A 72,089-nucleotide genomic window follows, 5' to 3' on the forward strand; every position below is an offset into this window, starting at 1 on the left:
AAAATCACCCGGTGGGGTTTTTGTCGTGTAAATTTTCCCTATTTGTAAACAAATCACCGTGTCAATTTAATTCCACTGCATTTAGTTATTTGGTGATTTGTTTGTACAATCATGTTTATTGCATGCAAATTGAATTAATTAATTAACTTGGCTAATTAATTGGTTAATTCATCACAAAGGGTTAATACATTCTTGGCCTATCAGTAGTTGTGTTATTGATGTTAGTTTGAGTCATTAAACATATAGAACATAATTCGACTAGGACATTTAGAGGTACTAAAATAGTTTTTCCTTGCAATTTTCATTTACGCCAAGTTTCTCATTACATTGCTATTACGTATATAATTTTAAAAATCACTATTGGATACTACGTATACAATATCTGATGGTGTTTGTCCATAAAGTCGTCCAGGACCAGAAGGGTCATCCAAGACCAGAAGTGTCATCCAAGAATAAAAAGGTTGTCTAAGACTAGAAGGGTCGTCCAAGACCCGAAGGGTAGTCCACGACCAGAAAGGTTGTCCCAGTCTAGAAGGGTCGTCCAAGACTCGAAAGGTCATCCAAGACCAAAAAGGTCGTCCAAGACTAGAAGGGTCGTCTAAGACCAGAAAGGTCGTCCAAGACTAGAAAGGTTGTCCAAGACCCGAAAGGTCGTCCAAGACCAAAAAGGTCATCAAAGACTAGAAGGATCGTCTAAGACTAGAAAGGTCATTTAAGACCAGAAAGGTCGTCCAACACTAGAAAGGTCGTCCAAGACCAGAAAGGTCGTCCAAGACCAGAAGGGTTGTCCAAGACCAGAATGGTCGTCCAAGACCAAAAGGGTCATCCAAGACCAAAAGAGTCATCCAATACTGGAAAGGTTATCCAAGACTAGAAGAGTCGTCCAGGACCAGAAAGGTCATCCAAGACAAGAAGGGTCATCTAGCTCACAAAGTGACCTGGACGATCCCCCAACACTTTGGAAATTTCCGGAATTGGATTTACGTACGTAAGTTTGAGATTCGGACCACGTGGTACTATTTTGGAATGCGAACAAGATCCTTATTTATTGCCCTAACTTCTTAATAAGTACTAACTTCCAGTGGCAGTTATAGAAGATAAGATTGAACATTCTAACTTCTATAACAGTTGTGAAAGTTAAGTCTGAACCTTCTAACTTCCACAAATATTGGGGAAGTTACTAAACAAGTAACCGCTCCAAAACTTTCTATATAAGGACTCATCTACATCAAATTGAAGTAAGTTTCCATTGCTCCTAAAGTTAGAATTCTTGAGTTCTAGAGGGAAAACTAACTTAAGCATCGGAGAGTTCTTGGCCGATTCACCTCGATCACCTTTGATCTCGTGTTTCTTTCTTTTCAGGCCTTCTAAGCAACCATTAGCCCATTGAAGCCCGGAGCATTCAGCCTACTGATTTTCTATGCATCATTAATATCAATTCATAATTATTGTCAGTGTATGAAGTCTCCTAGTCCCACATGCACCAGGTTAGAAAAGCAAACTATTTTCTAACCTAATTTTTCTTTCCAACAAAAAAAAAAAAAATCAATTAAATACACGTGATGAACAACTAAAATCTTCTTCATTCTCCCATTTTTTATAATTCCCTAATTTTCTAACTTTCTCAAATTCATCCAATTAAGTACATGTAACGAAACAAAATCTTTGTATAAGATTAAGAAAAGAAGTTCTTTCATTTTTTTTAATGACTAGTTAAGAAAATCAATTCATAAAAGTAGAGCAAAAAGTCTTCTACCTAAGTACTACCCTAGACTAACCTATAAGTGCATCACACCTAAGAAAAGTCTTCTTGAAATTAATGACACTAATGTGGCTTTCATTTTTTCTTTGGCAATCTAAGAGCATCAGCATCCCAAAATTCCAATTCTACTCTATTTTAACATTTCAAAAAGCCACTTTATCATTATACCATGCCATTTGACAATACCTCCAGCATCTCAAACTTTTATTTTCCTATTCTACTCATTAAAATAATATATCTACACAATAAAATATATTTTTTCTTTTTTATTTTTTTCCAATTTTCTCCTCCACCTTACCTCAACCTCTATCACCGCGCCTCCACTGCCCAGTCTCCACCACCGCACCTCCACCATGCCCACCACGCCACCACTACCCACTGCCCACCAAAATCCCACTGGAACAAAAACCCATATTAAAAAAAAAAAAAAAAAAAAACCCACTCCGTGACCTACGTTGACCAAAACGCAGAACCTAGACCTCGCCAACCAAGCACGAACCATGAGGCGTCGTCTGAAGTCCCCTCCAGCTTCGTCGTCCACTCCATTTTTTCTTGTTTAAACTCAACCTGATTTGGTTGCATCCCACTACACCCATCCCTGAAACCCAGAAAACCCATTCCTTAAACCCACTCCGACGAACCCACCACTCCAACGAACCTATTCGTCAAACCCACCACTCTGACAATACCATTCCGCAAACCCATTTCTCAAACCCACCACTCCGCAAACCCATTCCTCAAACCCACTCCGACGAACCCATCAACCGATCCCAACCCACCACCATGCCCAGATTAAACCACGAACCCAACCCAGCTCCAGTGCAAGCCTTGAACGAGAAAGAGAGATGTGAGATGAGAGAAAGAGGGACTTTGCATGGAGTGGGAGACGGGGACATAGAGTGGGAGTGAGAGAGAGAGAGAGAGAGGACTGAAGGAGAGAGAACTGATGGAATAAAAAATTAATATTTAGTTTAGAATTGTGCTACAGTGCAATTCTAAAGGTAGAATTGCACTGTAGCAGTATTGTAAAATTTTTTGCAATACTTGGGTTTAGCATTCCCTGATGTAGAGCATTTTGAGGCTAAAAAATGCCAAATTCCCCTTACATTTGGCATTAGCATTCCCCAATGCTAATGCTAATTAGTAGTACACTTCCAACTCCAAATAGTTTCTCTGTAGTATCGTGCTGTAGAGGGATAGCCCATTAATAATTGTGACGTGTGACTTTCTGAGGCCGCTCTAAGATTTTTGTTTAGGGTGGCCAATAATAAAAAATATAAATTATACAAAGTTTAAAACAAAAGAGAATTTAAATATATTGATAGCACAACAAAAAACAAAAACTGAAATACATAAATTTTTAAAATTGTTTTCTATGATGTTTCATATTTTGTACTATCAATCCTAAAAGCTACATATCTTTCAATGTTCATCGCCAAACAATCATTCATCCATTGATCTCCCATTTAATTGATTTATTTCAAATTTGCTAAGATCTAAATGAGCATTTTCTAAAGTTTAAAATTAACAAATTTCTACTTTTGTTGTTGGGCTTATTAATTTTTTTTTCCAGATTTTAGATCAAATTGGTTTGTTGTTGAGGTTTTTTTTTTTTTTTTTGTATGATTAAAAAGTCTAAGATATTATTCAAATGATCATATTCAAACTTATTTCAGTAGACCTTAAAAAAAATCTAGAGTTACTGTGTTCAAATATTTATTTTATTTTAGGGGGGGTCAAAACATTTTTTTTTTTTAAATTTTTTTATATAATTTATGTATAATATATATTTTTTGGGCCAACTCAGAGGAGTTCATTTGAAGAAGAAGTCTACAATGCTGGCAAGCTCAATCTAGTGGATTTGGCTTATGTCTAGTACTTTTCTAATCAAAGGTTTCCTTTTATTTTAAATATACAATGACAAATTTACTCAAAAAAAAAAAAAAAAAAAAACAATGACAAATGGTAGTGAGTTTTAATCTCTACCTTTTATTTAGTTGATAGGTGATATAACAGTTTCTCGTTAAACAAAATAAGATTCCAGTTAAAAAATACTGGAGGCAAGCCAAACTCCAACCTAGTATTGGTCGAATCTTTTGGTATGCACGAAGCATAATACAGTCTGAATGATATTGACCAATATTTAAAATGATACGTTTCATTGGATGATTTTGTACCTGTTCATCCTTCATTACAATATATATATATATATATATATATATTTTTTTTTTTTTTTTTGAGAATGATATACATTACATTATTGACTAATAATTGTACCTTCCATCTATTCTATGTTATACTTGATGTGAAACGTGGTTCAAGGTGGGATCAGCAAAATGGGCGATGAAGAAATTTTTTTTTTAAATTTTTTTGAGAAGGAATTAACTTCAGTAATGGCCTTCCTAAAAGGAAAAACTTCAGTAATGGCAAAAAGTAGTGCTAGCAATATAGTTGTCTACCCATATATTAAAATGTAGCATGAGATGCATAAATTTCTTTATGATTTGTGAGACCTTATTTATGGGCCTTTTTATTATATTTATAATACCGCTTATTTTATTAACCAAACAATTTTGTTAATAATTTAGTTAATGTTATATATATATATATATATATATATTATAATTTTTTAAAATTTAAAATCCATTTTTTTTTACTTGTTAATATGACTAATTCACTTGAGTGATGCTAGGGATATTAAACATTCTACTACATAGCCCTTATGTATTGATGTGTCACTCATCAGAAAACATTAATTGAAAGTTTTTTTTTTTTTTTTGGTAGTAGTTTTAACATTTTCATTCACTTAATGGTGATTTTGGTTGGATTCTTATCAATATATATATTGGCTAAAATGCAAATTACACCATTAAAGTTTTGGGGGTCTTTGAATTCATATCTCCTAAAATTTCAAAATTTAAATTTTACTCTCTGAAATTATTGTAATTATTGAATATATCAAAACAAAGTTGTCAAGTATCTCTTCTTCATACTCCCCAATATGAGTAAAGTATCTTACAATTTTGTCATCAAGATCATTAGCATCAATTGTTCGATCTCAAATGCCATTTTAATGCACCACTTTATAATATAGTCTGCATCATATCTTCTATTTTAAACTTCAGTACCTTAAAATAATAATATTTAATCAACTTAAAGAATTTATTTTACTAGCTACAACCCATAAACCCGATAAAAAATTATATCACAACCTACCCACAACCATTGGTCACCATGACGACAACCCAAATCCACCAAAAACCAAACAAATTTGCAACAAAAATCATCTCAAAAACCAACCCAAATAAATTAAAAAAAAAAAAAAAAAGATCCTCGCCATCTGAAACTCACCACAATCGGAAGGAAAAATAAAATCAGCACAACCCACCAACAAGCAGTCAAAATCAACTCAAGACCCACATAATAAACCCAAGCCAAAAATCAGTTAGCCCACGACCCAAGCCCAAATCAGCAGGTTTGTTTGAGATAGAGAGATAGCTGAAAAGGAGAGAGTGAAGGAGGCTGATATTGAGAGAGTGGAAGATGGCTTCAATTAAATACACGTGATGAAACAAACTCTTTGTATAAGAAAATCAATTCATAAAAGTAGAGCAAAAAGTCTTTTACCTAAGTACTACCCTAGACTAACCTATAAGTGCCTCCCACCTAAGAAAAGTCTTCTTGAAATCAATGACACTAATGTGGCAGCCTTCATTTTTTTCTTCGGCAACCTAATCTATATATATATATAAAACTGAAACCTTTGCTGGCACCACAATTTTTCACGTCAGCACAATATTTAATAAATAAATAAATAAATAAAAATTATAACTCCTCAAAACCCTAACAACCTTACCCCTCTCTCAAGTTAAGAAATATAAAGTCACGGTTTCTGCAAACTCTCTCTTTCTCCATACGTAGGAAGCCCTAAAGCATTCAAGATCTATAAAACCCTAGCAACCTTACCCCTCTCTCAAGTTAAGAAATATAAAGCCACGGTTTCTGCAAACTCTCTCTCTCCAGACGTAGGAAGCCCTAAAGCATTCAAGATCTACAATGCACGGTATAGATTTTGGCTTATAAAGTTCAGCTTTTGTAAGGTTAGTTTTGTTTATATATTAATTAATACATAGTACTTTGTTCACCATTGAATACTCATATAATCAATTTCCAATTCAGTGTTCAAGAATTAAACCAAAATTCTTTTAAATTATCTATAATATTTTGTCATCTGAAAATTTTATTTCTTTGATTTTAGTATATTGTGTTTCTTAAGCTATAGAGAGATTTTCTTTGGTTTCTGCAAACTCTCTCTCTCTCCAGATGTAGGAAGCCCTAAACGCACGGTATAGCATTCAAGATCTACAACTCACGGTATAGATTTAGTCCTTACGTTTAGGTTTAGGTTTTAAGAGATTTATATATTACTACTATGTGGCTGAATTTCCCTTGACATCAGTTTTATGTTTTTAACCAAATACATCAGGAAAGCAAGAGAAGGCGCATAAATATTTAGTCCTTACGTTTAGGTTTAGGTTTAGGTTTTAAGAGATTTATATATTACTACTATGTGGCTGAATTTCCCGTGACATCAGTTTTATGTTTTTTTTTTTTTTTTTTTTTTAAATTTGTTTTATGTAAGGTTAGTTTGTTTACATCAGTTCTTTATTTCAAAGATAAGGCTTTTATTTCTACCGCAAAAACTATTTAGGTATGTATCCCTTACAAGTACACATGAACTTAAATTGTCTTTTAATATATGCATGCTTTATTATTTTCTAATAGTTTTCCCATGCATCGCACGGGTTAGCGACTAGTTAGTAGTATACTTCCAACTCCAAGTAGTTTTTTTCTGTAGTATCGTGCCGTAGAGGGATACCCCATTAATAATTGTGATGTGTGACTTTGATTAATTCGATAAATCACATTATTATTATTTTTTACATTTAATTTTTTGAGAAAGTTTCAATTTGACTTCTACAAGTGATGGGGGATTTTCATTCCGTTATGGTGCGACGAAATTGTTTTCTTTCTTAAATTAATGTTAGTGCCACAAGCCTAACATCCTACAGTTGGCGGGTGAATAAATACATCCAGCCTTAGCAATTAGTAACCTAATAATTAGTGCACAGTACACTTCCAAGTTCCAAGTAGTATGTAATTCCAATTAACACTGCTTTGTTATTTCTTTAATAATTCATTTTAATTATTATCCGATTTTCTTTGTTTTTTAGTTTCTTTTTATCTAAGATAAAAATCATACTTTAAACAAATCTATGTGTATATGTGTGTAAAACTAGCTTCCTTAGAGCATCCACACCAGCTCTTCTATAAATGTGTAAAATACACATTTTGATCATTTTTACACATTTTGAACCAAAAAAAGGCCTGCATCAGATCATTTAAACTCATCTAAAATCATGCAAAATTTTAAACGAGCTACAGTACCCGTGTAAATTTACATGGACACTGTAGCCCGGTTATAACTTAAAATATTATTATCTCTACAGTAAACCTCATTTTCGCTCGTTTTTTTCTCTCTCTTGTCTCTGCTCTCACTCTCACTCTCTCAGGCGCACAGCACAGCTCTCTCTTTCTCTCATCTCATCAATTTTTCTTTCTCTTGCTTCCGCCGATCGCCATCATCGCCGATGAGAACGAGGTCGAGCAAGCCGAGTCGCCGGACGAGTCCGTCTCCTACAACATGAACGGAGTTCTCCAATGGGTCTGTCGCCTAGAATCTCGTGGGTTTTGATCCATTTTTAGTTGAGCTTGAGGTCGGCGGCTGTTGCGAGGAGGTGGCGGTGTTGCGAGGTGTCGATCTTGCTCCGGGTGGAGGCCTCAATCTCGCTCCGATCTGTTGGTTGCTGGTTTTTTTTTTTTTTTTTTTTTTTTTTTTTTTTTTTTTTCTGGTTTTTTGGTTGATTGTGGGTGTGGGTCGGTGGGTTTTGATCTTGATCGGCTTGGGTTTTTTGGTTCATTGGTGGGTTTTGATGATCTTGCCGCCGATTGGGTGATGATTTGGCTTGACTGGGTTTCGGGTTTGGGCTGCGAGTGAGTTGAGAACGCCGATTGGGTCAGAGTTGTTGTGACTGTGATTGTGTCGTTGTTGTGATTGTTGTTGTGGAAGATCGGTGAATCATTGTTGTTGTGTCGTTGTTGTGATTTTAGTTGTGGAAGATCGGTGAATCATTGTTGTTGTGATTGTTGTTGTGTCGTTGTTGTGATTGTTGTTGTGGAAGATCGGTGAATCAGTGGCCGGATTTTGTTGTCGTGGAAGATCGGTGAATCAGTGGCCGGATTTTGTTGATTGTGTCGTTGTTGTGATTGTTGTTGTGTCGGGCTGGGGTGGGTGTGGACGGAGAAGACGAGGTGGTGAGTTTGTGCCAAAGAGGAGAGGGAAGGAAATAATAAAAAATGTAAAAAGAATGAATATTTTATTAAATAAATGTGTAGAATAGATAAACTGATGTGGGTGGTTTGTAAAAGTGGATGTGTAAAATAGAAAAAGTAGGTTTTTTCTTGTAAAATAGACAACAAATTTGCACGAGCTGATGTGGTTGCTCTTATGCAAACTTTAACCCTGGCCTTTGTCGTACTCAACTCCATGAGAATTTGTACTTATAGTTCTTGTGGAGTGGCCATCATACCAAGAATGCGTGATGATATTCATTTTTCACTTTCTAATGATGGACAAAAGTGAACTTCACTTTTAGTTAGTCACATTTTTATTTGTAATATAAAATGAGTAAATAGGAAAAGGATATAAAATTTGTATAATCATTGGGATGCGATACTCTAACTAATTCAATTAATCACATAGTTTTTTTTTTTTCCTTACATATAAAATTGATGATGAATAATTAATAACAAAATAATATAATAAGTGTGACAAATTCACTTTTAATTGATGTTATTTTTACTAATTTAATTGATAAAGTAAAGTTAGACAAAATAATTTTTCTATCATCTTATTTTTTTCTCAACCAAGAAAAATAAATTTATATTAGACATATATACTAAAAAATTGAAATCTTTTTCATCCTTCAATTTTTCTATCTTTTTTTATTTTTATTTTTAAATCCTGCCATCCATGCAAATCCTAAACATTTATCTATTAAAACAATAAATATATGTGTTAAAGAAACTCTTTGTATAGGATCATTCCCATTGGTTTAAAATCCATATAAATGTATTTAAGATGATATTGTTGTAAAAAATCACCAAAAACACACCTACATCCGGTGCTTTATTATTGTTCAAATTTATATATGACATTGTAGCAAAATCTAAAAATTAAAAGCTTATATTCTTTTCCATCTCAGGTCTCTCTTTGTGGCAAATGAAGAAATCTCTCTCTATTGCACCTATCAAGACCTGAAATCTCTCTCTATTGCACCTATCAAGACCTGAAATCTCTCTCTATTGCACCTATCAAGACCTGAAATCTCTCTCTCTCTCTCTCTCTCTCTCTCTCTCTCTCTCTCTCTCTCTCTCTCTCTCTCTCTCTCGTTGTTGTTGGAGGAGGATGAAATCAATGGTGCCAATTCTAGGCACTTTTTGCCTCCGTTGGGTTTGGGTTTGATCTCAACAACGTTTATCTCAAATCGGTTAGGGTTTGGGTCCTGAAGACTAGTAGGATGTTGTGGTGATGACCGGGTTTGTGTTGATGGGTTTGAAAATTAGGGTTTCTGCCAATGAATTTTTTGTGCCGCCAACCGGGTTTGATTTTGGCTTTATTTTTTATTTCCATTAATGGATTTTCCATGCTTCCGTCTTGTTGACTAGGTTTGATATTAGGTTTGGGTAGTAGTTGAAATTGTACAAATTCCATGTTTGAGGAGTACTTTAATACCTATTTATAAGAATAAGGGGGATATTCAAAACTGCACTAATTATCATGGAATTAAACTTGTTAGTCATACTATGAAACTTTGGAAAAGAGTGGTTAAATAGGGTTTAAAACATGAAACAACAACATTTAAGAATCACTTTTTTTTTTTATTCCATGATCTACCACGGAAGCTATTTTCTTACTGTCAAATGAAAAAATATAGATAGGCCTATAAAGTTCTCCAAATGGTGTTATTGATCTAGGGAAAGTATATGATAGGGTCCCTAGAGAGGTTATGTTGTGAGTTTTGGAAAAGAAATGAGTTCCTATAAAGTATATTAAGTTATGAATAGTCTTTTGCCAGTATTTTGTGAGTCACTTCGCGACTTGGCCAACTCGTGAGTGACTTGGAAAACTCTCTGCCTGGAGGATTTTAAAGAGTGCTTTCCTCATTTCTTTACACATACTATATAAGCCCACTTTACCCACGAAATTGTAAGGAGACTTTTAGAGAGAAAACCCTAACAATACACTTGAGAGTTAGAGATTGTAAACCCACAATCATCTACACAATTTCTCTTAGTTTTCCTCTACTCCTACCTCTCCAATTACATATCCTTGAGAGGTTCTTAGCCCAAACACTTACCTCACTCAATCTAAGTGTTGAGAGAAGTTTTGGTACATGTGGGAACATTGGAAGAAGCCATTGATTGGCAGATGCAATTTGGAGCTAATTGCTAGATCCAGATAACTAGTAAAGACATGGCTCGGTGAAGTCCATTGGTAGCTGGAACTTGGAGGGTTCAAGTACATTGAATAGATTAGGCTTGGAGGGTCTTTTTGATATCCTTGTACTCCAACCTTATCCACTAGTGGATCGATTTGGCTTGGAGGGCCGCAGAGAGGTTTTTTGCTGAGTGTTTTGGTTTCCTCTTCGATAATACATCTCGATATTATCTTGTGTTTGCATTTCTCTTCTCTTACTCTTTATGCTTTACATTTATTGTTTATTGTATTTGCATATGCTATAGAGTAGTTTCGGCCTTATTGTGTTACACTTACTCGTATTCTGCACTTAGTTAAGTAGGGTAAAAGCAATTTAGCCATTTGTTTAAAATTGGGGGTCTAAACAAGCGATAGTGTTTCACACTATTTGAGCTTTCACTATCATTATAGGCTTGTATCAAGGATCAGAATTAAGTCCATATTTCTTTACACTAGTGATGGATGAGACCACTAATTTGATTCAAGAGGAAATCATTAATTGTATTCTTTTTGTACATGATACAATTTTTTGTGGATGAAACTAGATATGAAGTTCATTTACAATTAAAAATTTGGTCAAATGCTCTAGAATCTAAAGGTTTTCGATTAAGTAGGATTCAAATAGAGGGAGAGTCGCTTGTGATGGTTTGGTCATGTTTAGAGGAGAGTGATTAATACATTGATGAGAAAGAGTGAGTTTATTCATGTTGAGAGAACCAAAAAAAAAAAAAAAAAAAAAAATGTAGAGGAAGATAAAAGTTAACATTAGTAGAATAGTAAAAAATGACATGTCAATTAGGAAAGTAACAGAGAGTATGACTTTTGTTATAATAAAATTGTACAAAAGAATACATGTGATCAGCTGTAACTAATTTGTTAAGGATTGACAGCCAACTCCAAAAACTTGGGACTAAGGCTTGTTTTTGTTGTTGTTGTTACATGTATGTATGTATAAATTAAAACATACTTATAAGATTTGAGATTGGATTGTGAAAGTTTGTAATTAATAAGTTCATAAGATATGAAATTGTTATTTGTAATTTACTGATAATAGAAACAATCAATTTCGTGTTAAAATTATTAACAATACAAGTTTGCTGAATCTTATTTTTATAATTTATTATTAAAAATCATGTTATTTAATTAATTAAATCAAACTTGTTAATCAAAAAAACGAATCATAGTTTAACATATAATCTAATTTGGTGATGATCTTGAGTCTAGCTCTTATTCGAATAAAAATAAATGAACAAATTCTAAAATTTTAATGCTTAGCTGGAATCGACTCATTTTCATTTCTCATGAGAGCATGGACCCTAGAGATCCAATGGTGGTGCAGTTTTTGTCCATAGTGAGATCAATAGTTGGAATGAGTTTTGCAAAGACAACACGTGGAAAAGGTTAGTAGCAAAAGATACTACTGAATTTCATTTGTTGGTTTTTAGACCCCTTAAAACACAATTGGATTAACCTAGGTAATTAGCCAAGTTGTTACTTAGTCCAAATTCCAAATCTAGGTTATCACAATCAAACAATCATATCATGCAAAGCAGCGGAAAAATAAATAACACAACGATATGATAACCCAGGAAAACCAAATCAGTAAAAAACCTGGGAAGGATTTAACCTAGCTATCCTTAAGGTAAAAAGCAAATCCACTAGAAAGAATTGAAGTTCATACAATAAGACTTACAAGCCCCCACGCTCGACTTCTTATTGCTACCCACCAGTAGAACTTACTGACACGACCACATGCAAGCTTTGAATCCACGGACTCCTTCTTTCTTTGGCCTTTGCAAAACACAAACACCCCCGTTTGTGACTTTGAGATCCCACTCAAAGGTTTAGCAACACAAATTCTCCATTTTTGTGACTCCAAGACCACCCTTGAGGGTTTAGATCATCAACACCTTTGATGACAAGAGAAGATAGCAACTTCTACAATACCGAATCTTGAGATTCTTCAAGGAATAACATCGGTAGAAGACATAAGAGAGCTTTTGGGTACAAAACCCTAGATCTACAAAAGAGGCACAAGATGCACTCTAATATCTATAAAAAAAAACTCTCAAAACCCCACCTAGGGTTAGCTTATAATGTCCTTTAAATACTGGAAAAAACGGCTTGCGATTTGGGCTTCAAACGAATAAGTTATGACCTTTTTACGTTTGCTGATTTTGCTGAAATTTTGGATCAATCGAATCTGTTTTTCAATCAATCAAACCAACCAGCTTGTAACTCATTTGTTTTTATCCCAAACTTGAGTTTTTTTGTCTTGGGCTTCAATGTAGACCATTCTAAACTAATGAGACTTAGTTTTTGTCATGTTTTGTCATGGTTTGCCAACATTACAAACTCAAAACCTAACATCATTTAAGGTTGTATTCTAGTGTTAACGCCAAAAAAGAGTGGGTGTCCTTCCAGGACTACCCATTGGTCTACCGACTGCCTAGCCACCACCACTACACTGTGTTGGCTGTGCCATGACACATTCCCAGACAAAAGTGGTTTTTGTTTTATTTTTTACTTCCCTTGGCATTCCCATTCAGATAAAGGCTAGGCTTCTCACTTAGCAACCTCTATAGCATGCACCTAGTGATTCTAGCTCATGTTTATCTTTTTTGGGAGGGATGTCATCTCAGCAGGACATTTGTCCCCAAAGAACTTGAGAAGGAACCCTAAAATAAGCTCCCCCTTCTCCCCACCGCCAGACCACACCCTCTCTGACCTCTGACCCGTGGCCCATCTCTCTTGTATTGGTTGGGTACAGGTAGTTAGTGCTTGAGCCTTGTGTGCGTGCCCCACTTCCATATGTGTCCATTGATTTTCTAGCGTTCATGCGTTTGCTATTGCTTACAGGTTTGCCTGACTCTGCTGCACGCTTTGGTGCTTGTTTAACTCTTATGGCGTGGATGAGTTCTTGGGTCTTCATTCTTTGCATCTCATTTCTTGTTTGGGTTGAGCATTGCTTGGGTGTGGGCTTTCTCTTCTTTAATTCGGCCCATGTCTCCTTTCATCCCTTGTCTGTGGGCTGGTTGGTGCTCCTGCCATGCCACTACATTGTTTCTGTTATGATATCATTTACCCTTTGTTTACCTTATTACTTCTGGGCTTGCAGGCTGAAGTGCCTGCCATGCCAATTTCATATACTATTCATTCCTTTAGTTTCTACTGCCCAGCATTCTTGTTGGGCTAGTTCATATAACATCTTAGGCTTCCCTGGCTCATTTTTATTCCGTAGGCATCCTCGGCCCGTTTCATTCCTTGGGCCAAGGGCGGTGCCACGTTAAGGCCAGGGTGGTCCTAGGACCACCCTGACCTGAAATTTTTTTTTTTTTTAAATTTTTTATATATAATAATTTAAAATTTTTATTTGTCTACCATTTAAAAAAAATTTGGGAACACCTTTAGTTTTTTTTATGCCAATAAAATTAAATTTTGCTCCATTATTTGTTCTACTTTCAAGCAAAAAGAAAAAGAAAAAGAAAAAAAAATTTTGAACTAAAATCTGAAAAAAAAAAAAAAAAAAATTGTAACATAGCAAGCCCACTACCCATCCCAGGGGAAAAAAGCCCAACATTAATCCTAAACAAAACTAACCCAAATAGATTTTTAAATCAAAATAATTAAATTTTTGTTAACTAAATACCCAACCGGGCCAACCCAAATGGATTCTCAAAAAAAAAAATAAAACCCAACCAAAACCCAGTACGCGTCCCCCGATTGATCAAAATCATCAAATGGTAATGCAAAATTGAAATCAGAAATCTTAACCTAAAGGAAAAAAATCTCATCAACGACCAATCTCCAAGCACATAGGCGCGACGGTACCTCCACCTCAAACTCGAGCAATGGCAACGGTGAGATCGAAGATCGGCTTAGAGATTGCTTGGCTTGGCCTTGTTGCCTCGAGTCCTCACCTTAACGTGCTGTTACGGCGCTGCCCCTTAGGCCTTAAGGTATTTTAGTTCTTTACTTCTCTCTCTTTTTCTCTATCTCATCTTACATCTTTAGCTTTGCTGTGCTCTGAGAGTGAGAGCGAAGCTCTCTCTCTCTCTCTCTCTTTCTCTTTGAACTGAAATGAGATTCTTTCTCTGTTTCTCTATGTCTAATTGCCTTTACTTTAAAACTTTATTTGACATTTTGACTTTATTGGTTCATGAGTTTGTTGTTTTGTGTATTATGAATTTTGTGTGTTGTGAATGTTTTATAAGTTTAATGTTTTGTGGAATGTTGATTGGCTTTGGCTCTTGTGACTCTTGTCTGTTAAGTGGGGGGTGGATGGGGGCCATGGGGCCGTGAGGTGGGATATTTGAATTGGGGAAGTGGACAGGTAGAGGTAGTAAAGGCATGTAGAGGTAGTAAAGGCTAACTGACCAATACATTATAAAAGACAAAAAATTAAATTATTTTAGGCACTAAGCAGTGGGTTGAGCTATGGATAATGCACATGGGGTGTGTGCTAATATACAGTAGGGTGTGTGCTAGATTGCTAGTAGTTAGTAAAGAAAAATAATGAAGCAACTAAATAACAATAATTAATAATTTAATTAACCAATACATTATAAAAGACAAACAAATTAAATTGTGTAATTTATGCTTCTTAAGGAACGCCCTGAGAAAAATTCTTGGAGTTGCCACTGCCTTGGGTGTCCTTGGCCCATTTCATTTTTTCCTACTTCTTACATTCTCATGGGCTTTTACTAAATCTATTGGGCTTCCCAAGCCCAATTACCACATCCTTTACCTTTGGGTTTATTGGCCTTCAAACCAATCACATTTACTAATTCCTTTCTTTCGGCTTCTCCGGCCTCTTTTTGCTTTCTCTCGATTTCTTATGATTCCCATGGGCTTATTACTTCATTCTTTAGGGCTTTCTTGGTACGTTTGCTTTCTTTGCGGCCACTTTACTATTTTGTAGGCCTGTGGACCATTATTCCTGCCATTCTGGGCCAATGGTCTTTACTTTGCTATTTTCTTTCTCCACCTTTATCATATTGTTGGGTTTTTTCCGCCATTGGGTCCTTTTGCCAAAAATGGGCATCGACAATCTTAAATCTCACTTTCTTTACTTTTTTATGTTTCATTTATGTTTTAAATAACAACTTACTATGTGTTTGATTTAATTTTCTTTTATTTCTACTACATTAATTATTTTATAAGGAAAGAAAAAATAATGTTGCAAATTATGATTAGTTGAATATAAAATATAACACATAAAATGGGCCAAATGAATTTTTTCCATCCCAAGCTTGGGGTGGCTCCACATTATGTCCAGGTGGTCACAGGACCACCCTAACTTGGAAAAAAAAATTATTATATATAAATTTTAAAAATTTTATGAATTTTTTATCCTTAAAAAAATTTTGTGATCATCCTCAATTTTTTTTGGCGCAATATAATAAAACTTTGGACAAAATTTAGCAACAAACTTGTAGACTTGTAGTATTGTAGACTAAGGTTACAACTCCACCTATTTTTATTGAATGTAAATTTTAACAAATCCAATATTGGATTATATATATTTTTTCTTATATCCTCTATACTTGCAAAATAAGATAAAAAATTAATAATTATGTCATCAATCAGATGTTTAAATTTCGAGTTTTTGAGTCTAAAATTAGACATAAAAAATATGTTTATGGATCGAATAGTAAATAACATCCGATTAATTGGCATGAAATTTGACATGTGTTTTAAGAACATAAAGAACATGCAATTCAATGATTATATTTTCAAAATATGTAACCATATTAATTTGTTTAGTAAGAGTTGTAGCCTTAGGCTACAACTAAGTTTGTAACCAAAATTTGGTCCTCTTACTAATATATTAAGTCTTGACAAAAAAAAAAAAAAAAAAAAAAGGCCCAAGAAAAATGTTATTTTAACTAAAATTTTGAAAGAGACGTAGTTTGTAGCATTAATAATGAAACTATCATGCAACGATTTCAAAATAAGAAAATTCGTAGAAGGAAATTGTAAGATTTTATGTATTTGCATTTTTTTTTTTTTGGGTCAATATATGAAGTTCTTTTTTTTTGGTAGTTTAAAAAACTGGTTCCCAGTTACCGCGGTTCAACTAGCCAGTTCAGTTTGAATTTCAAAACCAAGAACTACCCAAATACAAATAAAGTGCATTTTGTCAAAGAATATATCAACACATGAAAAATATGACCCTAACAATAGTCTTGATCGTGATCTATTAATTAAGAATTTAAGATAGATATAACCTACACTGAGTGACTCTACAAATCCTAAAGGATACATATGACAACTTTGGTGAAAGACGATGTAAAAGCCAATGGGGTCTATAAGGCTGAAATGCTTTGTTAGTTTTCGAGCTACTTGACCTTGACTCTTGAGTCAAGGGTTGTTTGATATGTGTGTTTAAACACATGTTTTCAGTTTTTAAACAATATTACACGTATTTTTATACACTTTTTTACCCACACGTACTTTCAAAAAATACAAACAACGTTACTAGAACAATGTTACCAAACGGCCCCAAATATTCTCTTGGAATGTTTACTGCTGAAAATTAAATTAGTAACGTACATACAAAACAAAACAAAAATTGATAATATTTTTTATACAGGTTGATATGATAAGTTTGTATTGATTCTCATCTGGACTTATCATTGATATCGGTTTTTTCTTTACCACACTAATTATTTGTTGTGTCGAACACCATAAATTGAAACTCTCTTAAAAAAAAATATTTTATTTGCTGTGTCAAATTTGTCTTAAAACATTCTCAGTTAAATAAACGAAAGCCAACTCTAAGTAAATGGGTTTGAAATGTCAAGTGCAATTAGCCAAACGGCTAAAATAAGTTCCATACCAATTATAATACGTTTAAAAATATCAAACTACAATTGTAAAATAGATGGCATCTAGATAGCTTGCCGGTAGGGTCTTTCACCATCATTTTGGAATCTTTGAATAGAATCAAAAGATATCTACCCTCAATGTGGTAGTAGAATTACCTTGAAGGAGCTTATAAAATCAATCTCATTTTCCAAACAATTCAAAACAAAAGGAGTATTAAAATGTAATGTCGTCAGTCAACGTTATAAGAATCTTTTATGATGAATGAAGAACATGAAGGACTAGGCCCAAGTAGTTAGCAAAACCCTGGTGGACCAAAATTCAAACAAATATGTTCAATATTCTAATACAACTTTAGGAGAAAATGTCAGAGATAGAATGTGAGGAAAAAAAAAAATTTCTGTGTATTAAACTCATTGAATAAGATTACACTAGCGTTTGTAAAACAGAGCTTGAGTAAGTTTTACAAAATAATAAAATAATCGCTAACCCTATTAAAAATAATAATAATAATCATAATCACTAAAAGTAACAGTACCTCTTTTTTGGGGCCAAGCAAAAACCTTGTATTGGGCTAAAAAAATACAAACAATTATTGGGTATAAAGATTAAAGCACACAAATAAGGGCGATTTTGGCCCATTAGCATTTATTTTTAAAATATTTAGGCTCGAAACACTGTTTGGGAAATATATAGCAATATACCACTTTTTTAGGTACTCGAGCTTGCCAAGCTCGAGTACCATGTTTTATTAATCCACTATCGCCCCATATTCAAGGAGCCCTATAGTGGCGTTTTTAAGCCCTATAGTGACGTTTTCGGGCCCTATAGCGGCGTTTTTAAGCCCCCATACCAGGTTAAGGGCCCTATAGTGACGTTTTCGGGCCCTATAGCGGCGTTTTCCTGCAAAAATTTTTTTATGTCCCCATAACAGGTTCAAGGGGCCCTATAGTGGCGTTTTTAAGCCCTATAGTGACGTTTTTTTGTCCCTATAGCGGCGTTTTCCTGCAAAATTTTTTTGTAAGTCCCATAACAGGTTCAAGGGGCCCTATAGTGGCGTTTTTTTGGCCCGAAAACGTCACTATAGGGCTTAATAACGCCACTATAGGGTTCCTTGGATATGGGGCGATAGTGGATTAAAAAAACATGGTACTCGAGCTTGCCAAGCTCGAGTACCTAAAAAAGTGGTATATCGCTATATATTTCCCAAACAGTGTTTCGGGCCTAAATATTTTAAAAATGAATGCTAATGGGCCAAAATCGTCCACAAATAAGTATTAGCTAATTTATTTTTCTTCATAAGTTATTGGGCTCTAGATCCATAATTACTTCACTACACAAATTGGATTTTTGGCCCATATTCTCTTTTCTACATGGGTTGGACTGCAAGGGCACAAATACTAGTGACTCACTGACTCACCACCAAGGAAGTGATCTCAGTAACACACACAATCAATCGTCGTAAAGTCTTTTTGTTTAGAAGAGTTGGGAAAATCTTTGCGAATAAATTGTGACTTTGTAAATTGTGTAATTACTTTTTTTTTTTTTTAAATACACTTTTCAATAGGTTTTTTTTTATTCTTATTTAAATATTATTTTTTCCAAATACATTTTATTAGCAACTCTTCTTCTTCTTCTTTTTCTCAAAATCTTTTTTGCATTTTCATCAACACTCAATTCTTAAAACCCAGATTTTATCATTTAATAACACTGACATCAACAAAACCCAAATCTTAAAACCTTGATTTTATTATTCAACAACACTCAAATTAGATTTTTATCATCCAACAATGCCCAAATCTTAACACCCATATTTTATCATTCAAGCAACACCCAAAATCTTTTATTTAAAAAAAAAAAAAAAAAAAAAAAACCCAAATCTTTAGCTAGAAAGAGAAAGAGGATTTGGAGATGTGAGATATCGTCCATTGCTGGCTTCGATCCAACATTGATCGTTCTCTTCTCCACTAATCCTAATTGTGATTGGGTTTTGTGTTGTTGAATTCAATCAGATGGTGTTGGGTTTTGTGATATTGGATAGTGAACGATGGCTGTAAGAGGAGATGAGAGAGATGTTGGAGCTAATTTTTGTGGGTTTTGAGAGTGCTCTATCAGACAGTGATGAAGAGAGAGGGAGAGAGAAATACTGAGTATGGGGTAGAGAGCTAGAGAATAAGTAGTAGCTCTCTTGGTGTAGCCAACTCAAAAATTTTCATTTATTTTATTTTATTTTTTTTGCATTTTAGAGAGGCTACTGGAGTTGATTTTTGTGGGTTTGCTTTTCCAAAATGGAGAGTAAAAAGACTTTAAAGGGCTTGTTGGAGATGCTTATCAAATACTAGAGTGTAGGACTCAATTTTTCTTTTTTCTTTTTTTAGAAACAAACACACAAGAGAAATGGAAAGGAGTTCTAACACAAAAGACCCAATTAGTATGGTCTAATAATTTCATTTTGTAGATTTGTTTGCTACATTATGAACTAGATCGATGGCTTACTTAAGCAAATATCAATGTTATATAAAGGAGGTGCAATCAACAAGTGTTGGGTCAAGTGCACTTGTACCCTCATTTAGATGAATTAACCCTATGAAGGTTTGCTGACCTAATTACGTAGGACAAGAAGAACAAAGCAAAATCAGGTTTGGCAAATCTGAGTTAGGTTTGGACAACTTGGGTTTTGAAAGATTTAGGATTAGGTTTTGGTGGGGAAATAGGGTCTCTAATGGAGAAATAGGATAGTAGATTGCAATCAATCATAGCATGTCTCATGTGTGCGGGTTAGGATACTTCCCCTAGTAGCTGACCACACAAAAAACGCTACCTTAGTTGGAATGTTTGCTTCCATGTCGTCTTCCAACAAAAAAATTGGAATCCCATAGAAGATATAATTTTATAAAATGACTTCACCTCAAAATCTCCACTGGCTGTTAGCTATTCTTACCTTGGTAGCCTATGACTGCTGCATGAAATTTCACATAAGCTCCATTAGTTCCTAATATTGACAAGTTATGGGGTAAGCACCACATTCCCAAAAAAAGCCATTCTTTGTAGACATATAATTTGTCATTGCTGCGTTCTTGTCTCATATGTATATATATGAGATGAATCATTCTTCACGTCAGATTCTCCTATTCTCTTGGGGATAAAAACTTTGTTCAAATGTTCTTTAACTATGAAACTGATGCAGAACTTGCATAACATCATCTTTAACGATCTCCCAGCTAGCTTGGAAAAATGTAATGGTAATGCCATTGGGATCTAGTGCTTTGCACCATTCATGCTTTTTCATTTTCACAGCAGCCCAAACCTCCTCTTCATTAAACTGCCTTTCCAGCCCCTCTGCCTCACTTTCTGTCTGTGGTTTCAACTGAACATCATCCAATAATGGGTACTTTGCATATAGCCCTCAAACACTATTTTTTTAAAAAAGTAAATAAAGGGAAATGATAAGTCCATAATATATCCCCTAAATGCGATAAAAAAAGTCACTTTTTCTCGTTAGGGGTGGCTTCAAAGGACCTTGACTTGACAAGGTTTCATGTTGTTAGGAAAAAAAAAAAATCCTATGTTTTCCTTCTTCCTTACAACCTTGATTTTAACCCCTTTTTGTAAGTGGAATTCAACTCCATATAATATTTTTTAATCAAAGTTATGCTTTGTAAAGGAAATAAAAAAGTTATATTGGAACTCGAGTTCTATTATATATATTTTTTTTTGCGAGGAATCTAATCTAATAACATATCATATTATGTACATTGTTTTGGGATCAATATCATATCATGGACTATATATTAAAATTTGGAATTATAAGTCGTTGTTGTGCTAAGTGACTACACCAAATTGCAAGTTAAGTTTATAAGCTATGGTTTAACACCAAATGGCAGCACCAAATTGCAACATTTAAAAAAAAAAAAAAAATAGCTTCTTTGTTCTTATCAAGTTTTCTTCTATTACTTTATCAATTCTTCTGATAAAGTAACAATTAGTTTTAATGCATGTTATGTTTTATTCATATCAACTACTACTTCTTTCTTTTTTCTTTTTTTTTTAATAATATTTTTATTCTATCTAATTGCCACATAAAAGTTTGATTTCAGTTTTAATGCATGTTATGTTTTATTCATATCAACTACTACTTTTTTTTTTTTTTTTAAATAATATTTTTATTCTATCTAATTGCCACATAAAAGTTTGATTTCAGCTTTAATATATATATATATCTTTTCATATATCATATAATAAAAATTAGACTTAAAAACCATTGTTACCCTAAGTAGTTGCACCAAATTACAGTTCTTTAACACTTCTTCATTGATGGGAGTTAAGAGTTGGGAAAAGAAATCAGCGTGCATAACGAAACATGGATAAGATGGCTCATTTACTTAGATTAGGACTATCAGGTAACAGTTAGTAAATTAACAAATGAATTAATTAATAAATTAGGTAAAAAAAAAGTTTCCTATATAAAATTTTCAAAATTGGATTAAATTTAATTTGAGTAATAATATATTTTGTTCTCAAGTAGACATTTAATTACCAAATCTTGCATACATCCACAAGAAACGATTATTGTTTTTGGTCTGATGGTAAAGAACAATAGTCATAGAATTGACATTATAACTTAAAATTTTATTTTATTTCTCCAAAATAAAAACAAAATGCACGAACAAACTCTAACTTGTTTATAAATTTTTGTATGTGTGATGCCTTTAGTCCTCCACTAGTACCATACGAGAAATACTATCCTTAAATAAAAGTATCATATGGATGACTATATCATTGTTTACAAAACTAAAATTTATTTTAACAGTTTTCTAGAGCTATTTCTTGGGTTCTTGGACCCCTTGAAATGGATTTGGGTGACCAATTTGCTCATTATCTTCTACAGATAGAGATGTCTGATCATGTGGATTAGGAATGAAATATTCTCTAGATGGTGTTCCTGAATCTTCTGAGAAAGTAAATTTGGGTTCCGTGTGGACTAAACAACTTATTGGACTTGTCGAGCAACAAATGTTTGTTGAGGCATCACGTGTGCCTATACCTTGAACATTGTCAATGTCACCACTATCTTTCAATGATTTATTCCTAAAAGTATGCGAGCTAAGGTCTTTGATGTCAAAGATTCTTAAGGCATGACATATTCTTCTCCATATTGAGTTTTTTGAATCAAAGTTGATCGAGATTTTCCGCCTCTCCTTGTAAAGGAACATGGAGAAGGAGATGATGAGAGCTGATAAGGAAGCAATGCCAGCGATGAGGAATAGGCCCGAAAAGCTTTCTAAGCTAAGACTGCTAGAAGAAACTTGGGTGTTGGAGCTTGAACAATTACTTTGGTCCCCAAACCATGCCTTTTCAATTTCTTTCATTTTCCCTCCTTCGGTCACATTTAATATTGCCCATGAAACATCAGATAAGAAAGGGGAACCTTTTGGAAAGACCTGAGAAACGTTAAAAAAAAAAAAAAAAAAAAAAATCTATATGAAAAACTACAAACCAACACAAACACATATACATGAGAGAGAGAGAGAGAGAGAGAGAGCTTACAAAACCCAACCCATCATTCTTATATATGGATCGAATCATGGTATACTTCGAGCAATATTGTAATAGTAAAACCTTCATAAAATGGATGTCATCAAAAGCAGCAGCTATACCTCCATTTGCACTTCCTTTTGATAAAAGTTCATCACATTCTTCTGTAGATTTATATGTCCTAAGCTTAGCTAGGTCAAAATTCATTTCTTCCAGAATTTCCAAAACATAAGTGCCTTCTTGGTAGCCCACATACTCCCCATTCTTAATAAGCTGGTTAACATCAGTAACAGTTGGTTGCAATTGTTGAACAGTTAAGAGTGATGTCAAACTCGCAGTGTAACTTTGAGTGAGAATGAGCACCACAAAAACCCATATGATGACCACAAACCTTGCTAAATTGCTAACCAAGGCCTCCTCTGTAAATTAAATTCAAATGGGCTTTAGAGAATTACATAGTTACATCATAAATGTCAAGTTAATACGATATTTGAGATATCATCTAGGTATAGTACTATTAGTATATTACTTGTTTTAACACATGATAAAGTTGAATTCAAGGAATCTTAGGCTATAATATTAGTATATGTCACAAGCAATTTTCATATTATAGGCTAGTAAGCAAGTTATCAACTAGTTTATTACATGATTATTTCTGAAGGATGGGAATTCTAAGTTTCTAAAGTTGTTATAAGCCTCCAAGTAGTGCACAAGTTGTTATAGATTGTGCATTTTGCATATGCCTTCTATTGAGTATTTGAATCATTCATTTCTACAGTAATAAATGAGAAAATGATGAAAGGAACTTACTTTGTGCAAAAACCATGATTGAGAAGGAGTACCACAAGCTTGTTCCAATCTCATGTGATGGAGGCCCGCGGAATTCTTCATTTATTCGATGTTCAAGAACCCATACCACAAAGCCAATGAAGACAAAGAAAACCCCACTTGTTATCCAAAGGTCCCAAGTTAATGGTTTCAAAAACACCCATGCGTTTCTCCTATCATTGTCTTTGATTGGTACTACCATTGTTACTCCAGATTCTGTGTATGGCAACGTGAAGTCTATATACTTACTCCTATTTGCAAGGATAACTGTATCTGCAGCCAGAGCATCGAAGTTCTGTCAAAGTAAAATATTTACTTCCATCATTTCCAGTACTATATGTGTGCCATTGTTTAGATAGATAACAAAATCTAGAAGGAAAATGACAAACTAAGAAATATAAAGGCTTAAAATGTAATCTTAATTGTTAAAATTAGTAAACTAAGGATTTTTACTAACCCCAAGATATACTTGATACACCATATCATTATATGTACCAGCGCTTTCACCATTAGGCTTTGCAAAAGGAATCAACTCATAGTCAACATTATATGGTAAAGCTTCCATAACAGCCTTGAAGATATCTATGATGTATCCTGTGACCTTCGTTGTGTTAGTGCTAGCATCATGTTCCACCTTAACAAATTCAAAAAAGCCATCCTTCACTGGAACTCCTACTCTCAACTTCTTCCCATTTGTTGGAATCTCCCAACCTTTGGGGATAGAGCTTGAATCACCCGGCCATATAATTGGTCCTAGGTTTCTTCTTGAAGTGGAATATGCGCTTGTGTTTGTAGAATTCAATTCCCTTATGAGTCCATTTTTTGGAGTCCAAAATGCAACCCCTCTTTCTCCATTACCATTCACATTAATTATCTGAAAAGTTGATGATTGTAGTTGCCCATTTTGGAGACTAAACTCTCCAGCAAGGCCAGTAAATCTAGTGTCCAATAATGCTTCGAGAAGTTTTGGACCATTTAAAGAGACCCCCATAGTTGCAAGATCAGTTAAATTGCTTGAACCAATTGTATATTCAAAGCCAAAATTTGTAGTCCCAACCTTCTCAACTGCCCTGGCTAGCGCTGAAGCGGCATCATATGCCCATAGTCCCTTAACATTCAATTCAACATCCAAAATGTTTGGATTGTCTTGATGGAATTTTGTTTTCCATCGAAGTGTGAAATTTTCAAGCTCAATTGTTTTTGGAACATAAGTTTTTAAACCCAATACCCCTTGCATTGAATCACGTACTGAAGATTCTATCGAGCGAATGGAATTGGTCATCCCACTAGTCATGATCCAAACATAACCTTCACTCATCATTCCAATCTCTTTTGCCTTGGTGAAAAGCCGAGAACCAAGATCAATTGGCATGTGCATAATGAAGACTCTAGTTTGCATTGTCATCAACTTATAAAGTTCTTCACCAATTTGGTCCTTTGAGGCTAATGGAGGAATGACACTTCGATAAGGGACACGGGCATCAACTTCTTGCAAGGCATCAATCAAGAAGGGTATCATACCTTGTCCATACTCATTATCAGTGTAGATTGGCACGACTTCTCTCCATCCATAGGCTTGAACAATCGCACTTATAGCTTTCACTTGAGATGAGCTATTTTGAGCGGCTTGAAAAAAATATGGACGTTGAAGTGAAGTAAGAGAAGGGCTTGTTGCTGAGAATGCTACAATGGGCACTTGGGCTTTCTCCCCAAGATTGATGATAAACTTGGCTTGCATGGAACTTTCTGGCCCTATGATGGCTTGCACTTCTACATTTTTTATCAGGTCTACGGCTGTTGTTGGAAAAAGAAAAAGAAAAAGTGAAAGTGAGAAAAAATCCAATTTAATGCCCAGTCAAACTCTAACTAATGTGGACCTTTATAAACAAATGAGAAATAAATGAAAATTTTGGTAATCTTTCATTTATGCATAGTTAATGAAGAATAGACACTATGACCCACCCTACCGCACTTTTCTCCATGTTGATTTTGTTTAATATATGTTTAACTTTTTTTTTTTAATGAAATATATGTTTAACTTTTTTATACATGTGATTTGTTTATGCATATATGAGTTATAATGTATATATAATTTTATACACCATTGTCAGATTCTTTAAAACCTTCTCCCCTCTCCTTGTGTGTGTGTATGTGTTAAAATATTTGCTTAGTATTCTCAAAAGAAAAAACAGTGGATTAATCCTACATCAGAAAATGAGTGTGAGTTAAAGAGGTTTAAAGTCTGTGCTATGTATCCAAGAGTTAGACTCTTTTGGATATACATCACTGTCAGTTTCTTTCAAACTTTCTCCCCTCTCCTCGTGTGTGTGTGTTAAAATACTTACTTAGTACTCTTAAAAAAATATATATACATGTTCTATTAATATTCTCAAAACACTTGTCTCTATTTCTTTCTTTTTACTCTCATAGTAATCATTTCCCTATATTTTTCATCTTTATCTCATTAATGTCTGAATTCTCTCATAAGGATTAGTAAAACATTTTCAACCTTACATGCCTCACTACTCCTCGCATGGGTTTCCCCATTATCATTCCTAGGGCTATAGAGGTCTTAGTAACCAATTGAAAAGTTTAACTATTTAATGGAATAATATATGAAGCTAGTTAGAAAATTTTGTAAAAATACCATAAATTTCACATCCTAGAGCATATAATTCATTGTTAAGAAGATAGTAAAGCACTGACAACAATAGTCAGCACTCACTAGGATTACAACAAACAAATGTGGTTGGAGCATATGGTCCAATAAAAGTTTGAAATGTGTTAGGTAAGGGTGTACTTTCGACCCATCAACCTTATCAATATGTTGACATCTTGGGTTAGTTTTGCAAAGGTTGATGGGTTGAGTTTTTAAATTTTCATTTGACTTTTAGATTACTTTGTTTATGTAGAGCTTTTTAAAATGCTACATTTTCAAATATAAGTATTCTTTAGCCAATTTTTAGCAAACATAAATGGGCAAAAAGCTAAATAAGTTGATGCCAAATAGAATGGTTGAAATTAAACTAATTTTTTTTATTAGATTTGAAAAAAATGACTCCTAACTCAAAACAATTTGATCCCTACACTACATGATTGGTTGGTTTTTAGAACTACCATGAATTGGGTTGAATTAAAGATTTTCCAACTTGTGGGGGTCCAATTGGGTTGAAAAATACTCCAAACCTAGCCCAACCAGAGCCATACACGCTTAATCATAGGAAATTGTCCATAGCTACTTGTAACAAAAGATTGAAGTTAAAAAAAAAAAGAAAGATATTTTGGTGGTGGAGTCTAGTGTAATGATTAGAATAAGAGAAGTGCTACGCTGACAACACTTTCACAATAAATCTTAGATGATAAGTTGTGAATAGTTCTACTTGGAACCAAACCTAAAATACTTTCACAATAATTTTCAAGTTCACACTAAGAACCCATGGATAGAACTCACCTTTGAAAATCGGCTTGCAAGAGGAGGGTGTCCAAGATCTTATAAATATATGGTTAAGCTTACACTTAATCCATGTGGGACAATAAGATCATAACTTACCATCACTTAATCCATGTGAGACACTAGGATCAGCCCACTTTATCGACATTGATCCAATGGTAGCCCTTTCTCTTTTTTTGGTAGCTCCACTCACTTATCAGTTATTCAATGACTTAGTAAGCCATTTTAATATTTGTTTACTCGACATGGTGGTTGGATTTGATACCAAATACTAAAAATCATGGGTAAAACTCACTCTTGAAAACTGGCTTACAAAGGGGGTGCCTAAGAGCTTATAAACACATAGTTAAGCTTATACTCAATCCATGTTGGACACTAGGATTATATATATGTAAGTTTAGAACAATTGGCAAATAGTGAACACAAACTTGCCTAGATATAGATTCTAGAGTCTATAGGTATTATTAGACAATGTTCAAGGTGATACAAGTCAAGATTCAAGAATATACAAGTTGCAGAAAGAAGAGTTTAGAAACTATCTGGTTCGACAGATAGAGAAACAGGCTCGATTGATCGAAACACGTATCTGTAAAATTCTATTTTAGCCTAAACTCTACTTAAATGTATTGGGTTTCCAGCAAAACACTTCTAGTATATAAAGGAAACCCTAAGCACGTTTTTGATAAGGCTTTTCAGAGAGAGAATAATGTGCCTCTTTTGTATCTACCTCTTTTGTATCTAGGGTTTTGTACCCAAAAAGCTCTCTCATATCTTCTACTGGTTTTATTTCTTGAAGAATCTCAAGATCCGGTGTTGTAGAAGTTGCTGCCTTCTCTAGTCATCAAAGGTGCTGATGATCTAAACCTTCAAGGGTGGTCTTGGAGTCACAAACAAGAGAGTTTGTGTTTTTTATCACAAGTGTGGGTGCTTGTGTTGCAAAGGCCAAGGAAAGAAGTAGTCCGTGAACTCGGAGCTATCATGTGGTCGTGGGAGTAAGTTTTCTACTCGATGTAGCAATAGAATGTTAGTGGTCTAAGTTCTATTGTACAAATTTCAATTCTTTCTAGTGGATTTGCTTTTTACTTTGAGAATAGCTAGGTTAAATCCTCCCTAGGTTTTTTACCGGTTTGGTTTTCCTGGGTCATCATATCGTTGTATTATTTACTTTTCCGTTGCTTTGCATGATATGATTGTTTTGTTTTAACCTAGATCTGAATAATAAATCTAAGTATTCACTTGGTTAATTAATTACGTTAAACAATCTAGTTTACAAGGATCTAAAACCTAACAAAATATATATATATATATATATATATAAGCTATGTTAACTTTAAGCTATATTACAACACTAAATATTTTTTAATTGGAAGTACATTTTAACAAATCCACTGTTAGATTAGATCTTCTTATACTCCACATGCTTGCAAATTTCAAGATAATATGAGATCAATAACTATGTTATTGGTAAAATATACAAGTTTTGTATTTAAAATTGTACATAGAAGTTGGGTTTCTAGATCGAATAGTAAATAGCATCTGATTGGCATGAAACTTAGGATGCACATTAAAAACATAGAGAACATGTAATCCAATTGTGAGATTTATGAATTATTAATCCAATAAAAAGCTTTTTATATATATATATATATATATATATAGAAAAAATCTAGTAAAAAGCTATTAGACAATATAACATAACTTTGAATTACATCTATTACAACTTGAACCTAACACATATATATGAGTTGCAGCAAATTGCGAGATTGAGTTCAAACAAGGGATGGTGGATAGAGTTGAGTGATGGTGGTGACAAGAAATTATCACACCTTGACCACAATAAAAGATCACCATAGATCACTGCATGTGACTGCAAAAACTAGTGACGGAACTACGAATACAGTATGACTATGAAAATTTTTTATTAGTATACAATAATATATATTATTTGAAAGTTTTGGTTAAAAAAATTTACGCTTGACCCCATAAAATTAAAAATCAGTTTCTCCAAAACCTAAAGGTGGCTACCTAGCTCAAATCTGTAGCCTGTGACCCTTTTCAAAATGAAATCAATATAATATATATATATATATTTTTATTAACAAAAAAAAAAATCTATTATTGAAGAAAAAAAAGGTTCCTTGCTAGAAAAAAAAATGCAAATAACTAAATATCATAACCATGGGTTTTGCATGACATTTTGGTGGTTGGATGAATCAAAATTAGAAGTTTGTATCCTACCATGTTGTCTTGCTCTACTTAAAGAATTATTTGGTTCTTTTTCTTTTCGTCATCATAGATTTTTTACATGGAAAAGGTTTACTTTTAAACTAATTAATTTGGAAGAAAATTCCACCAACTCAATATGTGATAGTTGAAAGTCAAATACATGAATTGTCTTACGAATGGTTACGTAGTAGGTTTGAGGAAATTTCTCTAAACTTGTATAAAGAAAAACTTTGTCCTTATGATATGAGCATATTAGATTTTACCATATCATTAATAATTTAAATGAACAGTTAAACTGAAAATGATAGCTATCTATCTTAAAATCCCTTACACGAATAGTGAAACTCAGAAATGTTAACTTGAAGCCATTAAATAAGAATAGTTAAAATACATTTTTTAATCTCCCTAACTTTAGTATCTCTGTGTCGGGTATTTCATAAGAATAATATTGGACCACCGAATAGCCACCGATATGCTCCTTTTATTGAGGAGGAATGGGATGATAGTGCAACGGTTTTGCTCTGGGGGAACAGGCTGGGAAGGAAGTGGTAGCCGTCCACAATCCATGTGATGTAGAGGCTGGCTATGATGCACATGCTGAAGAGGCTGGTCATGATGAATGGGATGAAGATGCTGGCAATGTTGTATATGCTGAAGAGAATGGCGGTTACGAATATGTCGAGAATGGTTATGTTGAATGCGTTGAAAATCGTCAGGATTCGTTTATTGAAGGGAATAATTTTGAGCAGGTTGGTTATTTTTCTAACTTTGATTCTTTTATTTTAATTTTTTGATAAGTAAAATTTTATTGAATTAAACAACCCATGTACTCAACTTAGGGAGCAGTGCAATCAATCTCTGAAATTACAATGCTCAAGCATGTCTAAAAAGGAAAACAAGGAACATATTGAAAAGTAGCACTCTAATCTAGCAAAGTATGAAAAAAAAGGGATTTAGGGTCCATTTGGATACTGCATATTTTGCTGAAAACTGAAAACAATAAAAAAATAATTTGTGGTTACTGTTCACACTCACAAAACACTGTTCATTTGCCTTAATGCACTGTTCATGTCTCATGAACAGTGCAAGAGGTGCTGGTTAAAAAAAAGAAAAAAAAGAAAATGCATATGCGAAACGCGTGAAACACTGTTTTAGAACTTGTAGTTGACATCCTAAACTTTTGAATTGTTGTTAATGTCATATAACCCTTCAATCTAGTTTCATTAATTGTTTACCACTAACCATCCTATACGTTGTTTTGTAAAATTATCACATCAATTAAAAGTTAACCATGTATTTTTTTAGGAGTGTAGTTAAATTTTTTTATTTTTTATTATAATATTCGATACATACAATATGGAAGCATATGAGCATATGATTCCTTATTGTTTAGATTGGAAATACCATAAGATGCTAACAATTGAATTACAAAGCTCTTGACAAATTTAATAAAGCAAAATGACAGTTATACTAATCCCCTAATGTTTAATAATCAATGAACAAGTGTATGCTTATAAAAATAAATAAATTAACAAGTGCATGTTCTAACTTAAAATATTAATATATAATGATAATAAAAAAGAAGAAGGATGCCGTACGTTCTTCATAGATTCCAATTTTCTAATTTCGGTCTAACCGCATCTTTGGCTTCCAAAAGCCTCTCCTAACCTAAAATCTGAGAATCGACAATGAACTCCTATGTTGAACTGAACCATCATCTACGAAATACTAGATACCACATAGAATAACAAAAGGAATTATTAGTACAAATTTTTTGTATTGTCTTTCGTTTAAATTTAGTACTAGTGGAGAGAAAGTTTAACGATGTAGATCACATTATTAATCACATAATCCCATTAATCCAATGCTGCAACTACGAAGGGTCCCAATCCAATAAGAAGAAAAGACTGCAGAGAGTGATTGAAAATAAATAAATAAAATAAAATAAAATAAAATAAACTAAAGCTATCTAACATGAGATCTTACCTACAGTCTACAGTCTGCAGATGGGGATGAATAAGAGGGAGGGAGATTAATTTACCTGCAGCAGCTGCTTCAACAACATCACTTTTGGAGTCTCTGGAGCTAAGAAGTAGCCTAGTTTTGTAGTAACTATTGGAGGCATAGAAGTCTGCAAGGGCCATGTTGATGCAACTCAGATCCATCTTCCCAGTCCATGTATCGAAGTCAAGAATCACACCGACGTTAACTGAGATTGTCGTGTTTTGTGCCTTGGCTAAGAAATTACTTTTAGAAAGAATAATGAAGAACAAGAATGGAAAAGCAATTCTGGTAGGGATCTTCATGATTATGTTTTGAATATACCTTGTAGAATTCATCATCTTATTACTCTTATTTATAGAACAAGGTCAAATAGTTTTTTTTTTTATTTTTTTTTTTATTTTTTTTTAATTTTTAATTTTTATCTAAATAGGTCAGATAGTTAAACGTAGGACAAAACTATTAAATTATATATCTTTGAAAAGTAAAACACCAAAAAATGGCCAAATACTAGCTTTGACCAAAATAATTAGTGTTTTACTATTGTTTGAGAAATATTTAGTAATCTACTATCTTTTTAAAAATCGAGTTCGAGAAACTCAATTTTTACCTGTAACTCAAGTTTATGAAAATCAAGTTTCATAAATTTCTTTAGTAATTAAAAAGGTGACATGATAATTAAATTTTTATCCACACTCAAAGTTTTACAAACTCGAGTATCTTAGGGCATTTTGATGATAGCCTACAGCTTCCTATGAGTTTCTTGAGTGTCTTGGAAAAATTTTCTATGTCCAAGTTAGTTTTTTATTGTGTTTTATCAGCACTTTGTTTACAAGTCAATTTAAGGAAAACTCTCTGTCTCTCTTTCTCTCCCTCACACGCCAACACTGTCAGGCATCAGAAGTCAAAACTACAATAACCAACTAACACAAGTTTTTGACAAAAGCATGAATGGTGAGTTACATATTTTGAAACTAAAGATTACTTGAGTTTATAAAACTCAAGTTATACATGAAATTTTATATTTTTTAATGGGAAAGACTAACTGATACCCTTAGAGTATTAGTTAACAATCTATTTAAAGAAAATTTTTATGAGAAAAGAAAAAAAAAAAAAACAATTAACGTTATGACTGTTTTTTTCATTTCTCATAAAAGTGGTGTCAAAATTTTCCTAAAATAGATTGTTAACTGTTGCCCTAACGGCACTTGTTAGTATGACTCTTTTTTAATTTCAGGTCAGCAGGACCACTATGGCAGATTTTTAAAGAACTCAATTTTCATAACACATGAGTAATGAGTCAAACTTGAGTTTCGAAAAAGTGATAGATTGCTAAATTTTTCCCAAACAATGGTAGATTACTAAATATATCGCCAAATAATGATATTTGGCCATTTTGACCTTAATAAATTGAGTTATGTTTATTACAAGTCAAGATTTTAGGTTGAAGACAAGTTAGAATTCACGCATTAAAAAGATCCATCGAGATTCGTGCAAAAATAGTTTTTCAATTATGTTTTTTCAACTACACGCCTATGGTTTTGTCATTTTCAAGCCAAGGTATAAAAGCAGTATTAAGGCACATATTTCAAGACTTTTGGAGAGCGATATTTTGAACACAAGCATAGAAGTTCTTCCAAGCTCTCTTGAAACATCAACCGAAAATTCAAGTTCAATTTTCTAAAGATTTATTGATCAAGACAAAGTTCAAACAATATTTTAACTGAATCAATGTAGCTAGTGCTATTTCCACAACTAAGAAACGAATTTTGAACTACTTTTTGTGATTGATGATACTTCAGTTTGTAATATTTATGTAGTAAAATTTATAGTATCTCTTTTTTGAAAAGAAAAAAAAATGTTGGTAGTATCTCTAACACTCTACTCTTTGACTTTTGCAACCATGAATTATGAGTTTTAGATAGACTCTTTAAATTTATATATGGAGAGGGAATTACAACAAAATTTATTACAAAATCAACCATTTATAATTTTTGGGATTCAAAATAATGTAATGTTTCATTTTGATAGGTGATTGAGTTAAAATGTGTATTTCTTAATCTTCTTTTTGCTGATAATTTGATAGTTAGGAAATGAGAGAATTGACCTTGGATATCTTCGTTTTAAACATTAAAAGGTATCAACCAAATGAGTTACAAGTCTTTTGACTTAAAATTTTGAATCTTTGTAATATTTCTTATTCTTAAAAGGTGGAAATTTTCTATCTTTGCCTCTTTTTCACTTGCTTGTGCCAAAGCAAAAGGTTCACTCCTTGCAATCTATTTTAAGGTTTTAACTGGTTTAACTAATAAAATTTATTACCATCAAATAAGAAATTTGAGGTTTGAATATCGCCTATATTAAATTTAATGGGTGTTTTGGCTTAATAGTAAAAAATTATTTTTATAATTTTGTTTTAGAGAGTTTCAACCTATAGCATCTGCTCCTGATGATACTCTTTATCATCAGATTAAGACACTAATCGGTTTTTGATGTAGGTAAAGATTGAACTTCAATCTTTTATTCAACCATTAGAGACTTTACTAGTTGAACTAACTAAAATCCACAATTATTATTATAAAATAGATGTCACATGTTAAAATTTTATTTTATTTTTAAAAAATAAAATAAAAATAAATAACGATCGCCAAGCGGCAGCCAGAGCTCATCAAATGGGCCATGGGATAGCATGGAATATGTATATATATATATATATTTGATAATCTGCATGGAATATTTCTTAACTCATGTGTCCTCCTCATTTTGGACGTACCTGTTGACTGTTGAGCAAACTACAAATTTATAAGTTCTCTTCATCTCCTGACTTTTCTGCGCCAAATTCCCCTTATCTCCATGTCCATGGTATCTACCAAATGCTGAACTAAAAAAAAAAAAAAAAAAAAAAATCTCTTCATCTCTGTTAACCTTGACCAAACAAAATATTCATGGTCGTAGGTGTTAGTCAGCGTAAGAAACCTTGCATTGAATATCATAAATATAGAATGGCATTCTATATATATAAATAAATAAATAAATAAATTTTTTTAAAAAAAAATGTAAATATAGAATGGTGGAAAATAAACAGAGGGGCATTCCATGCAGCCAGGTCCCATATTTTCTTGAGATATCTATAATATTGTGAAATTTGTTGTGTCAATATAAAAATATATATACCAGCTTACATAAATATTTAAAAGAAAAAAAAAAAACACAAACCTATTATTGAAAAAAAAAAAAAAAAACTTTAGGCACTGTAGCTATCATGCCAGTTGAATAAACCAAAAGTACTGCACAATAAGTGTTGTAACATTTTCTCAAAACATTTATTTTTAGTTGTGATTGGTCATAGTCTCATATTTTATTATTTTATTTCGACTTATAATAAATTGACACGTCAATAATTGTGAAAATATTGTGAAATTTGTTGTGTAAGTATAACAATATATATATCAACTTACATAAATATTTAAAAGAAAAAAAAAAAACACAAATCGATTACTGAAAAAAAAAAAAAAAAAAAAAAAAAAAAAAAAAAAAAAAAAAGGCTACTGTAGCTATAGTGCCACTTGGCACTGTAGTTACTGTTCAAAACTTGGAAAAAAAAAAAATAAAAGTGGCTCACGAAACCAAGGCCCTGTAGCTACAGTGCTTTAGCGCATCCACGCATGTCAATAATTTTGAAAATATTGTGAAATTTATTTTGTCAGTATAACACAATATATATACCAACTTACATAAATATTTAAAAGAAAAAAAAAAAAACACAAACCTATTACTGAAAAAAGAAAAAGAAAAAAAGTAGTTATTGTAGCTACAGTGCCAACCTGCCTAGATCCGGGGGTTCATACTAGGGGTGAGCAGAAAGTCATCGGCACCGATCCAACCAATCGGCGCCGATTGTCCTGCACCGCCATTGCAACCGACCGACGAAGCCAATGCTGGCAATCGGAGCGCGAAGGGAATCCTGATGCCGGTACAGTGCGGTCACCAGAGCTGGAAATCTGAAACCGATACATGCCGAACCGAACCGATACCTGTATGTATATCGTTCTTCACTTCTCGGCTTCTCCAGTTCTTCTGATCTGAGTTCTCTGTTCTTCTCCCAAGTTTAGTCTGTTTAGTTTAGTTTAGATGGTAGATACTATGGCGTCGTTCGAACACAGGTTCTCATTTTATTTATTTTTTAATAAAGCGTTGTCGTATCGTATGATCTAAGTGTTATTAAAAAAAAAAAAAAACAAAAAACAAAAACAAAACGGTGTCGTTTTGGTTTAGGTTTTCAAATTCTACCTAGTATAAATTAATTCTTGTGTGTCCATCCTTTAACTCTCTCTTTTGTTCTCGCCTCTCACCTGAGTCTAAAGATGGGACTGTTCGTTTATGGCATTCTACCACTTATAGGTAATTTTCTTTTCCAGTAAAAGTATGTCTAAAGTTTTATATGCCTCTGAGGTTGGCTTGGCGTGAGAGCCGCTTTTGTTGACTCTTTTCCTTTAGAGACTTTTTTCTTTGGTGGTAAATCAATAGGTTTTTTTTTTTTGCATGATGGCTCCCTTCCTCATAATGACGTATGGTTTTGAATTGAAGTTTGAAACTAGAGTTGATAAAGGTGTTCTTAGATAAGGTATAGGAAACAACTGTTCAAGTATATTATTTTAGCATTTCATTTCTTTCGTGGCCTATATTTTCCTTACATATCCTTAGCAAATGGTATTCTGTCACAAGGAAGCCACAAGGTGCTGGGGCTTTTCAAATTGTTTATCCATTCTTGAGTTCCTTGTTTCTCATTTTAATATTCTAATATGTCTTCATGTGAACAAATTTTTTGCACAAGATCATTACTGTTTGGGTGAACAGATTTTTTTTATAAAGTTTCTATTGAACAGATTTTTTTTATAGGTTGAACAAATTTTTTTTATTATAAAAAAAAAAGAAAAAAAGAAAAAAAAGATTGTTAATGTTTCAAACCGACCAAACCGATTAAATCGCACCACTATAGGTTGGAAAATCGACCCTAATCGGTATGCATCGGTTTTAATTATTACAAAACTGATCCCTATTGGTTCGATAACAAATTTAAGAAAAAACTGAGCCGACCGAACCACGCACACCCCTAGTTCATACCCTCAAATAGCCGAGGTAGAAATAGCGGAGGCAACAAAGCAAAGCTAGCGAAGGAGGGCCCAAGGAATACGCGATAGAGGATTTAGGAGAAAAGTATCTACTAATTGATTGGATAGCCAATCAATTGTGCTTCTCCAGACCTATCAAAACGAAGCAAATGTTCCTTTATGGCCCCCCCGAGTACGCAAAAGACACTCATTCTCAATATCCTCTCCAAAGTCTTAAGAATCTATTTTGTGGGGGCCAGAAGGAATGATTTCGCGAGGGCTTATGATCAATACGATTTATGGGTCTTCGATGAGTTCCATCATCCCAATGAGGATAGTGGAATATCCGGGGGAACAGAGGAGGGGACCACTTTCTTCAACACAATACTTAATTAACTTGATGGCCAGGAGTGCTGACTAGACTCAAAGTATTCGAGAGTGCTTAAGAAGAGAAAGAATGTGCCTATAATTATGATTGCTAATAAGCTGCCCACAGTAATGCGAAAACATGGGCCCAAGAAGCGGGGTGCTATGCCACTGTAGGAGAGGCCCTCGAGAAATGGCACTGTAGTTACTGTTTAAAACTTGGGAAAAAAAAAAGTTGCTCACGAAACCAAATAGTAAGATGAAGGACAAAAAAGCAGTACAGTGTAGATAGTAGAGTTTAGCCCTCCACAAACAAACAGACAAAAAAGGACGCATGAAACCAAAATGCATAGTACAGAGTACTGTAGCGACATAGCCGCTTTTTATATAGTTAATAGAAATAGAAATAGATATAATCTATAATCTATATAAAAAAAAAAAAAGGAGAATTTGAGTGGTATTGTTTGGCACATAGATTACGGTTTTGTCGAGTTATTTTGGTTTTGTTACTCAGTTAATACCACTAAGGTTTTTTTTTTTAAAAAATATTTTATGGATAGAGAGAGAGAAAGAGAGAGTTCGGTGATATTGTGAGAGGAGGGAGAGAGAACATGAAGAGTGGGTAGATTATATTATAGTATAAAAAAATGGGCGATTGGACGTGATTTGACAAGTAAATAGTTTAACTAATATGACTATAATTACCATATCTTTTTGTCTCATACTTACTCCAGCTACTCCCAAATCCCAATGACCCCACAGAAGATGGTTTTAGTTTATCTGAAATTTTTTTTTTTTTTGACTTGAAACCAAACACAACTTCTTCAAATATTTTTTTTAGAATATCTCCAATAGTATAGCTAAACCCTGAAATCTCTCTAAAATGGAGAATAAAACCATAAAACATTACTCCAACAGTCTCTCCATATTTCAAAATGTTTTTTGCTCATGAGCAGTACGTCTCCATGCCTGATGGGTTACTGTAGATTAGGAATAGAATTTATGTCATTAAAAAATTTCTAAAGCTGATTATTATATTAATTTTTTCTCTTTCTTGTTCATTTCTTTTTCTTCATTTCTTTTTACACACTCTCATTTTCTTCATTTCTTTTTCTTCAACCAACAAAATCAAACAACTTGAATAAAAGAAAGAATTTAGCATAGCATATAAAATTTCAGCCTTTCTCAATGGACAATGAAATCACAATCAAAACTGATGAAGCACGATTTCACCTCGTTAGTTTGTTCCTTGTTAGTATGATGACTGACCTAAGATCCTGTGTAAGAGAAAACACTAAATGGATAATGGCACTGGTTCGGGGCTTGTCAAGGACCCTCCGATGCTTAAGTTAGCTCAATCTATGTAGGAATCTCAATTCTGTAGAGTAATTTATGTGTGTTCATGTCTTTTTACTTGTCTTTCCTGGCTTTATATAGCCTTATGTTGAGTTAATGCTCAGTATAACATTACACTGCAGCTAGAGGATAATGCTCAATGATGGCCATTTAATCCTGACGTTTGCTGTCTGTAATGGACCTTTAACTACGCATTATTGGATGGAGATAACGGTTCCGTGCTTATTTATCACTCGATCATTGAATGTTGTCTGGAATTAATGCACTTACGCTCGTACATACTTTTACTCGTCATTATTATGGATGGTTTGTGAGTGACAGACGACCGTTTGTGCGCTACTCGTCAGTTGCCCATTTTATTCCTTTATCGTCCTTTGTTTGGACGAGCAAAGGAATATGGAAAGTCCTTCTTGGGTGGGTCAGTTTATTTGTGCCTTGAGATTCTCATCTCATCACATTTATTATGGGGTGACGTTTTCATCAGATAATTTCTACGTTCCCTTCTTGTGTTGGCCGCACGTGTGTTCTTTCCTAGTGTTTCCCACGCATTGATTTTGCTTCCTTTTTTAGCAAAAAAACTCCTAATATCCTTCTTCTTCTTCATTATACGTTACACTTGAAGTCTGAAACAAAAAGAAAGCTTCTGTACCCTCTGTACGGTAAGACTCCTTTTCCTCTAGATTCCATTAATGGTTGATTTTGCTTTCATTAGGTAGGAAGCTCCTTTCATGTCATTCTTCTTTGCTAGACTAGGGGTATTCCTTGAGTTCTTTGGTGGGCATCATCCCCAAGTTGGTTTGTTTTTACCTTGAGAACGTGGGGCCTTTAGACCTATTTTGACTAGCCTTTTTCCCTTGATTTATCATTTGTTGATTGCTCATCACCCAGAGATGATTGCTATAGAGTATAGGGACATCGACATTAGGTCTAGTGAGCTAGAAACTGGTCTATCATCGAGTAATGAGTCTACTGATAAAGATTTGAAATTGTGATGTAGAAACCCTTGTCGTCTTCAAAGCCCTCATCTTCTTCAAAACCTTCTTCTTCTTCGTCTTCAATCCCTTTCCATGCTCTCTCCGAGTCTTGCTTTTTAGAACAGAGACACCTGAAATCTATACGAAAAGGTTCAAATTCCCTGGAGGGGTCGTTACAAGATTACCTCATCCCAATGAAAAAGCCTGCTCCTTTGCTCATGGTGAGGTGAGTTTTTATGAAGCTACCTTTTCATGTGACCTTTTGTTTTCTTGTTCATCCTTTCATCATGCAACTTCTTTCTGCTCTCAATGTTGCACCTGGCCAGCTCGTCCTTAACGCATGGAGGATGATTATTGGCTGTATGTCATTTTGGGTATCTATCCATGATGGGGACATGATAATATTAAATGAATTTCTTCACTTATATCGTCTGAAACCTTCTACCCACTACGGGTATTTTGAAATCTTGCCTTGGAATAGGGAGTCTAGGATCGTTCGTAGCTTTCCTACTTCCTTTCATGACTGGAAGTCATGATACTTTTTCATTTCTGGATCCAGATGGGAAACCATGACTGACGACCTGTGGGGTGAGGTCCCGTGGTTGCTGCGGAAATGGGAAATTCCCTCTCTTGGTGCGTCTCTTTACCTTTCGTTAGACCAGCTATTTTAACTTATCATTCTCTAATCTTTCCTTGTTAACTTGTCTTGCAGTTTCTGATCGTCTTGCATTGGAAGAGCGTTATCAAGGACGAGTTCAAGCTACTCTTGAGTTTGCCCTTACTATCGACGATTTTGACGACCTGGTAAATCCTTGTCATTTATACAAGTGTTGCCTTGGACCTGAGCCTTCCACATTTGTTTTAAAAAAGGTTGCTCGGGAAGAGAAAAGTAGGTTTAACTTACCCTTCTTTCTTATTTCCTCTTTCTTTATAAGAGCTTAGCTTTCTAACCTTCTATTTTGCAGAAATGGCTACTAGGTACAGCAAAGATATGCACGCTCATGTGAAGAGTTTGAAGAACAAGCCTTCTTCCCTTGCTTACTCCTAGATCAAAAAATCACAAGTTGGATGAGGGTAAAGATGAAACCCTTACCCCTTTGTCTCTCTTTGGTACCCCATCTTCTCCTACGCCTTCCCTTGAGATGATGACCTCCACTCTTCCAATCTCTCGCTCCAAAGGGAAGGGTAAGGTTGGCAAGAGTGTCTGGGAAGATCCTGCCATAGCTCTTGGATGAGCTCACAATGTCATTACTAATGACGAGCATACAGGTTTTTCATCCATCCCTTCTCACGAGCTGGTCAGCCGCCATATTCATAAATTGGTGCAGGTATTTTACTCAGCTACTTTCTGTTGCTCATTGAGTATTTACACCTATTAAGAGTTTTGACCCTTCTTTCATTTTCCAGGTTCTTGGTGAATCTCTGCGCTTGACAACTAATTACCTGAGTAGTGAAGAGAAGGTGGTGGTGGAAAATTCCAAGGTTGAATCAATTGAGGTTGAGAGCTTGAAGTTGAGGAAGGACCTGATCGAGGCAATGGACCAAGTGACGAAGGCCAAGGAGAAAGTGAAGGAACTTAAGGAAGCGTTGAAAGTGGAAAAGAAGCTCATCATCCAAAAGGATGAGGAAGTCTAAGCTGCCCTTCTGAAGATAGATGAAGAATATGAGAAGGTGATCTCCAAGTTTCTTGAGTCTGATCGCTTCTCTGATCTTCAATTCGTCCAGTACTTCAAAGGCTTCGAGCTCCTACGTAGGTGGATAATGGAGCATCATGGTCAAGTAGCAGACTTTTCAAACCTTGATTTTGAAGCCATCGATACTGAGATCCTTGCCAACGAGACTAACGAGAAAGAAGATGAACCTATTGCTGAGGCCATTGAAGGAGATGATGCTGCGATAGTTGGAGCCATAGATGAGACTCACATGGACGAGGGCCACATTGAGGAGGTTGTCGTTGCTCCTTGAAGAAAATATATATATATATATATATATACATTATTATTTTTTTTAGACTCTGGTTACCTCATGTTTCGAGTTGAAACAATGAATATTTTGAAAGCCTCCCATTTTGAGGCTTTAACTTTTGAAACAATGAATGTTTTGGATGCCTCCTATTTTGAGGCTTTTATTTTTATAAGCAATACCCTTGTTTAGGCTTTATTTACTTACTTAGCCTTCGTTCATGGCTTAAACCTCGAAGTCCTCGTTTTAATATCGGGCTTCGTTATTAAAGGTTTTCTTGGTCATTACATAGTATTTCTTTGGGAATACATGGTCTAAACTTGAAATTTTTGTCATTGAAGGCATACTTATGATTTATACTCGTTACTTAGAGTTTTTACCATGCTTATGATTTAAACTCATTATTTGAGTTGTTATCATGTTTATGATTTAAACTCGTCATTTGAGTTTTTACCACATTTCTCATTTAGTCGTGGATATCCCCTTCTCGTCTGTGAACTTAACTTAACCTTGAAGCTTTGTCAAATTTATTGAAAAAGTGATGGCTTATAGAGCCTTATTATTTCATGCATCCTCATTTACGAGGGGATTACAAGGAAATTACTGAAAATAACTTGATCAGAATACTTGAAGGGAAAAAATAGTTAAAGGAAAGAACAATGAAATCTCACTTATCTGATTCATCATCAGGTGAGGTGCTCCTACAGACGGTGCTTATTGGCCCAAGTACTTCTCATTGATAGTACTTCTTGAGATGTTCCACATTCCAGGGACGTGGCAATGGATTGCTGCCGAGGTCCTTCAGGTAGTAGCTTCCTCTTCTAAAGTAATGGACGACCCTATATGGACCTTCCCAAGTAGGGCCTAACTTTCCCTGAATCGGGTCTTTAGTAGATTGAGAGACTTTTCGTAGTACCATGTTGTCGGGGTTGAACCTTCTAAGCTTCACCCTCTAATTGTGGTACTTTGTCATCTTCTGTTAATACTGAGCCATTCTTAGGGTTGCTTCAGCTCTAACTTCAGGCAAACAATCCAAGTTGAGTCTCAGCTCATCATTGTCTGTACCTTTGTCATAACAAGCTCACCTAAGACTAGATACTCCTACTTTAATGGGAATGACTGCTTCTGTGTCAAAGGCCAACTTGAATGGAGTTTCTCCTGTTGGTGTTCTTGCAGTCGTCCGATAGGCCTATAACACCCCAGGTTACTCTTCTGGCCATGCATCCTTTGCCCTCTCAAGTTGTGCTTTGATGAGTTTGAGCAAAGTATGATTTGTTACCTCTGTCTGCCCATTTGCCTGTTGGTGCCTAGGTGCTGAATAGTGGATTTTTATCCCTAGTTCAGCACAAAATTCCCTAAACTTTCGACTATCAAATTTGTTATGACATATGTGGAACATGTTTAGAACATATGTCATTTAGAATTGGCTAATCCTTTAACAAAACACACTTTACTTGTAATTGGGTAGATAGGATGTGTTTAATACTTCAAGGAACAAAAGTTAAAGTTTAAGTATTGAAGCCATGCAAATCTGTCCAAGAATCAAGTGAAGAAGTGCTGTGTTATAAAGGTCAACAGATAGCTCGACAGATGTATCTATCGAGATTTAAAATGTGAAGCTTGATAGATAATCTCGACAGCTGTATCTATTGAGAATTACAAAAATTAGTTTTTCAGAACTGTTTTTCACACATGTCCAAGCTATGTGTAATACCCCGATTTTATCATCATTATTAATATTATTATTTTAGCTTTGACAAGTGATGTGGATAAACATGTAGTGTCATGATAGGATTATTTACATAGTTTTTGGATATGCTACATGTGAGGTGTAATTTTGCGGCCAACAAAGATTACTACCAAGTAAGAGATGAAACAATAGACTGCACAATTAGGTAACGTGTAGTCCTCATTTATTTTGTTTCAATTATAGAAAGATTAAGGAATTAAAGCAGTATTCTCCTTATCGGTTAAGGAAAAGGCTGAGAGAATAAAAACCTTTTTGGATAACAAGTCTAACAGTTATTGGAGTCCCTTGGAATTCTAGCTTACCTAAATAGGCCAGTAGTTTAAAATACCTTAAATTGAGGTTAATTAGAAGCTATAAAATCTTGGAAGGCTCTAGGGTTACTTCATTATACGCTTTAACAAAAAAGAAAAAAGAAAAAAGAAAAAGAGCATAGACGGCTGGAGGCGTCATCTATAGACTATAGTTAGCGCTCAAAGATTGATCTCTCATCAGGTAATCATTTCCTAGTCTTGGCAGGGACAGATCTATAGTTTTTATTAGAGCTATTGTCATATAGTATTTGGCCTGTGATTCAAGATGAATAGAATATCTATTCAAGTGTATCGCTGCCATGATTATTGATTAATTCGGTTATTATACTTTAGTGCGTGAAAGATTTGGTATGAAGGACTAGACTAGACTTTGAATACTTTGATTATATTACTAGTTTAGGTTTGACCCTAAAGAGAAGGTAGTGTTCAATAATAACATGAAGTCGTGTAGTTGGTTTAATATGATATTTGATATATTGGTCGATTGTTATAGAATAACTAATAGGTATATTCGGATTAGATGTTTCTGTGTATGGGAAATAATTCTGCCTATATTGTGACTCTAGGAAAAAGAGAAGGTTATGGAGGATTATAGTGTTTTTTTTTAGGAAGTAGTTCATGATAATGAATTTTCATGCTTATTGATTAAAGTAATTTTCTGTTTAGAGCTTACAGAAGACTAAAAGTGCTCGGCTGTGTTCGGATATATTAGCAAGAGAGGTAAGTAATTATGCAAAATATGCACAAGTTTTGTCATTTAGGTTCTTAGATGTCAAGGTTTTTCAAAAGTCATATTTTTAAGTTAAAGTTTCCTAAAGTTTATTGAAAGCATTTTTATATCATTAAAAGAGAAATTTCGAATTTTAATTAATGTTTTGAATGTCCGAATCTCATTTAAAAGATGATTCCTAAACTAAACTATTTTTCCGTAAATAATTGAGTTTCAATGTAAGCTTTCTAAAAAGGTTCTTGTTCTTTAAATTTGTTAAAACCAAGTGATTTTAAAGTCATATTCCTATTCTCCAAATGATATTTAAAATGTTTCTTTTAGCAAATTGAATTTTCAGATTTACTCAAGAATTGTAATATATTTATATAAACTCTTCAGTTCATATTCATTCCCTAAGAGAGTTAAGCATCCTTTGATTTATATTCTATTCAATATTGTGATCTTTGATATGCCTCTGTATTTGAAAATAAATTGTTAATATCAAGTAAATTATTTTATTTTGTATAAACTTTGCTTCATGATATGTGACTCAAAATAAGTGTTTTTAGAATTGATCAGATATATCAGATTTGTGTGTAAATCCGCTCACAGGATTGTATGTGAGAATATGTGTTGATCCCTCACCAACAGGGGTTAGATGTTGGTATCCGCTCACAGGATTGTATGTGAGAATATGTGATGTGTATATGTGACACTGTGCTCTGATCAATTATCTGTATGTGTTTTCGAATAACTTTAAGATTTGATTATATACATGTGTTTAGTGGGTTTTTATATGTTTGGAAAAACTATATCGAATATTTTGAGTGAAATTGTGAAATCAAACTCGTGCCTGGCTTGACTCTATTCCGTTGTGTATTCTGTATAATTGCTTACTGGATGTGTGGCTCACCCCATCAATTACAATTTTCAGATTAAAGTTTAGTTGGGGGAAACAGAACCTTTGGATTGCTTAATAAGGTGCAAGGTAGAGCGTGGGAGTTTTAGGCGAAGTCAATAATACTTGAAGTCTTAAGAGATTATTAGTTATTTCTTTTTATTTCGCTTTAGATTGCATTGTATTTTGGAGATTATTCTAAATTTGAGGAGTTTGGACTTTTGTAAGAGATTTATCAATAGCATTGTTTATTTGGAGTTTTGAATTATGTTTAAATTAATCATGTTTATTGAGTGATATTAATTCAACAAGTTAGTCATGCTTCGAAATTCCTGTTCCATGGATTTGGGTCGTGACACTATGTGTTTAGGTTTTCTTTTCTCACAAACCTAGATATATAAAAGGATTATTTTAAGGGCCGTCATAAGGTTTTTGCACTTGTTGTTGCAAGCATATTGTGACTGGAGACAATTTTCCCTAGCTCATCTTTCTCTTGAAAAAGTTGCTGCGTTTGTACGCTATAGAGTTTTGTGACCAAGGAGCTTCTTGATCTTCATTGTGTGGATGAACTAAAGAACTTTGCAGCCAATCTCCTTCTCAAGTTGGTGTGTTAGTCATGTACTTGGATCCGTGCATCGATTAGTTAGTCACCTATTGGGAGTCTTGCATTGAAAGGAGAGATTGTCACTACATTACAAGTCCAATTGTATATTGGGGTAAAGGTTCAATTGTAGGTTGGTATAAGGTACTGAGATTCCTTTACTTGTAACCACTTGTCTTGATAATAGTGGATTCTCGAGAGTGGTGACCTTAAATTCACCTGGTGGGGTTTTGCCTTGAAGGTTTTCTCCATTCATAAAAAAATCACCTGTGTCAAATTTATTTTCTACTGCATTTAACTTAGTTAGTGATCTGTTTGTGCAAACACGCTTATTGCATTTAATTGAATCTAATTAATTCACTTGGTTAATTAATTGATTAATTTACCAAAGGGGTCAATACATTCTTGGCCTATCAAAATTGTCGACCACTATAAGAGATGATCGTCCTTGGGATTCCAAATCTGCAGACAATGTTCTTCCAGACGAAGCTCTGTATTTTTCCTTCTGTGATTACTGCTAATGGTTTTGCTTTGACCCATTTTGTGAAGTAATTAATGGCAATGAGTAGGAACTTCACCTGCTTCTTCCCTTGATGTTAGGACATATGAGATTCACTTGTTAGGAACATATGTCACTATTTTATGTAATTGGCTAATCATTTGACAAAACATACTTTACTTGTAATTGGGTAGATTTAGGATGTGTTTAATACTTTAAGAAACCTTGTTTCAAGTTTAAGTGTTGAAGGCATGCAAGTCTGTCCAAGATTCAAGTGTGAAAAGTTATGTTCATTAAAACTCGACAGCTAGCAATCTATCGAGACCTGTAGAGCTATTCAAGCCCGTGGCTCGACAGCAACTCGACAGATAGGGCATCTGTCGAGGTTTATGAAATTCAGTTTTTCATCCAATCCATAATTGTATGTTTAGGCTTTATTTTCTCACAACCCTAGATATATAAAAGGATTATTTTAAGGGCCGTCAAAGGTGACACAAGTTGCACAAGTGTTGAGCAAAGTTTGTTTAAGCAAATTATGACCGGAGACAGAATTTGCCCTAGTTCATCTTTCTTGTGAAGAAGCTGCTGTGTTTGTGCACCGTAGGGTTTTGTAACCAAGGAGCTTCTCGATCTTCATCGTTTGGATGAACTGAAGAACTTTGCAGCCAATAACCTTCTCTAGTTGGTGATTGAAGTTGCGTACTGGGATCCGCACAATTGGTTAGTCACGTATTGGGAGCTGTGCATTACAAGGAGATATTGTCACTACAGAACAAGTCCAATTGGGTATTGGGGTAAGGGTTCAACTGTAGGTTGGTATAAGGTACTGAGATTCCTTTACTAGTAACCGCTTGTTGTGATAATAGTAGATTCTTGGGAGTGGTGACCTTAAAATCACCCGGTGGGGTTTTTGCTGTGTAGGTTTTCCCAATTCGTAAACAAATCATCGTGTCAATTTATTTTTCCACTACATACTTAGTTTATTAGTGATTTGTTTGTGCTACCACGCGTTTGCATGTTAATTTGATTAATTAATAAACTTGGCTAATTAATCAATTAATTAATCACAAGAGGTCAATACGTTTTTGGCCTATCACCTGAGGGAGTGGACCAGCGATATCGATTCCTCATGTGGAGAACGGCCAAGGTGAGGAGATGCTCGTCAGTTATTCCCCAAGTATATGTTGCACATTCCCGAACCGTTGACACTTATCACATTTTTTGACAAGTTCAATCGCGTCTTTCTGTGTAGTTGGCCAAAAGTAGTTTGCCTTAATCGTCTTCCCCACCAAGGAACGAGGTCCTGAATGGTTTCCACATACGCCTTCATGGATTTTTCGCAACACATACGTTGCTTCCTCAGGAATCAGGCATTTCAAGTATGGTAGTGAAAATCCTCTTTGTAAAGTTCACCATTCATGACTATAAATCTAGCTACCCTGACTCTAACCTTTTTTGCTTCTGACGGATCGAATGGGAGTTGACTGTCCTTGATGTAAGAAAGGATCGAGTCCATCCAAGTACTAGGTTGTTGGACTAAGAGGGTCTGCAACCCATTGATACTAGGGCTTGTCTAGACTTCCACGAGCAACTCTGTCATTGCTGAGGCATCTTCAGTTAAAGCCAGTCTAGCTACCTCGTTAGCAGCTGATTTATCCTTCTTTGGGATTTGCTCGAGCTTAACATCATCAAATTCGTTAATAAGTTGAGTTGTTAGCTTGAGGTACTTCTTCATTCTCTCTTCCTTTGCTTCATATTCGTTGGTCATTTGCCCAACAAGTAGCTTTTAATCAGTCCTCAATTTCAAAATTTTGATTCCTAAGGCTTTTGCAATTCTCGACTAGCAAGGACTACTTCATACTCTACTTCATTGTTCGTTGCTGAAAATTGGAGTTAAACTCCATACTTAAGGGTATCTTTTTCAGGTGATGTCACAATGATACCGATGCCTCCGAGACCTATAACAGACGAGCCATCTGTGCAGATCATCCAACATTCTGCTTCCTAATATGAGTCTGGAAGAGTAAATTCTGCAATAAAATTTGCCAAAGCTTGAGCTTGGATTGCTGTCATTGGCCTGTACTCAATATCAAACTGGCTTAGCTCGATGGCCCATTGGATCATGCGCCCTGTAGCATTTGGCTTGCTCATTGCTTTCTGGATTGGTTGGTCCATCATTACTATGATGGTATGAGCTTGGAAGTATGGACGAAGCTTCCTTGAAGCCACGATTAACGAGAAGGCCATCTTCTCTATTCGCAGGTACTTTGCTTCGACTCCCTGAAAAGTCTGACTTGTGTAGTACACAGGTCGTTGTACCTTGGATTCTTTATGAGTCAATGCCGAACTGACAGCTGTTTGAGACATAGCTAGATTCAAAAACAACTATTCTCCTTCTATAGACGAGCTCAGCAATGGAGGCTTGGCTAGATACTCCTTGAGGCTCTGAAATGTTTCCTCACATTCGTCCATCCGACGGAAGGCCTGTTTAAGAGTTTTAAAGAAAGGAAGACACTTATTAGTGGCCTTCGAGACAAACCTGCTTAATGCTGCCACTCGCCCTGTCAACCTTTGGACCTCCATGACTGTCTTTGGGGAAGTCATGTCAAGTATGACTCTGACCTTTTATGGATTTTCCTCAATCCCTCACTGAGATACCATAAAGCCTAGGAATTTTCCTGATGAGATCCCGAAAACACACTTCGCAAGGTTGAGCTTCATTCTATACCTTCTCAAGGTATCAAACATCTCTTAGAGGTCTTCCAAGTGGGTTTTGGCTTCCTTACTTTTTACGAGTATATTGTCTACATAGACCTCTATATTCTTGCGTATTTGCTTGCTGAACATTTGGTTCACCAATCTCTAGTATGTGGCACCTACATTCTTTAGTTCGAACGGCATGACTTTATAGCAATATAGGCCTTGGCTAGTGATGAACACAGTTTTCTCATAATCTTCCTTCTTCATTAGGATCTAGTTATAACCTGAAAAAGCATCCATGAAGGTTAGTAATTCATGACCAACTGTCGAATCAACGAGCTGGTCGATTCTGGGAAGGGGAAAACTATCTTTGGGGCACGCATTATTTAAGTGGGTAAAGTCCACACACATTCTCCACTTTCTATTGGACTTTTTTACCATGACAACATTGGCAAGCCACTCGGGGTAATAAACCTCTCGAATAAATCCAATGACTAAGAGCTTTTTCACCTCTTCCATAACTGCTTTGTTCCATTCTAGGGCGAATACTCGTCTCTTCTGTTGAACGGATTTCTTTGTTAGTTCAACATTAAGACTGTGCTCTATTACTTTTTCTTTAATCCTCGGCATATCTTCATGACTCCATGCAAAGACGTCTAGGTTTTTTTTCAAGAACTTTACTAGCTTGTCTTTTAAGGCCTTTTGTAGCTCCTTCCTTACATTGGTAGTCTTGGATAGGTCTTCTTCCACCAGCTCTATGTTTTCCACTTCCTCCATGGGCTTGGGTGGTTCCTCCTCGACCATCGAAGTGTGATTTTCTCTGGATGCCAAGACTGCTTGGTAACATTTCCTGGCTAAGAGTTGGTCTCCACACATTTCTCCAATTCCGTAAGGGGTTGGGAATTTTACTTTCAAGCAATATGTGGAAGTTGCAGCCTTAAGGCGGTTAAGGGTTGGTTGTCCAAGAATCACATTATAAAACGAAGGGCAATCGACGATTAGAAAATCTACTATCCTTGTTACTTTAGCGAGGTATATCCCTGCTATAATTTGCAATGAAATGATACCCTTGGGATAAACACGGTCTCCACTAAAACTGACCAATAGGGATCCGAAGGGTTTGAGGCGTTTTGGATCCAACTTCATCGATTGGAATGTCGTCATTTACATTACATCTACCGAGCTTCCGTTATCCACCAACACTCTTCGGGTGTTGTACCCTTCAATGGTTAGCATAATGACGAGCGGGTCATCGTGTGGCTGCTTGATTCCCTTCATATCTTGTTCGGAAAAAACTATGCCGTCATTCCTGGTTTGATGATGTTTTGATATTGGCTGTTTGATATGAACACTGTTTACTTGCCTTTGGACTGCCTTTCTTAGGGACTTGTACGATCCCCCAACAACCGGTCCTCCAGTGATCGTCCTTATTCCTCCCACGATCTACTTGGAATTGTCCCGATCTTCTTCCTCATGGTTGTTAATAGACTTCTCTTCTGTCCATTGGCAGGCCTGATAATATTTCTTTACAAACTTTTGAAGTTTTCCCCTTTGGATCAACTCCTCTATCTGTTCTTTCAAATCTCGGCATTCATCAATGTAATGACCATGGTCCTTGATGATGTAGAAAATCAACAGTTGAGCTCTTGTCGTAGCGGATGAACGATGTTGTGAATGAGGTCGTCTCTGTAGATGGAGAACCTGCAAAATAAACTGGGTGGAAGAGTAACACTCCAGTGTGGCGTCAGCCAAACCACCTCCGATTCTTGAGAGGAAAAGAATGGAAAGTGATTTCGTCAAGTATTTGTGTGTGTGATTGGTCGTACCTTGGGTTTCTGGTGTTTTCTCTTTTATAGTTCAATGCCTAATCAATGGGCAATGAATCACTGTATTTATGCTCAACGGCTAATGCGTTACAGAATCTTTTTCTGAAGTTCACAGCTCGTTTTGTGACCGTTGCTCCGTCCGTTATGTTTCGTCATCAATGATCGTAATAAATGTGTGACGTATTCTCTGGGTAAATGACGATCTTCGCGTAGTGACAACCATAAATTTCTGACTCATCAGTCCTTATGGAAACGACAATACTTTTTTGTATCTCTCCGTTTTGAGGACGAGCTCAAAGGTTTGGGTCATTTCAGTGCAGGGTCATCCTTTATCTGCATAAGGATTTTTTCTACGGGCTTCAGCAAAGGAGTGAAATTCAGCTTTTTCTTTGACGACGTTTCTAGAGCACTTTTGTTGGCCTTGGCATCTGTGAGATTATCCTTGCGATCCCTCTTCTTGCCTTGGGACTCATTGCTTTATTCCTTCTTCCGCTTACCCGTCAATCCCTCTACAGTCAGTGCATCTTCCCCATTCATGTATTTTTGTGCCTTGAGCAACAAGTTCATCATTGAAGTTGGAGGAGTCTTCCCTAGAGAGAAAATGAGGTCTAGATTGTTCAACCCTACTTGGAAGGTCGTCATTATCACCTGATCATCTGCTTCGTCAATTTTTAGTACTGCTTTGTTGAATCATTTTACATACTCTCTCTGGGTTTCTCCTTCCTGCTACTTCACAGTTAACAGATACGAGATCTTACCGTAAAGAGTGAATGAAAAAAAAAAAAAAAAAAAAAAAACTAAAGCTATCTAACATGAGATCTTACCTACAGTCTACAGTCTGCAGATGGGGATGAATAAGAGGGAGGGAGATTTACCAGCAGCAGCTGCTTCAACAACATCACTTTTGGAGTCTCTGGAGCTAAGAAGTAGCCTAGTTTTGTAGTAACTATTGGAGGCATAGAAGTCTGCAAGGGCCATGTTGATGCAACTCAGACCCATCTTCCCAGTCCATGTATCGAAGTCAAGAATCACACCCACGTTAACTGAGATTGTCGTGTTTTGTGCCTTGGCTAAGAAATTACTTTTAGAAAGAATAATGAAGAACAAGAATGGAAAAGCAATTCTATCTGGTAGGGATCTTCATGATTATGTTTTGAATACCTTGTGAAATTCATCATCTTATTACTCTTATTTATAGGACAAGGTCAGATGGTCTTTTTTTTGGGCTAAATAGGTCAGATAGTCAAACGTAGGAAAAAACTATTAAATTATATATCTTTGAAAAGTAAAACACCAACTTCTCTCTTTCTCTCCTCACACGCCAACACACCATCAGGTATCAGAAGTCAAAACTACAATAACCAACTAACACAAGTTTTTGACAAAAGCATGGTTGGTGACAAGACAATAATATTACATCACAATACATGGTACTCGTATGAGACACAAATGACATGGGCATTTGTATGTATATAAACAGAATAGGAACAGATGCAAGTCTTTCTTCCATATGCAGAGACACAAGTTTTCCTCCTTCATGCAAGTGAGTTACATATTTTGCGACTAATGATTACTCGAGTTTATAAAACTCAAATTATACATGAAATTTTATATTTTTAATTTCAGGTCAGCAGATACCATTGTGGAAGGATTTTAAAGAACTCGATTTTCATAAATTCGAGTTATGAGTCAAATTTGAGTTTCGAAAAAGTAGTAGATTACTAAATATTTCTCAAACAATTGTAAGCAATTTTGGCCTTAATAAATTATGGGTTAGGTTTATTATACACAAATGGTCAAGTCAAGGTTTCCGGTTGAAGACAAGTCAGAATTCACGCATTAAAAAGATACATCGAGATTCATGCAAAAACAATTTTTCAATTATGTTTTTTCAGCCGCATGCCTATGGTTTTGTCATTTTCAAGCCAAGGTATAAAAGTAATATTAGGGCACACATTTCAAGACTTTTGGAGAGTGATATTTGTACGCAAGCATAGAAGTCCAAGCATGATTGTTAAAATCACGATCTGGATCGTAGGATCGCATGATTTTACGATCCCACTTCATCAAAATGTTTAAGATCGCACTAGGATTGTAAAAAAGGTAGGATCGTATAAAATTGTAGGATCATATGAGATCCTACCAAAAACATAAATTTTTTGTGTTTTTTTTTTTTTTTTTTTTTTTATGGGGTAAATTTTTTGTTTTGGTGAAGCTATAAGGGTTTTTATTTTTTTCATGTTGTGATGGTATGAATTTTTATTTTTTATTTTATAAAATTATATTAACCTAAGCAAATTTTTTCTAGTTTCTAGTTCACTTGTAATTAGAATAAAGGAATGCTTCATCATTTCTAAATGAAGAATTTGATGTTGGCTTTGCTGCCTTTTAAGCTATAATGTTATTAAATTTTTTTGATCAATATACTAATTTGTGTTCTAATATTACTAATATATATATATATATATATATAATTTTATCAGTTATGCTTGTATTTGTATATTGATTTATTGATTTTTTTGAGCATACTCTTTAATTGTTGCTGAGTTGTATAATTTTATCATAATGTCTTTTGCAGCTCTTGTATACAAATATATAATGTTTACATTGAAGATGAAATGGATGATGATGATTAGGAATTTAGGGCGGTGACTATAAGAACTTTAGAATGTGAATAATTAAATGCTTATTTCACCTTAATATTCATCTTGCTTTTGGATTTCAATTTGTAGTTAGCTAGTTTCTATTTGCTAACTTATTTTGGATTTCAAACTTGGAACTTAAAACTTGGAAAATATTTATCATATGTTTTGCTAATTAAACATTTATTGAACATTTTAGATACATTGGGTCAAAACTTAAATATATTTGTTTCATTAGTATAAACTTAATTAGCGATGTCTAACATGCAAATTACATCATATGATGCAAATCTAAGTTTTTTTATGGATGAATTTATAATTTACGTGATTATTCAACATACAAAGCCATTATCAATGTGTTTTTTGCTTTAAATCTAAAAATATGTAGGATCTTACGATTCTCGATCCGATTCTACGATCTCACCTACCTTCAACAATCCTACGTAAGATCCCGATTTTGACAACCTTGAGTCCAAGCTCTCTTGTAACATCAACCAAAAATTCAAGTTCAATTTTCTAAAAAATTGTTTTTCAATTATGTTTTTTCAACCACATGCCTATGGTTTTGTCATTTTCAAGCCAAGGTATAAAAGCAATATTAGGGCACATATTTCAAGACTTTTGGAGAGCGATATTTGTACGCTAGCATAGAAGTCCAAGCTATCTTGAAACATCAACCAAAAATTCAAGTTCAATTTTCTAAAGATTTAGGGTCTGTTTGGATACCGCTTATTTTACTGAAAGCTGAAAACTTATTACTGAAAACACTATAGCAAAATAATTTTTAAACTATGAATAGTGTCGTGGGACCTAGGATTTACTGCTTATTGTTGCATTTTTCAGTACTTGGCTGGTCCGTGAACAGTGCTGTAGGACCCGGTAAAAAAAATGCAAAACGCAAAATCATTGCTTGGCAAACACATGCTTAGTGTGTGTTTGGTAAAAATTATTTTTTCCAACTTATTTTACTATTCAACTTATTTTTGGTACTATTCATGGGTCCCACTGTACTATTTCAGCCAAATTTTACCTTTATGTACAGTACTTTCAGTAAAAAGTTTTCAGTTTCAGCAAAATAAGCAGATCCCAAACGGATCCTTAGTGATCAAGACAAGGTTCCAACAATATGTTAATTGAATCAATGTAATTGGTGTTATTTTCACAACTAAGAAACGAATTTTGAACTACTTTTTTTGTGATTGATGACATTTCAGTTTGTAATATTTATGTAGTAAAATTTATAGTATCTCTTTTTTGAAAAGAAAAAAAAAATTTGTTGGTAGTATCTATATAACACTCTACTCTTTGACTTTTGCAATCATGAATTATGAGTTTTAGATAGACTCTTTAATTTTATACATTGAGAGGGAATTGCAACAAAATTTATTACAAAATCAACCATTTATAATTTTTGGGATTCAAAATAATGTCATGTTTCATTTTAATAGGCGATTGAGTTAAAATGTGTATTTCTTAATCTTCTTTTTGCTGATAATTTGATAGTTAGGAAACGAGAAAATTGACCTTGGATATCTTCGTTTTAAACATTAAGAGGTATCAACCAATTAAGTTACAAGTCTCTTGACTTAAAATTTTGAATCTTTGTAATATTTCTTATTCTTAAAAGGTGGAAATTTTCTATCTTTGCCTCTTTTTCACCTGCTTGTGCCAAAGCAAAAGGTGCACTCCTTGCAATCTATTTTAAGGTTTTAACTGGTTTAACTAATAAAATTTATTATCGTCAAATAAGAAATTTGAGGTTTGAACCTCGCCTGTATTAAAATTAATGGGTGTTTTGGCTTAATAGTAAAAAATTATTATTATAATTTTATTTTGGAAAGTTTTAAGTTATGACATTCACTCCTAATAATACTCTTATTTATCATTAGATCAAGACACCAATCGATTTTTGATGTAGAAAGGGATTGAACTTCAAATCTCTTATTAAACCATTAGAGACTTTACCAGTTGAACTAACTAGAATTCACAATTATTATTATAAAATAGATGTTATATGTTAAAATTTTATTTTATTTTTTTTAAAAATAAAATAAATAAGCGGCAGCCAGAGCTCATCAAATGGGCCATGGGATAGCACGGAATATTTTTTTTTTTTTTGATAATCTGCATGGAATATTTGTTAACTCACGTGTCCTGCTCCTCATTTTGGACGTACCCTTTGACTGTTGAGCAAACTGCGAAGTTACAAGTTCTCTTCATCTCCTGACTTCTCTGCGCCTAATTCCCCTTATCTCCATGTCCATGGTATCTACCAAATTATGAACTAAAAAAAAAAATCTCTTCATCTCCGTTTACCTTGACCAAACAAAATATTCATGGTCGTATGTGTTTGTCAGCGTAAGAAACCTTGCATTGAATATCGTAAATATAGAATGGCATTTCTATATATAAAAAAAAAAAAAATGTAAATATAAAATGGTGGATAATAAACTGAAGGGCATTTCATACAGCCAGGTCCCATCTTTTCTTGAGATATACTCATAAATAGGGCTGTAAACGAGCCGAGTTTTGTCGAGTAGTACATGTTCAATCTTGACTTGTCAGGAAAAATCAAAAGCTTGAGTTTGACTTTGTTAAGGACAAATTTTTCACACCACATGGCTGCATTTCATTGGTGACCTGCATCACGCCAACACTATCATGGATTTTGAGAAAATCTATTTTCAAGCCCAAAAGAGTCCATATTCACAAAATGACGCCAAAGCCCATGGTCCAAAACTCATGGCGATATAATCTCATCAAAGCCCATGGTTCAAGCTCATAGCACATCATCTCATTTTTGGCTCATGATCCAAGCTCATGAGTCTCATCGGGGGAATTTTGGGAGTCGTGGTTTGGAGGGCCAAGAAGTATGTTTAGTAAAACTCCAGTGGTTCAAAGTTAATAAAGGAAAGCATGTTGTTTGGCATGTCTTCCCCAATTTCCTAAACTCTGACAGGTCAGTGTACAATAGGTAACATTTGGTAAGCCTTTCATATCACATAACACCTAAAATGATAAAACTCTCCATGCTCTTTACATAAGAATTAATGTTCATCATATAATATAAGTTTTAAAATATAATTATATCATTCCATATTAATTATATTATTATTTTCATATAAATCAATTCCAATTATATGGCTAAATATATATTAATATCTCATATTTAGCATTAAAATGCTCTCCTCACTCTCCAAGGTTTGGTTAAAATACAAATAGACCATAATTACATCTCGAAAACTTCATCAAATATCAACCAACTAGTCTATTACTTACCAAAATTATATATGGACTAAGCATATATGTTAGGTTCTAAGATTTTTTTTTTTTTTTTTTTTTTTTTTTTTTTGAGAGAGTTAGGTTCTAAGACTTTAGGTTTAAATGTATTCAAACTTCAATCTGATTATGTTGGCAAACCATGATCAAAACATAGAGTCTAGGTTTAGGCTTGCTCAAAATATGTTTATTTGTAAAATTGGAATTAAGTGATTGCAAAATTTATTGGACTAAATCTACAAGGCTTGATCGATTGAAAATTAGACTCGATCGATCGAACCACGCGTAGATTTATTTTTCTGCAGAATTCCAATTCAACCCAAACTCTACTTAAACGTATTAGGGTTCAAGTAAAACACTCCTATATATAAAGGAAACCCTAAAACGTTTTTATAAGTTTTTTAGAGGGAAAAGAATGTGTCTCTTTTTGTATCTAGGGTTTTGTACCCAAAAGCTCTCTAAGGACTTTTGTTGTCCATTATGCTGTGTGTGTGAATCTTTTGTGAGATCAAGAGGTGATTGCCTTCACACATACTTAGGGTTTCCAATATTCAAGACTATGTCAAGAACTTGGTGATCGATTTAGTTGCTACATTAAAGAGCTTAAAGAAACATAAGCGGGTGTGCTTGTATTTGCTGGAGAATCCAAGAAAGAAGAAGTCTGTGGTCTCAGAGCTTGCACGTGGTCGTGTCAGTAAGTTTCTACTGGTGGGTAGCAATAGGATGTTCATGGTCTAAGTCGCTACTGTAAAACTTCAATTCTTTCATAGTGGATTCAGGTTTACCTTGAGGATAGCTAGGTTAAATCTTCCCCAGGTTTTTACCGGTATGGTTTCCTAGGTCATCATATCTTTGTGTTATTTATATTCCGCACTTTACATTGATATGATTATATGATTGTGTTAACCTAGATCTGAAATTTGGACTAAGTAATCACTTGGCTAATTTACTAGGTTAATTCAGTTGTGTTTTAAGGGGTCTAAAAACGTACAAGTGGTATCAGAGCAGGTTGCTCTTTTTGTTGAAGATCTTTTGATCTCTGAGTTGATCCTTGACCCCTGTTGTCATGGATAATTTGAAGTGTCTTTCTGATCATGTTTCTGCTCATGCTTCTATTGATTTTATTGATGCCTGTAAAACTCTTCGTAAGGAATTATTGAAATCTATGAAAATTGCTAAGAAATTCAAGGAAGAGTTAAAATTGGTTAATTTTGAAAAAGAGGAATTGGTTGTTAGATTAGATGAATCTAATAAAAAGAATGAATTTTTGAGAAATCAAATTTCCTCTCAAGATGAGAAGATGAAAAGTTTGGAACAAGAGTTAGTTGAATCTAAAGCTATAATTGAAAATTTGACTAGTACCAAGCCTGCTGTTGATAACAGAAGTGTTTCTATTTCTCTTAAGCTTAAAACTGAGAAAGTTTATATCCCTCCTTTCAAGAGGAATAATAAAGAAAATGCTTATTTTGCTAGGTTAGACAAAGGTAAAAGTTATAATGTAGACGCTGAAGTTTCTAAACCTATGTCTAAACCTATTGTTAGAAAGCATAATAAATCTGTTTTTGTGCCTACTTGTCACCTTTGTGGTGTTGTTGGTCATATTAGACCAAATTGTTCTTTGTTGAGGCAAGAACCAAAGCTTGTGATCGGAAACCCCAGTAGGAATGCTGATGTTCCTAAATTTGTTCCTGTTTGCCACTTTTGTGGTGTCCATGGTCACATTCGTCCTAATTGTCATAAATTGAAATTTAAGCATTCAGTGTTTCAATCTAGGATATGTGATGATATTTCTCCTGCCATAAGTCTATATAAATTTTTTCATATTATTTTAAAAAAAATTTAAGCTTGTTAGCTTGTGAAAGGAATTTGCAGGATTTCAGACTTTCTCAGAAGATTGGTGTAATCCCTCAAATACACTTTGTTTCACATGGATTTTCACCTACAAAGCCGAAGACTCGTGCTAGATGGGTGAGAAAATATTCTCTAAGGTGAGTGTTGTTGACTTGTCCTTGATTTAATTCTTTCAATTATTTGTGGACATATTTTGTTTCTGTTTTTGGTTGTTTTATTTTTCTTGAGGATTACATGAATTATGATATCTCTCTCTTGACCTAGAACATGCTTGACATTGTGGAGAAATTTGAATAATATGTGTTATGTAAGTGCTAAGCTATTTCTGATTTTGTGTGAGTATGTACTAGTTTGTACATGTACTCAAGGGTTAATTAAGAAATTGATATTTCTTGTTTGTGTACCCTCTATAGCTTAGTTAAGCACTGTCATGCATTGCATTTACATTACTCATTTAGCATAATATGTGCTTTTTGGTTTTGGTCATAATTTTTTTTACCAAAAAGATTTTTGTGTTTTGTATTTCACATCTTGGATTTATAATCAAGGATTGGCCATATTATTTTTACATAACATGTTTATGTACCTTGTTTAGCTTGGATAAGCTTCTTTTATTGCACTTTACTAGTTTGAGCTTTGTAGTGCATGTTGTGTGGGAGATGTTTATAGTTTTTGATCACTTTTGTTAGGACATATGTGTTTCACTTATTAAGAACATATGTCACTACTTTATGTAATTGGCTTATCCTTTGATAAAACGCACTTTACTTGTATTTGGGTAGATTTAGGATGTGTCTAAATACTTCAAGAAATCATATTTCAAGATCAAGTATTGAAACCTTCAAGTCTGTCCAAGAAAATAAGTTGATAGTGCAAATTCATTAAATCTCGACAGCTACATCTATCGAGCTTAAGAAAGCTGTTTCAAAGACTAGTGTGCTCGACACCTTCTCGACACCTCCTATCTGTCGAGGTTTAAGAATTTCAAAATTCTAATATGATTTTCTTGGGATCCGTGAATATGTCTTTGGACTTTCTTTTCTCCTAACCCTAGACATATAAAAGGATTGTTTTAAGGGCCGTCAAAGAGTTCACAAGTTGCACAAGCATTGAGCAAACTCTGTTCAAGCAAATTGTGACCGGAGACGAAGTTCTTGCCCTAGTTCATCTCTTTCTCTTGAAGAAGTTGCTGTGTATGTGCACCGTAAGGTTTTGTGACCAAGCATCTTCTTGATCTTCATCGTGTAGATGAACTGAAGAACTTTGCAACCAATAATCTTCTTAGTTGGTGATTGAAGTCACATACTGGGATCCACGCAATTGGTTAGTCACGTACTTGGGAGTCGTGCATCAGAAAGGGGAACTATCACTACAGAACAAGTCCAATTGGGTATTGGGGTAAGGGTTCAACTATAGGTTGGTAAGGTACTTGGGATTCCTTTACTTGTAACCGCTTGTTGTGATAATAGTGGAGTTTTGGGAGTGGTGACCTGAAAATCACCCGGTGGGGTTTTTGCCATTAGGTTTTCTCCATCCGTAAACAAATCACCGTGTTATTTATTTTCTGTTGCATAACTAGTTTATTGGTGATTTGTTTGTGCTACCACGCATTTGCATGATAAATTGATTAATTAATAACTTGACTAATTAATTAATTAATTTCTATCACAATGGGTCATTCAGTTTGTGGCCTATCAACTTTGTCTTGATCTTGAAGTCACATGTCTTTAACTGTCAGACTTGAACCTTTTGAGAAAGACATAAATAACTATCTCACCACTGTTTACTAGCCAATCATGAACACCTTAGAGCATATCATAAGATTTTGTGCTCGAAAAAGTGTAGCACATGCACAAAAGAACATAAAGTGTAGCCTCGGTTTAAATGTTAAAATTGGTATTGGACTTAACATTAAATCAAACAAATAAAATTGGTGTGAACATTATTCCGGCTATTTTAATAAGTTTCTAATCAAATAAAATTGATGTGTATATTATGAGGCAAATCAAGAAACTTACATGATTGCAAGCTTTTATTCTAGGAGATGTGAGAATTATATGATGTAACTGTTTAGATGGTAGTCTCTCTCAAATTTATGTGATGAATTTTGTAGAAATTGTGATTAATTGCTATTCACATATCACCTTACATGTATTTCAAGCTTTTGCTAGTTGCACACGCTACACAAGTTACTCTTTGTTAAACTTGGTACATTATATTGTGTGTGATCTTGTTGTGGCCATCCAAGACTAAAAGTTCCTTGATTTTAATGCAAAACGTGTTTAAAGTTTGAGATTTGAGGACAAATTGATTGAAAATCTTGCTTTTGGAAGATCTGGGTTGAATTCAAGTATTTTTGAAAAACTTTTCATCTCATACTCATGCATTTTATTCATAATACAATGTGCTTTGAGGAGTTTCTGCATTAAAATGCTTTGTTTTTCAAAAAAACTGATTTTTCCAGATTTTCAATTGAACGAACCTGCTGCTCGACCGATCGAAATTGTGATAAAAATTTTGGTTTGAATCTGCCTGGCTCGATCGGTGCTCGATTGATGCTCGACCGATCGAAACTGAAAAATTTTCAGTTTTTAAGTATTTGACCAAATTTTTTTCATGCATCATTTATGTCTAGGATTCACATGCATTGCATTGATTTTTTGTATCCATCTTGTAGTTTTTGCAGTCATATCTCTCATTGTTTTCACACATAACATGCATACACTTTGCTAAATTGGGTACTCAACTTGATTTAAAAATTGATTGATTAATTTTTTGAGCTATGTACTTTTTAATATATGCTATTTTTTATGTGTGAACTGCAGAAAATATTTTTCTTAAGAGATATGATGGATAATCAATGTGCAAATATTTTCTCTACTCATGCTATTGTTTATGGGTCACATAGTGTCATGTTTGCATTTATTGAAAGAGAGAATATTTTTCTTCATGTGTATCCTCAACTTAGTTTTTAAGTTTGGTTTGTGTCTTTTAACTTTTCCCTTTCTCCTGAATTTTCCCCAAAATTGTTTTTTCCAAAACTTGTTTTGTTTTTCTTATTTTTATAGGGGGAGAAGTTTTTTTTTTAACCTTTGTTGCTCTTCATAGGGGGAGTTGTCTCTATTTTCTATAGAGTTGAATTAGTTTGTGTTCCCTTAATTCTCTATTTTCTCTTACCTTTTGTTGCGTATGTTTTTTAAGTTGGGCAACAATGAGTTGTCTTTGTCAATACGTGACAAAAAGGGGGAGATTTAGATGAAATGTGGGAATATGTGGGAATCTTGTTTGTTTTGTTTAGGGGGAGATAAAATTGCTTTTGATAGGGGGAGATACTATGTTGTGTCTATTTCTGTTTCTTGTTTCACATTGTGCTACATTGATTATTGATTTATATTTATGAGGTTATTCATGATATATCTCTTGTAGTTTATGATTATGTGAAATCAAGAATTTATTTTGTTTTACTTTTATTTTCCAAATATGCGTTTATGTGTTTGTTGAGTGTTTCAAGAATATACAGGTTAATTCAGTTGTGTTGTTGTCAACACTTGCAACTGATAGATAGTAATTAGGTTGAATTGTATTTGGGCTATTTGTAACTTTGAGCATTTCATGTTTGTGATGTGTTTTGTCACGGATTGCCAAAGAGAGAGATTGTTAGGTTCTAAGACTTTAGGTTTAAATGTATTAGAACTTCAATTTGTATTATGTTGGCAAACTATGATCAAAACATAGAGTCTAGGTTTAGGCTTGCTCAAAGTATGTTTATTTGTAAAATTAGAATTGCGTGATTGCAGAATTTATTGGACTAAATCTGCAAGGCTCGATCGATCGAACCACGTGCAGATTTATTTTTCTGCAGAATTCCAATCTAGCCCAAACTCTACTTAAATGTATTAGGGTTCAAGTAAAACACTCATATATATAAAGGAAACCCTAAAACGTTTTTATAAGTTTTTTAGAGAGAAAAGAGTGTGCCACTTTTTTGTATCTAGGGTTTTGTACTCAAAAGCTCTCTAAGGACTTTTATTGTCCATTATGCTGTGTGTGTGAATCTTTTGTGAGATCAAGAGGTGGTTGCCTTCACACATACTTAGGGTTTCCAATATTCAAGACTATGTCAAGAAATTGGTGATCGATTCAGTTGCTACATTAAAGAGCTTAAAGAAACACAAGCGGGTGTGCTTGTATTTGCTGGAGAATCCAAGAAAGAAGGAGTCTGTGGTCTCGGAGCTTGCACGTGGTCGTGTCAGTAAGTTTTTACTGGTGGGTAGTAATAGGATGTTAATGATCTAAGTCGTTATTGTAAAACTTCGATTCTTTCATAGTAGATTCAAGTTTACCTTGAGGATAGCTAGGTTAAATCCTCCCCAGGTTTTTACCGGTGTGGTTTCTTGGGTCATCATATCTTTGTGTTATTTATATTCCGCACTTTACATTGATATGATTATATGATTGTGTTAACCTAGATATGAAATTTGGACTAAGTAATCACTTGGCTAATTTACTAGGTTAATTCAGTTGTGTTTTAAGGGGTCTAAAAACGTACAATATAATTTTCCAAAAGAAGAAATTTAGCCAAAAATACCAACAACAGCTCCAGCAGAAGCTGCAAACAGCTCCAGCAAAAGCAGAAACAACTTCTGCAGAAGCTGCAACAGCTCCAACACATTTTGCAATGGCTCCAGTTGTGGTACCAGAAACAAGAGGATCCCATAAAGATTATCTTGTCATTTTTAGCCAAACTATGAATTTAATGCCAAATATTTTTTTTTCCTCCCAGCAAGGTGTCATTTAGATGACATCTTTCAGTTGTAATAGCTGTGATTGACAGCTGTTATAGCTATAACATCAGCCTTAAAGTCTCTAGCTTTCTTCATTTGGCTAAAAAACAAAGTCCCACCAATGAAACCACTTACTTTGCCAAGGATTTTTCCTTATTTGCTAATTTTCCCTTCAACTAAGTTCTGATCTAGTTACATACTTGGCTCTATATAAAGAGGACCAAGCTACACATTAAAGGGACCATCCATCCCTCTCTCATCTTCAATATTCTAAAATTTCATTCACCTTGCTGCACATACCTCTAAACTCTCCCTTACAAAGATATCTCTTCTTAGATAACACCATTAGACTACACCTATCACACCACACCATTATCCATTACCCATCTTTCCCACACTTCATTATGCTAAAACTTCATCATTTTTGCTGCCCAAAACACATTTCCATCTCATTCTTTATTTCTCATACAAAATCTCCCTTCTTAAAAAGTAACATAACCCATAACACAAATAATCTCTTGTATTTACTATATTTAACCTTCATATTATCTATCTCACACTTCCATATGTTTTACAAACACATTCCTCACAAAATACTCATACACACTTCTCATATATCTTTAAACTCCATGTCTCACAAAGTATACATATACAAGATCCATGTCCAACAAAGTATCTACATATAATTCCTATACATATTACAAACACCATATCTCACAATATATATATATATTTCTTACCATCTCCACTCATCTTAAAACACATCAAGCACTCTTCCAAGAACACATTACAAAAGCCATTTCTCATAGAAGGCATATGAACATCAATACTAAGGCCTTTCTCTTTAAAGGCACAAAGACTTCATATTAGAGTCATTCTCATTGAAGACATACATTTATAATACTTATGAAATTAAAAGCCCTTCTTATGAAGGACAATATCACTCATGTTTGACTAAACACTAAAAGAGCATTACATGGAGAAAATAATTTAAGTGCATAATTAAGGGGACAAACTTAACCAACCAATGTACACAACTGGACATGCTCTCTCTCCCTTCAGTTGCATTTTTCCCTTTAAAACATGAAGTCTCCATGAGAGGATTCACTTCACCATGTTGTTGAAATGCTAAGTCCACTGATGTTACGACTGGAGCTGCAAAATATGAAAGTTGCTAAAATGCTAAGTCCACTGATGTTACGGTTGGAGCTGCAAAATATGAAGATAAGTCATTATATTTTATCCTCAACTTTATATTGTCAAGTTTATTTTATTCATTACTATTTTACTGCTGGATGCAAGTTATTTTAATATCATCTCACTATTTAATGAACATGATCTCACTAACACTTCCTTAATGAACATACATATTAATAAATCGATCTACCATCAATGCACATATATTATTTGGACATGAACCGCCATTGGACACATAATTTTTTTGGAAATGAACTACCATTGGACATATATTATTTGGACATGGACCATTGCCAGACATACCTTATTATGTTAAACATGAACCATGAACCGCAACTGGACATGGACTATTGGACTCATCCTATTATTGGACATTTGATACCTAATTAATTACTCACTCCGTCCCACTTTTTTTTGTCCTCTATTCCATTTTGAGATGTCCCAAAATATTGTTCTGTTTCTAAAAATAAAAGTCATTAATTTACTAATGTTCCTATTATACCCCTATTAATTTACTAATTCAATTTTTTGATAAATTTTTTTAAGGGTAGTTTTGGAAACTTATACATTTTTGAAAGATAGACAAAACAATAAATGATGTTCTCTTAAAAAGTTTGACTTTTCAAACAGGACAAAAAAAGTGGGACAGGGGGAGTATTTTCTAATATTGGATATCACTTAATATACATAATAATAACGCATCAACTCACCATTTAATCAAAGCTATCATGCTAAGCATATTATTTATTTATTTCCACCATTATCATGATTCTAAGACTTTGGATTTTATCTATTTTGTAGGCTTAAAAAAATACACCGGAAGCCATTGGTCTATGTGGCCCAATGTCGAGTTCCGGGTTGAACTCCCCAAAATAAATCCGGGTCTAGCAAAGTCACACCTCCAATGAATGACACGTGGCTAAGCGCAAAAAATCGCCCTCGATAGATTTAAGCTTGTGACAAGCCTAAAAATAGTGTTTGAACTTAAGCTCGTGGGAAAGCCAAAAAGCTTGAGCTTGGCTTGACTTAGCTTGATTAATTAGTCAAGCCAAACTCAAGCTGGATATCAAGCTCAAACTCGAGCTCAAGTCAAGTTTTTGAGCTTGAGATCTAAAAAAATTACATTATTAAATGCTTAAATCTCTAAAATTAAGAAGAAAAAAAAAAGAAAATAGTATACTCATTTTATCATGCATCTAGTCTTTCTTATGATTAGCTATTATTCAAATTAATAATTTATATAATTAAATTCATTCATTCATCATTCCTTATCTACAGTTTTAGCAATTGTTCAAAATACAATTTTTACATTCACATGAGATGGTGAAGGACTAAAAAAATACATGTTTGTAATTATTATGAATGAGAAAATACTAACATGTTTCATAACTTTACTTTAGATGATTAATAGGGAAGGATCATATGTGGTCTACTTAATTATTTATTTATTTTTAAATGTAACTATAGTCTAAAATGATTCTTGATCAGTTTAAAGGGAAGGAAATAATTAAGGTAATATAGGCAAGGAAGTCAATTCCGTACCGTACCAGCCGGTATATACCGTATTGGCCAATGCACCGGTACAAGTACACCCCTTGTTTCGTACCAAAAAAAATACCGGCCATACCGGCTCTGGTTGTTTCAGCTGGTAAAGAAGTTTCAGACCAGTACAAACAAGAAGAAAAAAGAAAAAGAAAAGGAAGAAGAAGATGAGAAAAATGGGTCTGTGACTCACTAATTTGGTGCCTAATGACTGAGATCTGTGCTCCAAATCTTTCATTTTTTTCCCTTCTATACCCTTTTCTAATTTATATCCCATTCCTCTGCATTCTAGCTACCACTGCAACTTCTTTATTCACCTTCTTCTTCTTCTTTTTTCCTGCGTCTTTAGTTTCTTCACTGCTAATGCACTATAACCATGTGCTTTCTGCTTTGTGTCTTTCAAATTTTCTTGTCTAATATTTAGTCAATGATGTCAAATGGTTAGGTGGAACTATGAAACACTCAAAAGTGTTGAATATTTTTCAAACTTGTCTTTAGTATCAATTCATTTCCACCAACCATGTGGCCTATGCTCTTAACTTTTTGTTTGCCCCTGTTCTTTCTTTTTCTTTCATTACCAAGGTATCAGGCTCATGTACATTATTATTATTATTATTAATGTTAAGTAAATTCATGGGACTTGTTTTTAACTTGCCAATCCAGTAGTAACCCACCCACAGTCACGTAATATATATATATATATATATATATATATATATATATTACACTATATAACTACAATGGTACACACTAAAATATACTTACGTTGTTGGTTTCTCTTTTTTTTTTTTTTTTTTTTTTTGATGAACTTGTTGGTTTCTCTAAAGTATATATTATTGTTGTTGTTATTGATTAGATGAGTGACATAAATTTATCATTTTAAAATTTTATATACATATATATATATATATATATCTATATTAGCGGTAATCCTGAAACGGTACACCTAGGGGTGTTCGTAGTGCGGTGCGGTGCGGTTTTGGGCCATTTTTAGCACCGCACTTTGTGGTGCGGTTTTGGGCCATTTCGCAATCACATGTACGGTGTGGTGCGGTTTAAAGTTTAGCCAAAATCATAACCGCACCGCACCTCATTTTTGCGATCACATGTGCGATGTGGTATATAAGATGCGGTTTGAATGGTTTGAAGTCGGTATATTTTTCAAATTTTGGGTTTTTCCTACCCAGCCCAAAACTAATTTTTTCCTTTGGTTTGGTCTAAGTTTTAAACTATTGAGCTAGTTTTTCTTTATTTTGGGCTGACTTTCCTAATCAACACTTGCTAGGATTATCAAACTTTTTTTTTTTTTTGAAAACTAGGGTTATTAAACTATTAATAATATATATATATATATATATATTTAATATTAAAAATAATTAAATATATTAATATATAGAGAGGGTGTGGTTTGTGCGGTTTTCTTATTATAAAATCGCAAACCGCACTGCACCATGCGGTGTGGTGCGGTGCGGTGCACTATTACTTGTGGTACGGGGTGGTTATGCCATTTTGCGAGCAGTTTTGGTGCGGTTTTTATAATTTGTGCGGTTTCGTGATCACCCCTAGGTACATCGGTACCCGAAATAACACTAGCCAAACCAGTACAGCCTTCGATACGGTATTGACTTCCTTAAATATAGGTTGTGGCCTCATATTGGCCATGTCATTATTAAAATATGTGTAATGAGTATATTTAGCTAACACATATAAACTTATAAATGAGTCTACGCTTGAATTGTTGTGTATCAAGCCTAATAGTTCACGAGCTTGTTCGTGAAAAAATTTTTTTGCTTGAGCTCGGATTATTTATTAAATGAGCCTAAAACTAAGGTTCAAGCTTGGCTTATTTATAAACATACAAACATGAACAAGCTTTTTATCGAGACAAGCCCGAGTTGTTCATGATTGGTTTGGTTCATTTACAACCCTACTCATAAACTAGTGAGTCAATAAGAGTTAATTATTAAGTCAATTAAATAATATATAATCTATATATATATATATATATATAAAAACCAAAGCCTCTTCTAACACCAAAATTTTCCACGTCAGCATTTTTTTTTTAATTTTTAAATCTGATTTTTTTTTATTAAATATATATACTCTCCATCTATGAGAATATATACTCTCCTTCTCATAAAAGTTTTATGTTTCTCCCAATCCCCTGATCCTTCCCCATTCAAAACACACCCCACGGTGAAACATTCTCCATCGTCCAAAACACATCCCATGGCCAAACCCTTCTCCTCATCCAAAACCCAGACCCATATTAGCTCCAACAAAACTTGATCCCGTTCCCCTTCTCCTCTGAAGTGATTCACTCCAATCGCAAATACAGGTTGGCCAAAGCCCTTCTCCGTATTAGACCATTCTCTCTCAGTATTTCTCAATTAATCTATGAATAATATCTTTTCCTATTGTCTTTAATTAGGTTTTTCTATCAATTTAGGGATTTCGTCTTTAATTAGGTTTTTCTGTCATTTTAGGGATTTCACTTCCTAACCCTCGGGTGTGTTGGGTTTTGGCTGTCAATTGCAATTGAAGCCAGCCTCCTCTATAGAGGAAGTCCAAACCCGAGGTAAGAATTCCGATTTGCTCTTCAATTGAAAACCTACCTACCCAATTTTTACTTCCAATATACTGTTCTTTCTCCACTTCAATTGTTATTTATTTTTCCATGTCGGTTTTGAAGTAAAATTGGTTTTTTTTTTTTTTTTTTGGTTTAGGTTCTGGTGATTTAAGGTGGAAATTTTTGTCAAAGAAGATTGCAATGACAGTCAAGGAGCTCTTTGAGACGGATTTACTGGGCGAGGTAATAGACTAACAATGGTGTTCATGGGTTGCAATAAGGTTATCCTCATGCCCAATTCTTTTTTTGTATGTATTGAATATAAATTGGATTTTCTAGCTGAAGCCTGAAATTGGTGGTATATCAATTTTCCGTCAATAAGTTTTTAATTTCTAGATTAAATTACTATAATTTTTTTCTAAGTTCCTCTGTTTCAGCACCTATACATCAACTAAGTTCTATTTCTTGGCCATATCTGTTAGGTGTTTGACAAATGGCCTACAAGAGTAACTATGTACATGGGTTGTCAATTGAAATAAGAAAACATTTGAATGTATGGAACTGTAGTAGGATGAACAAGTTGAAGAACTATGTTATTCAAAATCCAAATTTGTTTGACAAATTCACCAGATTTCTTGCTTTGTCTCTCTATCTCTCTCTCATGTTTTTGTTGGTATAATGGTTGAAAGAATGATATAAGAATTGGTATCCTTTTTGAAAATAGGCCAACCCTAAGTGTTTGACAAAATGTCTCAATGAAATTAGAATCAGTGTAGATTAAAGGCTTGGTAAAAAATTTACATTTGTTTAGTGAATGTCCTGTATTTTGGATTGGTAAAAATTAGAATATGGTTAGATTGGTTGAAAAAGTCTGAAATTTTTTATTGCTCTCTTTATATGTTATTATGCTATTAAGTTTAGTATTTCAGGTTATTAGTTGCTATAAATTGATTTTTTTTTGGGTTATCTATGAATTACAGCATGTACTATTGGTGAGAATTTGTATTGCAACTCACAACTAGAACTGTGATTTATAATTAAATTTTGTTAATAGAGAACTATAAGCGTTTAGAATTTTGGTTAAGAGTAATGATTTTTACTGATTAGTTCTTTGGAATTTTGGTTCTCTTTTTAATTGTTGTGCTTTTATTTAAGCAATCATTTTAAACAGCTGAAAATGATGCTGTAACCTATGACTTCACTACATAAATTATTTTTATCTGAATATATGTAGCGTGAATGGCAAAGCTATGTAATAGCACTCTAATGCTATGGATATCACCTTATAATGTTAGGTTCTATCTAAAATTTTCTTATGGAATAGATGTATTGAACACATCTTTTATATGTATGTAGGATTGACCTATGTAAGCTCTACAAGCATATTCATATTGGTATATTCAATTTGTGTTTTCCTATTGGGTTTGTGTGTTTTGTTTGAAAAAAAATCTCACTCCCTCTTGCATTTTTATTTATTTATTTAGAATTTGATATTTATACTCTCACATTATTTTAAGTCAACTTTATGGTTTATGTCTCTTGGTTTTAGTTGTCATAGGAATTGCTAACACACTGAAACACCACCTGTGCTCTCATCCTACATTAAAACAAAAATACTATTGACTGTTAACTAACCAAGCATGGCAGGTGTCCAAGAAAATAATATAGTAACATTATTCCATTGCTTTCAATTTATTTCTCCTTCCCCCAATTCCACATAGATACTTTGACATATTTTATCAAACAAGTCCACGCATTACACGACAATGACTCACTAAATGCATTGTATGTAATTGTGTTAGATTTGGTTTTGAATTAGAATTGGTTTTATAGTGGTTGAAACCCTAATTTGGGTCCATTTCTATATACAACCCTCTATATACATCCACCGGTATGGTTTTTTTTTTTTTTTTTTTTTTTTTTTTATAATTTGGATTTTAAGTATGACTTAGGTTTTGATATTGTGGTGGATTGGTTTTGATTTAGGAAATTGGGTTAGTCTATGGTCAACATAAAAGGGTTGCCTAAGAGATCATTTGGGGAGAACATGCACTTGGCATTAATTTGTAAAGTGTATTTTGTTGTTATTGTTGGTGGTTTTTTTTTTTTTTTTTTTTTTTTTTTTTTTTTTTTTTTTTTTCATACGGTTTTGTGGACAATTATCAATGAGTGTTAACCTCTTATATGTTATATGTATACATGTTATTTTCAGACACGTAATTGATGTTTTTGTCAATTTCACCATTGTCTTTGGTGATTATTATGTATAAGCTACACTTATGTCATCAGTTGAAGGAGTGGTGTTCCTTTGCAAAGCAGCCAATAAATATACAGTTGTCAACTTCATTTTCTTTTGTTCTTCAATGAAGATGAGGGGGATGCATGTTCACAAAGCTTGATGTGCAGGTTTAAAGAAACGAGATGAGATTCTAGGAGGAGAATGTTTGGATCTAGATTGTCATAGCATTGAGCAACCGTGATAGCTATTGTGATTGCAATTGGCTTCTATGTAAATTAAATGCCTCTAACATATATAAATGTGGCAATAGTGTTTATTGGAATTCTTTTGACAGCATTTGATCTACAAAATACATTAGAGCGAAAAGTGAATTTATGTAGTGAGACTAATTTACAATTAATATAAAGTTGTATGTTTTCATTGTTTCAAAATTGAATTTGGATTTTGACTTTGAGCCAAGTAAACATACAAAGGTTGCAATCCTTTGCAAATAGTTTTCACATTGTCTTAATGTTACCTTAGTTTTCAACATTATTTTCTAAAAAAAAAACAGTTTTTTCTTTCTTTCTTTATCAATGTATTATTTTATTTTATTTTTTAGCTTTTTCTTGGTGAGCAAATCAGCCTTTCCTTGATTCTTTCAACTTTTTCAAGTTTTGCTTTATTTTGCTATCTAGGTTTTTTAGCACAACTGATTTAGCTTATAGCTTAATCATTTGTTTGATTAAATAATTATTTGGGCACCTAAAACATCAACCTTCTTTGTCTTCACACACAGCTTGGTTGCTTGATTTTGATTGCTCGAATTTATTTCTCCTAAAGTAAATGTATCACAACAATACTTTTTGGGTTATTGATATTGTTGGGTTCCTTAGAATAATGGTTAGAACTCTAAGCCATATGGTCGTGGTTGTAAGAAAATGTTTGCTCTACTCTCTGCCCTCTACAACACTCTAATATGTAACATTGGTTACACATTTTTGGATTGGATATTAGTTTTAGGAGGTTGATTATAATGATAGAATTTTGTATAACCTTATACACATTCTTATGCAGTGACCACATGACACTTCTTAAAGCTTTTGAAGGATAGAAGGATGCAAACCGTAATGAAAAGAATCCTGTCACCTTGCAAATGACAGAAGATATGAGAATGCAATTTGTAGATCTATTTAGCATTGGCTTTGTAAACAAATTGATGAGTGCTAATGTAAGTTCTTTAAGATTTTCAAATTTTAAAGCATTTGATTTGCTGAAATCTTATAGTTACTAAAAATTTTCCCGTGCATCGCACGGGTTAGCGACTAGTAAATAAATAAAACAAAAACTACCTTGTCATTGACACACTCCACACAAGATTCAGAATTTTTATTTTATCTTAATCTCATTGACACATTCCACACGAGATATTCAGATTTTTATTTTATCTTAATCAACCTTATCAGCATGACGAGTGATCATTGGAGTTGGAAATGTATAGCTGGTTTCTAAGCTTTATCATAAAAAAAAAAAAAAAATTATTTGATGGAAATTTTGAAAAATGTACCATTGGAATTTTTTTCTTCTTCTAAACTCTATACTTACCAAACTTCAAGATAATCCGAAATTAATAACTGCTATTTTATTTATAAAATATTTAATTTTTTTTTTAAGTTTATGTATTTTAAAATTATTCATATATAAAAGATGAATT

General features: G+C 34.0%; 1 protein-coding gene across 2 annotated transcripts; it reads right to left on the reverse strand.

The window, feature by feature from the left end:
- Positions 1-21,803: 21,803 nt before the first annotated feature.
- Positions 21,804-51,407, reverse strand: LOC126714782 (glutamate receptor 2.8-like). Of its 2 annotated transcripts, none has more exons than XM_050415087.1 (5): positions 51,169-51,407; positions 24,010-25,346; positions 23,535-23,847; positions 22,737-23,143; positions 21,804-22,630 (listed from the first exon to the last, which is right to left on the reverse strand). In XM_050415087.1, exons 1-5 carry the CDS (start codon positions 51,290-51,292, stop codon positions 22,010-22,012), a joined length of 2,802 nt encoding a protein of 933 aa, XP_050271044.1. In that variant the 5' UTR covers positions 51,293-51,407; the 3' UTR covers positions 21,804-22,009. The 2 variants fall into 2 exon arrangements, with proteins under 2 accessions (XP_050271044.1, XP_050271042.1); XM_050415085.1 differs by lacking the exon at positions 51,169-51,407 and adding an exon at positions 31,271-31,540.
- Positions 51,408-72,089: the final 20,682 nt, after the last annotated feature.

This window comes from Quercus robur, chromosome 2, assembly GCF_932294415.1.
Source record: "Quercus robur chromosome 2, dhQueRobu3.1, whole genome shotgun sequence".
In the NCBI taxonomy this organism is placed as follows: domain Eukaryota; kingdom Viridiplantae; phylum Streptophyta; class Magnoliopsida; order Fagales; family Fagaceae; genus Quercus; species Quercus robur.

Excerpts from the sequence above, each read along its gene's own strand:
- LOC126714782 (XM_050415085.1), bottom strand. The coding sequence starts at position 31,535 with ATGAAGATCCCTACCAGAATTGCTTTTCCATTCTTGTTCTTCATTATT. Across the intron at positions 25,347-31,270 it reads TGTTGAAGCAGCTGCTGCAG|CCGTAGACCTGATAAAAAAT; the intron begins GTAAATTAATCT and ends TTCCAACAACAG. Across the intron at positions 23,848-24,009 it reads TGTATCAAGTATATCTTGGG|AACTTCGATGCTCTGGCTGC; the intron begins GTTAGTAAAAAT and ends TTACTTTGACAG.